The sequence below is a fragment of the Muscardinus avellanarius genome (genome assembly GCF_963383645.1).
Source record: "Muscardinus avellanarius genome assembly, chromosome: 1".
NCBI lineage: Eukaryota > Metazoa > Chordata > Mammalia > Rodentia > Gliridae > Muscardinus > Muscardinus avellanarius.
The window spans coordinates 144,350,455-144,422,543 of NC_137786.1; the positions used below are offsets into that span (position 1 = coordinate 144,350,455).

Here is a 72,089-nt window from a genome sequence, read left to right on the forward strand (position 1 = left end):
AGCCCCTGGGTTCAGTACCCAGCCAACAATAAGAAAGAAAGAAGGAAGGAAGGAAGGAAAGAAGGAAAGAAAGAAAGAAAGAAAGAAAGAAAGAAAGAAAGAAAGGGCTCATGATAACTAAGTTATATAATAGCCATAATGCAAAAATCTACAGTTAATACATTAAAGATAAACGGTAAGGAAGGAGTCAAAGAATGCTACTGGCTAAAATGATTATTAAAGAAAAGGGCAACAAAGGAATAATAACCAGAAAACAATGGCAGTAGAAAGTCCTTATATAGCCCGCTCCACTCCACCATGCTCTGGATCATGGTTCACGGGCCTCCTGAGCCTTGCCCGTGGACTGTTGCTGGAATTGGGCTGCTGTGGTGGGCTCTGCGGGCCAAGCCCACCCTGCGCAAGAGCAAGTGGTGAGGGACCACTTGAGCTGCGCTAGCGGCCACCCAAGGACAGCCGGAGCTTCCCAGTACGATCTGGAGGCCTTTCTGGGCAAGGAAGGCTCCAAGACCTTTGACCAGCTCACATCTAGCGAGAGACAGGACTGGGCTGGGGAAGGTTGTTGATGTGATGGCTTTGTCACCCTGAGGAGCTGAAAACTTGGATCAAAGGAGTACAGAAAAGGTACTTCTACAATAATTTTGCTAAAGTCTGGAAGGATTATGATAAAGACAAAGATGATAAAATTTCCTCGGAAGAATATAAGCAAGCCACCTATGGCTACTGCCTAGGAAACCCTGCAGAGTTCCAATCATCACAACTTCAGAAAGATGCTGCCACGTGATGAGAGAAGGTTCAATCACAAAAAAGGAAAAATCTGATGCTTTCTCTAATATGTGAAAGCTAGGAGGAAATGGGTAACAAAACGGACTCTAGATGAAGAAGGGGATCCTATAGAGGAGCAAATAAGGTGACCTAACTGAGGGGATGGGAGGGGGAAAGAGGAAAACTCTCTAAAGCACATGATGTACTTAAAAAAACATATTAAATTCAATCATTAAGTAAAGCATGGGAAGAAGGGATGGGGAGGGAATGGGATGGGGATCAGGTAAGGGCTAATTGGGTGATATGCACATGTATGTCTACACAAGTCTTTTATCCTAATAAGATGTATGACTACAATGCACCAATAAAAAATTAAAACAAACAAATGAACAAACATAAAAGGATATTCCCAGCTATTGACTGAACCTGAAAAACTAGTCTTTACAGGTTGAAATTCCACCTTATAAACCAGGAGGTAAATGAAATAAAGGCTCCCCTTGAGGATTAAAAAATAAAGTCCTTACATATAAATAATTCTATTTAATATAAGTGGATTGCATTCTTCAATCAAAAGTCATAGAGTGGCTGAATGGAAAAAAAAGAGAATTGCCTGTATTATTCCTAAGAGGGATAGAAAAAGATATTCCATACAACTGGAAACCAAGTAGGAGTGCACATATGTCCTTTCATCCCTAATTAATTATTTTATGATGTGAGATTACAATGCACTAAGAAACATATACTTAAAAAAAAGAGATGGAACCTAAAAAAAGCAGGAATAGTTGTATTTAGTTATATTTACCTCAGTAATATAGATTTTAAGTCAAAAATTGTAAAATGACAAATAGGTCTTTATGTAAAGATAAAGGATTCAGTTCATCAAGAGGAGATATCAAAAATACATATTCATTCAACATCGAATCACTAATATAAAGTAAATGATAACAAATCTCAAAGGAGAGAAATACTGCATTATAATAATAACATGTGACTTCAATATCCCACTTTCAGTAATAGACTAATCATTCAGACAGAAAATCAATAAACACTGAACTTAAATTACATATAAGACAAAACAAACCTAACAGTCATTATTCTACTTTTACTGGTGCATTATGGTCTCATGTCATAATGTATTCATAGTGGTGGTGATTTACGTGCACAGAGCTCTGGTGACTTCCCCCAGCCCCCTCCCCACGACTCCTTCCCCACACAGCATTGGTTTTCTCACATATGTACACAGCATCAATGGAAGCTTTTCTTTCATTACTTCTCACTCTCACTGCTCACTAGTCTTCCCTCGGTGACCTCCCTGCCATACTTGAGGTTAGTCCTCCATTATCTAAAGTTTCTCTTGTATCCAGATTACTCTAGGATCTATATATGAGAGAAACCATAGGTGCCGGGGTGGGGTTCAGCCCTAGCAAGAGTCGGGGGTCCGCGAGAGGTGAAGTACGGCAGAGAAACAGCACACAGACGCAATGGAGAGTGAAGCTGCTCTCTTTACTTTCGGTTTTGGCAAGCGTTTTATACTTTCTTGTTTAGCTACTTTTATAATTTTTTTCTAGAATTAATCCATTAATAAGTATACAAAGAACTAATACATCAAGGCAAGGTGACAGACAGCCAGGTTCTTTTTTAAGGGAACATTTTCTCTTACAAGCAACCATGGAAAAGATCAGAAGTTTAATATTAACTACTAATGTAATATCAAAATAATATCCTATGCTAAGCATTATACTTTTCGATTAATATACATCATTGTTTTTTAATCAATAGGCACTACTAAGGAAAGGAACATTTCATACTTTCCCATGTCCCAAGCCTGTTCCTGGGTACCCATTTATTCTGCTGTTCTCCACGTACTGGTACAACTGGAGGGGGTAGGGTTACTGGGGGGTTGGTAGCCACTCTACCATAGCCTACCTCTAATTAAATATGCTGGCTTTTTAGAATTCATGACAGTGGGAACAACTTGTCTTGGCTTTCTTTTAGGTGTATTGTTAATATTGCTTGGGAAAAACCTGGGGAGGATCGATTGCCTTTAAGGCTTGTTTTGCTTGTTATTGTCTGAGTCTTTATATAAAATTTGTTAGATCCATTATTTGAAAATTTAGGTGCAACTCATACATAAATGTTACAGTTTTAGGGAGTAAATCTTGAATTATTTTAAACAATTTGAGACCATTAATAACTTGAGTCTCAGGTATTTTTTTTTTTTTTGTAACAAAGCCAATTCCAAAAAATCCCCCAATCCCCATACCTAATACTATTCCCCAGAAAGAGATGCTGTGTGCCTGTTCCAGGGAATGTCTGCCGTGCAGCATTCCTGCTAAAAGGAGCCTTGCTCAGTTTTAGACTAGGGAAAAAGGCACGGCACATAGGACCCTTGACTTTTTGTGATTGCTTAGTTTCACATAACAAAATGTTCTCTAGGTCCATTTTCCTGCAAATTACATAATTTGTTTCTTCTTTATTGCTGGATAGAATTACATTATGTCCTAACAGGCATTTAAAAAATAACAAAATAGAGAATAAAAAAACAATACAGAAAATCAATAAAACCAAAAGCTGGTTTCTTGAAAAAATTAACAAGATTGATAAACCACTAGACAACCTAACTAAAAAAAAAGAGAGAATCAACCCAAATTATGAAGATAAGGGATGAAAAAGGAGACATTACTACTGACAGCGTAGAAATCCAGAGGATTATCAGAAACTACTTTGAAAAACTATACTCCAACAAAATGGAAAATCTGGAGGAAATCAACAACTTCCTAGATAAATACAACCTTCCTAAACTGAGTCAAGAAGATATAGAATACTTAAACCAACCAATAACAATCAAAGAGATTGAAATAGAAATAAAGAGCTTACCATCAAAGAAAAGCCCAGGACCAGATGGTTTCCCAAGTGAATTCTATAAAACTTTTATAGGAGAACTAATCCCAATACTACTCAAACTATTTTGGGAAATAGAAAAAAGTGTGGGCCGGGTGTGGTGGTGCACGCTTGTAATCCCTGCACTTGGGAGGCAGAGACAGGAGGATCACGCAGGTTCGAAGCCAGCCGCGCGCGCTGGCTTAGGAGACCCTGTTTCCAAATATAAAATGTAAAAAGAGGTCTGGGAGTGTAGCCCGGAGGTAGAAGGGCTTCCAGGAACCCCAGTACCACCAAAAAATAAAAAAAAGAAAAAAAGAAAAAAAGAAAGAAAAAGAAAAAAGCGTGACTCTCCCAAATACATTCTATGAAGCCAACATCACACTAATACCCAAACCAAATAAAGACAGTTCAAGGAAGGAAAACTACAGGCCTATATCTCTGATGAACTTGGATGCAAAACTATTAAACAAAATACTAGCAACACGCATTCAAAACCACATCAAGAAAATCATTCACCATGACCAGGTAGGGTTCATCCCAGGGATGCAAGGCTAGTTCAATATACAAAAATCAATCCATGTAATTCATCATATAAACAGAATCAAAGACAAAAACCACATGATCATCTCAATAGATGCTGAAAAAGCATTTGATAAAATTCAACATCCATTTATGATAAAAACACTGCAGAGAATTGGAATAGAAGGAACATATCTCAACATCATTAAGGCAATCTACAATAAGCACACAACCAACATCATATTAAATGGGGAAAAACTTCAAGAATTCCCCCTAAAAACTGGAACGAGACAAGGATGTCCACTATCAACATTTCTCTTCAATAGAGTACTAGAGACTCTAGCCAGAGCAATCAGGCTAGAAAAGGAAATCAAAGGAGTACAAATAGGAAAAAAAGAACTTAAGCTTTCACTATTTGCAGATGACATGATACTATATTTAGAAAACCCAACAAACTCAACCAAAAGGCTTATAGACCTGTTCAACAAATTCAGCAAGGTATCTGGATACAAAATCAATCTTAAAAAATCAGAAGCTTTCCTGTACACCAACCATAAATCCACTGAAAAAGAAATTCAGAAAACACTTCCACTCAGGATCTCCCACAAAAAATAAAATACCTAGGAATAAACTTGACCAAGGAGGTAAAAGATCTCTACAAAGAAAATTATAAAACACTGAAAAAAGAAATCGAAGAAGATCTTAGAAGATGGAAAGACCTTCCATGTTCATGGATTGGCAGAATAAATATCTTTAAAATGGCCATCCTCCCAAAAGTGATCTACAGATTTAATGCAATGCCCATTAAACTACCAAGATCATTCCTCACAGACATTGAAAAGTCAGTCCTTAAATTTATCTGGAATAACAAAAAGCCCAGAATAGCCAAGGTAGTTCTCAGCAACAAAAACCACGCAGGAGGAATCACAATACCTGACTTTAAACTATACTACAAAGCCATTGTAATAAAAACAGCATGGTACTGGCAAAAGAACAGATATATAGACCAATGGAGCAGAATAGAAGACCCAGAAACAAGTCCACACACTTTCAGCCAATTGATTTTTGACAAAGAGGCCAAAAACATACACTGGAAAAAAGATAGCCTCTTCAACAAATGGTGTTGGAAAAACTGGTTAAACATATGCAGAAAATTGGATGTTAATCCCACTTTTTCACCCTGTACAAAAGTCAACTCACGATGGATCAAAGACTTGGAAATTAAACCAGAGACTTTGAAGCTCCTTGAAGAGGGCATAGGTCCAACACTACAACACATAGGCACAGACAAACATTTCCTCAACAAGACCCCAAAGGCACAACAAATTAAAAGGAGAATCAATACATGGGATTGCATGAAACTGAAGAGCTTCTGTTCAGCAAAGGAAACTATCAAGAACCTCAATTGAGAGCCAACAGAATGGGAGAAGATTTTTGCCACCTACACCACTGATAGAGGACTAATATCTAGAATATACAGAGAACTCAAGAAACTCAACACTAAGAAAACAAAGCATCCAATAACAAAATGGGCAAATGAACTAAATAGACACTTCACAAAAGAAGAAATTCAAATGGCCAATAAATGCATGAAAAAATGTTCAACATCACTGGCAATCAGAGAGATGCAAATCAAAACTACCCTGAGATTTCACCTAACTCCAACTAGAATGGCCATCATTCAAAACACAAACAACAATAGATGCTGGCGAGGATGTGGAGAAGTGGGAACTCTAAGACATTGTTGGTGGGATTGCAAATTAGTGAAACCACTTTGGAAAACAGTACGGAGAATCCTCAGAAGAATGGGAACAAATCTACCATTTGATCCAGCAATACCACTGTTGGGTATCTACCCAAAAGAAAAGAAACCAAACTACCAAACTAATGCATGTGTATCTATGTTCATAGCTGCACAATTCACCATAGCCAAACTATGGAACCAGCCAAGATGTCCATCAACAGATGAATAGATTACAAAACTGTGGGATATGTACACAATGGAATTTTACTCAGCCATCAAAAAAAAACTCAATTACATCATTTTCAGGGAAATGGATGGAACTGGAGGACATTATGCTAACTGAGATTAGTCAGGCACAAAAAATAAGAAATCAGATGCTTTCCCTAATATGTGAGAGTTAGGGAGAAAAGAGGAGCAAACCAGACAACCTAAAGGAGGAGAAATGAGGGGGGAAGAGGAAAATCTCTAAAGCTCACAATGTACTTAAACATATCGAAGTCAATCACTAAGCCAAGCAAGGGAGGGAGGGGCGGGGAGGGAATGGGGTGGGATTTGGGTAGGGGTTAAATCAGCGATGAGTACATGTTTGTACACACAAGTTTTTTACCCCAATAAGTTGTATGAATATAATGCACCAATAAAAAAAATTAAAAAAATATCCCATTCAACAGCATCAGAATCAACATCTTATTTCTCAAACACATATGAATCATTCTCCAGGACAGATTAGATATTACAACATGAAACAAGTCCTAATAAATTTAAGATGAAAATCATATTGTGTATCTTTTCCAAGCACAATTATATGAAATTATAAATCAATCACAGGATGAATTTTAGAAAACTCACAAATAAATGGAAATAAGACAACATACTTCTGAACATCTAGTGGGTCTACAAAAAAGGGGTAGAATTTTAAAAGAGCTTAAACAAACAAAAATGGAAACAATGTACAAAAACTTATGGAATGTATCAAATTTAGTTCTAACAGGGAAGTTTATTGTAATACATATCCTCATCCAAAACAAAAGCAAACACATATTGAAAAAAATTAATATTAGATTTTGAAAAGCAAGAACAAAATCTAAAGGTAGTAGAAGTAAGAAACTATAAAGATCAAAAAGTAAATAAATTGGAGACTAGAAAAACAATAAAGAAGATAAACAGAACTAATTATCTTTAAAAAATAAATAAAATCAACAACTGAATAGACCAACTAAAAAAAAGAAAAGGAATTCCAATTTCAGATACAATCAACAATGAAAAGAGTCGTTATAACTGTGACCCCAGAAATTCAAAGAAACATAAAGCTACTACCATTAATAGTTAAATACCAACAAACTTAATAATCTAAAACAAATGAATAAACTTCTAGACACATGCAACCTACCACGATGGAATCACAAATACACCATTAATAAGTAAAAAGATTGAGACATTAACAGAAAGTTTGAACAGATGAGAGAAGAATGATGGCTTCACTGATGACAAACTATAAAATTTTTTTTAAACTATAAAATTTTTAAAGAATTAATACCAACTTTTTTATATTCTCCCAAAAACTGGTGAAGAGGAAATATATGCAAATTCATCTTGTCAAGCCAGCATTGACCTGATACCAAAGCCAGAAAAGAATACAGTGAGAAAACTAAGTTACAGGATAATATCCCTGATTAACAGGAATACAAATATTTTCAGCAAAATACTAGTATACACTGGGGGTGGTGGCACATACTTGTAATTCCAGTACTTGGGAGGCTGAGACAGGAGGATCCAGGTTTGTGGCCAGCCTCAGCTACCTAGTGAGGTCATCTGCAACTTAGCAATGAGGTTCTATTTCCAAATAAAGAATTAAAAAAAAAAAAGCCAGGCATGTTGGCGCATGCTTGTAATCCCTGCGCTTGGGAGGCAGAGACAGAAGGATTGCGCAGGTTCAAAGCCAGCTGCACTGACTGAGACCCTGTTTCCAAAAATAAAAAAAAATAGGTCTGGGAGTGTATCCCGGAGGTAGAAGGGCTTCCAGGAACCCCAGTACCCCCCCCCCCCACACACACACACAAGAATAAAAAAATCGGGCTGGGGCTGTAACTTGAAGGTAGAATGCCCCTGGGTGGTTCAATCCCCAGTACAAAAAAACAAAACAAAACAAAACAAAAAAAACCTAGTATACTAAATCTAATAGCACATTAAAAATTCACTGTGATCAAGTTGGATTTATCCTGAATCTTAAACACATTTCTAGATATGCAAATCTATAAGTGTAACATGCCATATTAACTGAATGAAAGATTAAAGCCATATGATTAAATCAACTGATGCAGATGAAAAATTTGACAAAGCTCAATGGTAAGAACTCCCTGAAAAATAGGTATAGAAAGAATGAATTGCATCATAATAAATTCTATATATTATGAACTTATGGCTCACAACAAGGTTAATGGTGAAAAGTTGAAAACTTTTCTTCTAAGATCGGGAACAAGTCAAGGATGAACATTCTGAATGTTTCTGTTCAACATAGTACTGGAAATCCTAGCCAGGGAAATTATGCAATAGAAAAAGTTAAAAGGCATCCAAATTAGAAAGTAAGAAATTAAAATGTCCTTTTTTTGTAGATGGCATACTCGTATGTAGAAAGTCTTAGACTAAACCAAAAACTTTTAGGATAAGTAAATGAAGTCACGAAGTCATTAAAGTTGCAATGTATAAAATAAACCTATAAAAACCAGCAGCATTTGTATACATTAAAAATAGTCAAAAAATAATTAAACATATCTCATTTACAATAAGTAAAAATTCATAAGAGACCAAGGATATGAAAGATCTCCATACAAAAAGTTATAAAATATTGATTAAAGAAATTGAAGAAGACACAAAGAAATGGAAAGATATTCTGTGCTTGTAGTTTCAAAACATAGTATTAAATAACCATATAATACCCAATGCAATCTACATATTGAATGTAATTTCTATAAAAATTCCAAAGTCACTTTTCAAATGAATTAAAAAGTAATCCTAAAATTTATATGAGACCACTAAAGACCCCAAATAGTGAAAGCAATCTTGATCAAAAAGAACAAACAGTATGTATCATACTATCTAATTTTAAAACCTACTACAAATAAATAGTAATCAAAACAGTATGGTACCAGCATAAAAACAGACACACAGGGTAGTAGAACAGAATAGAGAGCTCAGAAATAAGTTAAACATTACAGTCAATTGAATTTTTACAAAGATGCCAAGAATACACAATGGGAAAGGTTAAAATATGCATTGGAACTAATGTATATTCATGTGCAAAAGAATGGAATAAGTTTTTTGTCTTATACTATACAGAAAAACCAACTCATTGTGAATTAAGACTTTTATCTGAGACATAAAATGGTAAAATATCTGGAATAAAAAATCTATAACATGGGTTTGAATAATTATTTTTAAGATATGAATCCAAAGCACAGGTAACAAAAGCAAAAACAGATAAATGTGATAATGTAGAAGTATGAACAAGAGAAAGAAAAAATAAATAAAATGAGTTCTATTGTTGTGGATATGCCTGGTGGCAATTCCTAGACCATGACCTAGGAAAGATGAACCTGTTTTTTTGTTTTGTTAATAAAGTTAATTTTTTTTGGTGCATTGTAGTCATACATCTCAATGTGGTACAAGATGGTGGAGGCATACATGAAGACATCACCCAATTAGCCTGTACCAAATTCTCACACATTTCCTTCCCCCTCTCTTCTTCTCATGTTTGGCTTAGTGATTGACATTGATATGTTTGTGCATGTACATCAGGTTCATTAGAGAATTTCCCTTTTCTCTCCTCCAATATCCCTCAGTTAGGTTGCCTTATTTGCTCATCAATAATATCTTTTTATTGGTTTAGAGTTCCTTCTATGACCCATTTTCTCCCTAGCATCCACACATAAGGGAGAGCATCTTATTTCTTATTTTTTGTCACTGAATAATCTCACTTAGCATAATGTTCTCCAGTTCCATCCATTTCCATGTAAATGAAGTAATTGTGCTTTTCTTTATGACTGAGTAGAAAGAATTTCACTGTGTACATATCCCATAGTTTTGTAATCCATTTATCTGTTGATGGACATCTTAGTTGGTTCCATAGTTTGGCAATGGTGAATTGTGCAGCTATGAACATAGATAGGCATGCATTAGTTTAGTAGTTTGGTTTCCATTCTTTTGGGTAGATACCCAGAGTGGTAGTGCTTGAATATATGGTAAGTTTGTTATCATTCTTCTGAGGATCCTTTATACTATTTACCAAAGTGGTTGAACCAATTTGCAATCCTACCAATATATTAGAGTTCCCAATTTACCACATCCTCATTAGAATTTGATGTTGTGTTTTAAATGATTGCCATTCTAGTTGGAGTTAGGAGGAATCTTGGGATAGATTTGATTTGCATCTCTCTGATTGCTAATAATATTGAGCATTTTTTTCATTCATTTATTGGCCATTTGGATTTCTTCTTTCATGAAGTATCTATTTAGTTCACTTGGCCATTTTTTGATTGGGTTATTTGTTTTATTAGTACTGAGTTTCTTGAATTCTCTGTATATTCTAGATATTAGTCCTCTATCAGAGGAGTAGTTGGCAATAATCTTCTCCCATTGTGTTGGCTTTCAGTTGAAAGAGAGAGAGAGAGAGAGAGAGAGAGAGAGAGAGAGAGAGAGTGTGTGTGTGTGTGTGTGTGTGTGTGTGTGTGTGTGTGTGTGTTACTGGGGGTGGAACCCAGAGGCTTTGCTACCTCCAGGCTATACTCCCAGACCTATTTTATACTTTATTTGGAAACAATGTCTCACTAAGTTGCTGAGAGCCTTGCTCAGTAGCTGAGTCTGGCTTCAAACCTGTGAGATCTTCCTTTCTCAGCCTCCCAAGTGCTGGACCACCACACCCGGCTTCAGTTGAGGTTCTTGATAGTTTCTTTTGTTGTACAGAAGCTCTTCAGTTTAATGCAATATCACATATTGATTTGCCTTTTAACTTTTTGTGACTTTGGGGTCTTATTGAGAAAGTTTTTTACCTATGCCTATATGTTACAGTGTTGGATTTATGCCCTCTTCCAGGAGCATCAAGGTCTCTGGTCTAAGTTCCAAATCTGTGATCCATCTTGAAATTCTTGTGCAGGGTGAGAAATTTTTTTTCTGCATATTGTTAACCTGTTTTGCCAACACCATTTGTTGAACAGGGTTTTTTTTTTTCAGTGTATGTTTTTGGCCCCTTTGTCAAAAATCAATTGGCTGTAAGTGTAAGAATTTGTTTCTGAGTTTCTCTTCTGCTCTATTAGTCTATGTATTTGTTTTTGTGCCAGTACCATGCTGTTTTTATTACTATAGCTTTTAGTATAAAGTTAGATATTGTGATTCCTCCTGCATGGTTTTTATTGCTGAGAACTACTTTGGCTATTCTGTTTTTGTTTTTTGTTGTTGTTGTTACAAATGAATTTAAGAACTGATTTTTCTATGTCTGTAAGGAATGATATTGGTAATTTAATGGGTATTGTGTTGAATCTGTAGATCACTTTTGGAAGTATGTTTTAAAATGCAGTTAAGTTGTTTAAAACAATTTGACTCTTTCCGATCTTGCTTTTGACACCTATTAGGCAGGATAATAGAAATGCTAAAACTAGGGTTAGTGGTTTCTCATTCTTCAAGCAGGCCCTCTGTGTAGTCTGCAGCATGCCCCAGGAACTATAGATTTTTCCAATCTGGCTCTGGTAATAGTAACTATGAAATTTACATTCCTGCGTGGGTATGAGATGCAATTATAACTATTTCAGGTGGTTCTTTCCTTACTCACAGTTTATTTATATGCATGCACAAATAAATCTTCCATAAAAAAAACTGGAAGAGGACCCTTTGCACATTTCCAAGGTTTTCTTTGGGCATCTTTTGGATCTCTTGTACACTGTCCACGAACTGTAATCATTTTAGTCTTCCTTAACCTTCAGCTCATTCACTCATTCCACCCCCTTCATGGTGCCACCTGAAAATTCTTTCAAGGTATTAACGGTATTAAGATGAGAGTGGTAGGTCTCACCAAATTTGTTGTCTATTTCTGAGGGATCACTGTACTTCAATGTCAAATTCTAGTACCTTGAAACCATTGGGGTTTTTTTTTTTGTATTGACAATACTTTTTCTTTATTTTGTAGGGCATTCATGTTTCCTTCAATTTGGCTGGAAATGCAAGTCATTACATTTCTGTTCCCACAGTGCCTAATACAGTGCTCATTCAATGTTTAATGAATAAAAGTGTTTATATGAAGGTACTAGAGTTACAATAACAACATTATAATGTATTGTATTAAGCAAGAACTACTGGAATAAAAAATTGTATTCATTTGCAGGATAAAATCTAAAAGCTAAGATATGCTTCTACCAGTTGATGCAACATTCAGATCTTTTAGGGAAGCAAACTTCATAGAATATTTCTGCATGTAAAATAAAGAGAACCCTTTTTCTCTTCTGAGGAACATTTTTATGAAAAAATGAGATGCATTAGTCATGCTTTTCCTCTTTGTTTTGTGTTAATAGTAGTTATACATCTGGAATAGAAAGAAGCAGAGATGAATGGGTTTTCCCAGGATCTTGCAGGTGAAAAATCCCAAAGATAGTAAAAGGGGTATAGGTTTATTTAACTTCTGCATAATATTATTTAAGTGCATAACTCACCTAGTAACAAATGCCAGGTCTCTTTTATTCCCTCACTTTTCTCATTCTCATAACCCTTTCTAACTCTGTAAAAAGAATCACTTTCAATCTGTTAAAATACAAAAGGCATGTGAGATTCTATGCTTAGCTACATAGCCTTAAATATAATTACAATCTAATCTTAAAAAATCTTTAAATAAGTATTTCTGGTCATAAGGGTCTTGGACTAGTAAATGCACCAATTCTGATTTCAACCTTTTACTGTGAAGCTTCAGCAGGTCCTGGTGTGAGCTGGAAAGCAGATCTGGAACCATGTTCTGAATTTTGATAATAGATTTAGTGTTATTTAGCTATACCCTTTGGAAATTTTGGCCTCATAATTCTAAAAAAAAATAATGCTAATATTTGCAAAAAGTCCAGGTTTTACTTTTCTTTATTATTTTGCTATATCTGGCTTCACTGTTTTAAGAAGAAAGATATTTTATTACAACCCCTTGGTCATGCACAGAGAATGGGAAGGGCAATTTTATAGTGTGTTAAGAGAATGCCCTGTTACCTGTCCACAGCAGGAAGGTACAGTTGTTACTTATTTTTTAAATTAAAATTCTGAGCCGGGCGTGGTGGCGCATGCTTGTAATCCCTGCGCTTGGGAGGCTGAGACAGGAGGATCGCGCTGGTTCAAAGCCAGCCTCAGCTACTTAGTGAGGCTCTCAGCAACTTAGTGAGACCCTGTTTCCAAATAAAATATAAAATAGGTCTGGGAGTGTAGCCCGGAGGTAGAAAGCCTCTGGGTTCCACCTCCAGTACCACCAAAAAAAAAAAAAAAAAAATTCTGTAAGCCACTCAGCTTCAAAGGGCTTGGGTTTGACTTTCCTAGAAGGCATATGGTAACACAGCATGACTGTCTTGGTGAGTTTTGTTAATGCAGCCACAACTCTCTCAATTTGTTAGTTACTTTTTTGGGTTTGCTATTATACAAACAGCTGGAAACTGACTGCTGGATTAACTGAAACAATGGACTTTTAAGAGGATTCCTTCCACTGGTCATTGTAAGCAAATCAGAGATGGTCAAATAAACAATTAACTGACAGAATATTCATTCTTTCTTTGGGTTTATTAAAGAAGGCTTTCACACCCACCTCTTAACCTCAGAATCTTCTAAAGGTTGGTCATAAAAATTAACAAAGAAAATGGCCTCTTGACATAGTGGTAACAGGGACTACTAAATTTTAAAAATTGTTGACTTGGTGTTCCCTAAGCTTACCCCTCTTGGGTTTCCAGCTATCATTGAAAAGCCTTGACCAATTATTTATTAATTTTATTTATTAATTAAAAGAATAATTGTGTAATGACTCCTATTTGGAAGACACTTAGGTGATGCAAGCCACATTTCCTTGAGAATCTCCTTGGCTGAAGTTTCTCTAACAAGTCTAAGTTAGCCAAGTGAAAAATGGCTCCTTATATGCCCATTCTAATGGTGTGAATTGGAGTTGCTTGTTGAAATTTAGTGCCATTCATATGAGAGATGAAATTTTTCATACAAGAGGAGGACATGGTCAGAACATTTGACAGCAGTTGATCAGCCCCATCAGTTGAATACAGGCCAGGTGTTAAGCTCCATACTGAGAAAATGTGGGTACAAAGAGATCTATGGATTGGTTAAATACCCAGTGTGTGCCCAGAACAAAACTGGAGTTTATGATATTCTCAGTAGTTATAATACAGTAGTATAAAATAGATGTATCAATTTGTTCAGTGAGGGTAGTAAAGCACAGATATTTTGAGCTCTTGCTTCATGTTTACAAATTGCAAGTGGGATTCATGGGATATAAGCCTACATTTCCTGGTATCCTGTGTTGCCTCCTGAGACCGCAAAGGAGATAGGATATCACATTAGGTCCTGGATAGATTGGTATAGTTAAAATCCCTAAAAGAAAAGAGTAGTACTCTAACATTTGGTTTTTTATTGTGTTTCCCTCACTAGACTGAAGGTTCTATCAGGACAACTCCCTTCCCAGCATGCTGAATGGAAAGAAGTAAAAACTCCATAAATATTGTTCATGTAAGGGATGTAAGAAAGACAAGGCAGTCTGAAAGTGGAGAGCTACCTGCAAACAACTAGCTGTAGCAAAAGGTAGAAAATGATAATATTGGTAATAGAAATGCACCTATATTTTTATGGAAGATCAGAGGAGGGAGACCTCTCTTCTAACTTATGGAATCATGAAAATTTTCCTGGCATATAGTTTAGCACTAAAAATAAGGAAGTGTTGGGTGAACACAGATGGGAGCAAGGGCATCCACACAAAGGGATGGACTACTAAACATACAAAACTAAAATTTCAAAATCACATACAATAGCTACAAGAAACTTAGCTTGCCTAAGCTGTACTGTGATATAAAACAACTCTGAAGTATTAGACTGAAAACTTCCAAATTCTGACAAATCTAGAGTCTAGTTGGGGTGATAAGATGCTGTAAATTAATATAGTATCAGAGAGGAGATAATAGATGTTTTTGAGTGTTTATTGTAAGATGATAAACTATGCCAAAATTGGCCACTTAAAACCATAAAGTAGAACACAATTAGACAGGCATGATGGTGCATGCCTAAAATTCCAGTACTTGAAAGGATAAGGCATGAGGATTTCAGGTTCAAGACTAGCCTCAGCAACTTATCAAGAAACCTAGTAAGACTCTGTTTAACTGAGGGGGGGGGGAGAAACTCTATAAATCACATGATGTACTTAAATAAACATCAAAGTCAATCACTAAGCCAAGAATGGGTAGGAGAGATGGGGCGGGAATGAGGTGGGAATTGATTGGGTAAGGGCTAATTGGATGATGTGTGCATGTATCTCTCCACAAGTCTTTTATCCCATTAAGATGTATGACTATAATGCACCAATTAAAAAAACTAAAAAAAAAAACTAAAAAAGACTCTGTTTTAAAATAAAAAACAAAAAAGGGCTGGGGATGTAGCTCAGAGGTTGAATGTCATTGGTCCAATCCACAGTATCACAGAAAAAGAACAAAATTATGTTATTTTCATGAAAATGAAAACTAAAAGATACATGGTAAATGAGATCTACCAGTCTTTTCAGAACTCATGGTTGTATTTTTCTGTTATATGTTGAAGCTAAAAAAAAAAGTATAAAGCATGAGAGACTTTAATATGAAAAGAGATCTGTAGACTAGTGGATAGGGGTGAGGGAGTTAGGGGGTTACTTCCTTGGTGAGGAAGTACTGATGAAGTAAATAGATCATTATATGGCAATATGTAAAGGCATCACTGCCAATTTCACTAACACCTGTGCAGAGGGAAGAGTAGAAAAAGGGGTGAAATGTGGAGAGAAATTCACCAAGAGCCGTATGCATGTATGTTTGTACCAGATTGAACCTTGCTCTTACGTATAATCACAATACACCAACAAAATTTAGAAAACAGTGATATTCACTTATGTAGCTCACAAATCTGCAATTTGAGCAGGATTTGGCAGGAGAAATCTGTTTCACAGGCTATAACTGGACTATTTCTAAGGTGTGTGGGGGACTTATTCATGTCTCAAGGTTGATATTGGCTCGTGAGTGGGTCTCAACTACTCAACAATAGTTGTCAGTGGAACCTTACCTGCAGTCTCTCCATGTAGCTTAGTCTCTCTAAGTGGCTCTCTCCATATCTTCACAATATGGTGGCTGGTTTTAAGTGAAAATGTCCAGAAGAGAACCAAGTGGAAGCTGCACTGCTATTTTAAAACTGAGCCTCAGAATTCACATGGTGTCACTTTGTTTTTAGCCACAAGTCCACCCAGATTCAAATCAAGGAGAAAAGACCTCACTTCTCAATCAGAGGCATGTCAACATCATACTTTTAGCAGAGAATATGGGATGTTGGTGTAGCTGTATTTAGAAAATACAAAGTTGTGTTCTGTTGAAAATCTGCTAAATCCTATGAAATAAAGAGAAGAACAAAAAGATCAGCCCTTTCCCCGGTGACATGTACATTCTACTGGTGGCAGAGAATAAGCCAGGCCTGTGTGTTGGCATGGAGGGGGAAAAAAGCCATGCACCAAGTAACAGTAGGAATTTCTATATTGTAAATGCTTGTTCAGGCTGCAATGATAATGATGATGAGGGGAAGAATTCACTCTTACTCACTGACTTGCACAAACAAATGATGTTCAATCCAAGATTCAGAAGAGAGGCCTGAAGAACAACAACAAACATCTGTTGTTGAAATAAACAAAACATAGATGTGGCTCAGTCGATTTCTAAGAAATATTTTGGCAAGCACTGCTTATAAACCAGATCAAACTATATTGAGCTATTGGGAATTTGGGCAATATCTCTAAACTCATATGTGCTGCTTTCAAGTTAGGCAGAAGGTGCAGGGAAATGCTTCCACTGGCTGCTGAGACACTGTGCTCAAATATCTTAGCACAGTAGTAGTCTGTTATTTCCCCTGTAGCTTAAAATTCTGCAGTTGTTAATGTATGACTGTTTTCTATTTGTGGCAGTCCACATCATTCTATAATTTTCTATAATCCTATAATCTCTCTCTGTCTCTCTCTCTCTCTCTCTCTCTCTCTCTCTCTCTCTCTCTCTACCTCTACCTCTACCTCTACCTCTACCTCTACCTCTACCTCTCTCTCCTAATGTTAGCTGATCTGACAGCCAAGAAAACCAAGAGAATCCTCACAAGTCTGGTAGAAATCAAACCAACCAAAGAAAGAAATAACTGGATGAGCATGCATGTCAATTTTGGACAGAACTGGGGCAGAGGTGCCTATGAAGGCAAGAAGGAGACCAAGGGGAATGGTCTGCCAGGAAAGGTCCACAGGGAGGAGGCAGTGTTAAAGATGACTGTTCAGTTTCTTGGCAGTTCAAGTCTCTGTGCACCGGAGCAGATTTAAAAACAGCATATGGAAAAAAAAAATGCCAACCTTCATTTGGATACTCTAGCTCAACTGCAGAGCTCAGAAAAGTTCCCCCTTTAGTCAGGCTATTGAGGGTTAGTCTTTGTTATGCCAGCAGTTTCATAGAGTCAACAAGACCTCACTCCTGACTGGGTTGTTTGCTTTAGCTTGTGTGGCTGCACTCAGCTAGCAGCACCTATTCTCTGCTCCTCAGGAGTTAACTCGACACCTTTCCCTCATCACAGGAATCACTACCTCCTCCCAACTGAGTATAGACTAGCCTCTACACAATGACCTCTTTCTTCCCATCATACCTGGCCCATTCTTTGCCTTGTGCTTGAAACTCAAGCTTCTGTCTTTACTATCTCCCCGTGACATTACCCCTTCAGGCCTCTTCTGTGTTCACTGGCTTTCCCCTTCCCACCACCTTGGGTATGAATACTTGCAACCCCTCATGACATCATCTAATGAAAATATGACAGGAGAGAATGGGACTGGAAAGAAGAGGGTTTACTGACCCAAAAGAGATGAACTATGTATGAAAGAGAAAGTAATGTTTTATATCATGCCTCAGCGTCACATATGCTTTTGATCAAATAATGATCACAGATTCTTCAAGGAGGTATGAAATCTTCATGCTTTCCCCTTGTTAAGGGCATAAACTAGGAGTTATCCACCAAAAAGGGCCACTAGCCTCCTATATATAGGTTCTGTATTTCTAGTCTTTTTGTTCTCCATACTGTTTCTAGAATGACCTAGATACAATAGAAATCTCGTGCCCTCATCTTTTGCAGATAGTTGAATGGATCTCTAATAACTTTAGAATAAATTCTAGACTACTAAGTGGGGCTTTAGGGTCTTTTGTAACCTATCCCCTGGTCCTGCTTCAGTCTTACATGAAAGATGAAGTGAGTGAAAATTCTTTTGTGTGTGTGGTGCTGAGGATTGAACCCAGGGGCATTCTACCTCTGAGGTACACCTACAGCCACATTTTTTATTCTTTATTTTGAAACAGGGTATCACTAAGTTGCAGAGGGCCTTACTAAGTAGCTGAGGCTGGCTGTGAACCAGGATCCTCCTGTCTCAGCCTCCCAAGTACTGGAAGTAGTTCTTTGAAGACGAGACTATGCCATTTCTTGTTCACCACTGTATTTCAGCACCAAGGACAGAACTCAAGACATAGAAGATTCGCAATGCTTTGCTGTTAAATGTATGGACATCTTAACATTGCAAGGCCAAACTCTGGAAGGTAGTCATTGAATGAACTAAATTTTCCCTGAGGACGTAAAGCAACATCCCAGAGCTGGGGGAGGTGGCTTATGTTTGTAATCCCAGGACTCAAGAGGCTGAGACAGGAGGATAATAGGTTTGCAGCTAAATTTAGCAACTTAGTGAGACCTTGTCTCAAAAATAAAAACTAAAAATGACTGGAAGTATAACTCAGAGGTACAATGTCCCTGAGTTCAATCACCAATATCAGATTTTTTTAGACTAGCATGAAATACCTTGGCCTTGAATAAAACTCCAACTAAGTCAAACATGAGAGGGAGGGAGAAGGAGAGGGAATTGGGTGGGAATTGGAGAAGGGCTAAATGAATGATGTGTGCATGTATGCCTCTATCATCTTGTACTTCATTAAAATTTATGACTATAATGCACCAATAAAAAAAAACATTCTTAAAGTAATGAAGTAAAAAAAAAACCTTTCAATATATAATTTAATTTATTCTTTCTTTTAGGGATTTTTTTAAAAAAATTACTATATAATGCACAAATAAAAAATTTACTTTTTTATACATTTTAGTCTTACTTCATAATCTTGTTCATAGTGATAGTGACATATGTGCATAGACCACTTGGTGAGTCAACATGTAATTCTATAAAATTTTTTTTTCAAAAACAAAGGAAAAGTAAAATACTTTTTTAAAAAAAACTTCCAACTAAAATTATTGCCCTATTCATTTTGAACACTTGGAAAGATCCCTTTCACATTGTTAATATTTATCAAATAAAAGTATTTCTCTTTCCAGCACTGGAGTTTAAATAGGGAATAACAGAAAATAATGAAGTTTAGAGGTTTAAAGTCAGATAAATCTATAAGTCCATTTCCTGTAGGTGCTGGCTATGCAATTTCAAGCCAGTTCCATAACGTCTCTGGGCTTTAGTATTTTCCTTCTGAAGGTTAATATGATAATGATATCTATTCCAAAGAATTTTTGTGATAATTACATGTCATGTACTTTTTATGTATTTGCTCTCATAAGTGTTATAGTTTCCATTTCCCTTCTTCTTTCCGGCCCTCCATCAAGACATTCTTGGAAACAAAACCCACAGCCAGCTGCTGCCATGTGCTCTTCTTATGTCACTGGGGTGGGGGTGTCTCTGCATAGAGAGGATGCTCCCTTGGGTGTGGAGTGGGGTGTGGAGTGGAGCTCCAATAGTTTTCTCTGCTGTAATCCCATCCTCAGTGTCCTCTGGCCATTACCTATGTCATCTTTCCCCAGACTATGTTTGCAGGCATCATTACCTCCCACTAACTTTCACCACACTTTGACTTAGGTGAGGTTTTATCAAATACAACCTGATCTCTGAGAAAATGAGGTCTTTGAGGGTCCAAACATTTCAGGTGAAATTAGCATGATAGAAGAATCCCCTAACTTCTGACTATAGCAATGCCCCAATTTACCTCTTATCTCTCATATAATCCAGCCCTTCACTCAGTTCTACAACATGTCTAAATATTTTTGTCCCAGACTACTTCTTTAATTTTTAAGTTTTTTAGGAGTCTCTTTTTCATTTCTGTGCTTCCCCAACATCTAAGGCAGTATACTAGGCAGTAAGTATTTATCAAATTGTTGGTATTATTCATAAGAAAGTGCATACTTCATATTTTATCTCTTTTATTCATCAAATTAGTTTTCAAATGTGTTCTACTTAATGAGATGAGACCATTTTAGGTGTGGGGAAACTATTAGTTTCTCTTATCTCTCATTTTTAAAAAATCTGACTTTATTGAATAATTACTATGTGACATATTATTCTACTTGTTTTCACATATAAAAATCTCCAACATATGTTACATATACATACACACACACACACACACACACACACACACACACACACATATATATTCCCCTCTCATGAGAGAAGTATAGTCTAAGATTTAGATGAGAAAATATGGGCTCCATACTAAACAAATTTTCAAAGATCCAATTCACATTCCTCTAATCACATAATCACATGCAGGACATGCTGTGCCATTTAGGTGACCCAGTATAAATAAAAGGCAAAGGCCATTGTTCAAAAATGAATAAGCATGTTAAGACAGGGATTGCAGAGCTACACTGCTGAGGAGGTTGCCCTTCTGAGCGTAGGTCTCTGTGCAACTGCATAAATTCAATCTCAAAAAGCTCACCTATTCATATCACTAATAGGTGATATTAGTAAGGAAAAAGGGAATTTGGGAAATGCAGGCTTTAGTTGAGTAATATCAGCCTAGAGAAAATTTGAGGGCCCTCGTATTAGAGAAGAGGAGAAATAAATTTGCAGTAAGAATTTGCCATCTCTGCCACAGCCAAAAATGTCTGATCCAATAAAGGCAGATTCACTGGCTCAGATTCCAAGGCTGACTAAGGAATCAAACCCAGCTATATCTTATTTTAAAACCCTTGAGATTTCAGCCACTCGTCCAAATTTGTGATATGAAAGTGAAAAGAGTGCAGCTAAGTTCCTGTGTGTGTCTTTTCCCTGGACTCTGTGATTCAGTTTGGCAATGGTGAATTGTGCAGCTATGAACATAGATATGCATGGATTAGTTTGATAGTTTGGTTTGCTTTTTTTGGATAGATACCCAGAAGTGGTATTGCTGGGTCAAATGGTAAATTTGTTCCCATTCTTCTGAGGATCCTCCATACTGTTTTCCAAAGTGGTTGTACTAGTTTGCAATCCCACCAACAATGTTTTAGGGTTCCCACTTCTCCACATCCCCACCAGCAGTTGTTGTTTGTGTTTTGAATGATTGCCATCCTAGTTGGAGTTAGGTGAAATCTCAGGGTAGTTTTGATTTGCATGTCTCTGATTGCCAATGATGTTGAACATTTTTTCATGCATTTATTGGCCATTTGAATGTCTTCTTTCATGAAGTATCTATTAAGTTCACTTGCCCATTTTTAATTGGATTATTTTTTTTTTGGTGTTGAGTTTCTTGAGCTCTCTGTATATTCTAGATATCGGTCCTCTATCTGAGGAATAGGTGACAAAAATCTTTTCCCATTCTATTGGCTCTCTGTTGAGGATCTTGGCAGTTTCCTTTGCTGAACAGAAGGTCTTCAGTTTCATGCAGTCCCACATATTGATTTGCCTTTTAGTTTCTTGTGCCTTTGGGGTCTTGTTGAGAAAGTTTTTATCTGTGCCAATGTGTTGCAGTGTTGGACCTATGCCCTCTTTAAGGAGCCTTAAAGTCTCTGGTATAATTTCCAAGTCTTTATCCATCTTGAATTGCACTCTTGTGCAGGGTGAGAAGGTGGGATTTAATTCCATTTTTTGCATATGGATAACCAGTTTTGTCAACACCATTTGTTGAAGCCAACATCACACTAATACCAAAACCAAATGAAGATAATTCAAGGAAGGAAAACTATAGGCCTATACCTTTGATGAACTTGGACACAAAACTGCTAAACAAAATACTAGCAACACGTACTCAAAACCACATCAAGAAAATCATACACCATGACCAGATAGGGTTCATTCCAAGGAAGCAAGGCTGGCTCAACATACAAAATCAATCCATGTAATTCATCATATAAACAGAATCAAAGACAAAAATCACATGATCATTTCAACAGATGCTAAAAAAGCCTTTGATAAAATCCAACATTCATGATAAAAGCACTGCAGAGAACTGGAATAGAAGGAACATACCTCAACATAATAAAGGCAATCTTCAATAAACCCACAGCCAACATCATATTAAATGGGGAAAAATATGAGAATTCCCCCTAAAAACAGGAACAAGACAAGGATGTCCATTATCACCATTTTTCCTCAATATAGTACTTGAGACCCTAGCCAGAGCAATAAGGCAAGAAAAGGAAATCAGAGGAGTACAAATAGAAAAAGAAGAACTCAAACTCTCATTGTTTGCATATGACATGATACTATACCTAGAAGACACAAACAAACTCAACCAAAAGACTTATAGAACTGATCAACAAATTCAGCAAAGTATCTGAATACAAAATCAATCTTAAAAAATCAGAAGCTTTTCTGTATACCAACCATAAATCCACTGAAAGAGAAATTCAGAAAACACTCCCACTTAGGATTTCCCACAAAAATATAAAATACTTAGGAATAAACTTAACCAAGAAAGTAAAGACCTCTACAAAGAAAATTATAAAACATTGAAAATTTAAATCAAAGAAGATCTTATAAGATAAAAAGATCTTCCATGTTCATGAATAGGCAGAAAAAACATCATCAAGATGGTTATACTTCCAAAAGTTATCTATAGATTCAATGCAATACCCATTAAATTACCAAGATCATTCTTAACAGACATAGAAAAATATGTCCTTAAATTCATTTGGAACAACAAAAAACCAGAATAGCCAAAGTAGTTTTCAGCAACAAAAACCATCCAGGAGGAATCACAATACGTGACTTTAAACTATACTACAAAGCCACTATAATAAAAACAGCATGGTACTGGCATAAAAACAGCAGATTAGAAAACTCAGAAATGAATCCACACACTTACAGCCAACTGTTATTTGATAAAGGGGCCAAAAACATACAATGGAAGAAAGACAGTCTGCACAACTCTGTGATTCAGGAACTGTCATGTCTATTCCTACATTGTTGTCTTCCAAAGCTGGTCATGCTTAGCACAAACCTACCCTAGATTTTTTAGCCTCATTAGGAGGAATGACAAAAGAAGTAATAGTATAAGTTAGGACAGAATTAAAATTGAAGTACTAGTGGCTCAAACAAGTGAGACGTTTCTAGCTCCTACAGATAATAATCAGCACCTAGGCAGGCCAGGACTGACACAGAAGCCCCACAGTGTTAAGATCCAAGTCTTTATCACAGAGAGCTTCTCTACATGTGCAAGTTCAACTCTTGGTCTGAGATGGATTCTCAGGTTGTCACCATCAAGACTTCATCCCAGCAAGTGGAAAGAGGAAAAGATGGTGGAAGACACAACTGGCAGTTGCAAACATACTTCTCACTCTCTATTGATCAGCTCTTAGTCACTTGGTTGTACAAGCCTAAAGCTGGAAAGAGAAGCTGGAAAAGGCATATGCCCAAATGAGACCTGAGGCTTCTTTGACAAGAAGAAGAAGAAAAAAGAGGAGGAGGAGAAGGAGGAGGAGGAGGAGGAAGAGGAGGAGGCGGAGGAGGAGGAAGATGTGGAGGGATCATTGTCCATCTTGGCCATGCTTAATAAAGTGTATGTGGAGTTTGATTCAACATGTGTATTTCTTAGAGGATTCGTTTGATATAAGTATAGTAAATTACTATTTTACTATCCACATTTTCACACAGATTGAGATTTTTCACCATTAGAAACATTTTATTACAGAACACTATTTCTCCATGGAAAATCTCTTCTCTCTCTCTTCATATAGATATGTGTATAGATATTGATGTAGATATAGACATATAGATCTCTCTATATATGTGTGTACATATAAATTTTATTGCATAAGTATTATTTTTATTTTTATCATTATTAGTCATCAATAATGATCTTTTTGGTACTGGGGTGAAACCCAGACCATTCTACCTCTAAGCCACATCCCAGCCACCCTACTTTATTTTTTATTTTTAAACAGAGTTCTGCTAAATTAGTGCATGCTGGCCTTAAACACATGATCTTGTTGTTTCAGCTTTTCAAGTCCTGGGATTACAAGTATGTTCCATCATGTCCAGCCAATAATGATTTTTAAATAAAAAAGTTATTTTTCTGGGTTATATATGTAAGGCAATCATGTATACATTTTAGTTGAACAAAGTATAAGATATACAGTGTAATTTAAGATATAGGCTATCCATCTTGTTATTTTAACAAATATATATATATATTAATATATATATAAATATATACTAATATTTATATACACTTATATATATATAAATATATATATTTATTTAGTAACAATAGAAACATATATGTGTTTCAGTCAACATTCTCGCCACTGTGTCAAAAATTCTTGACAACCACAACTCAGAGGTTTTGCTTATGTGTCTAGAGACTTCAGTACATACATACATATATTACACACACACATATAGTCCATTTTATGTTGGGTGCTAAGCAGAAGCCAGGGCCACAGATTCTTAAGGCAAGATTGTAGAAAACATAGAGCAAGGAAAGAGCTTGTTACCATCTCATGACATCAAGGGAAAAAAAGAGGAAAAATAAAGCTGCAGCAACCTGCCCCAGTGACACTGTCCCTGGTCATGCCCCAGGGACATTTCTCCAGCAAACAAATCTAACATCCAACATGAGGTCTGGGAAACATTCAAAATCTAAACCATGCACTATGTGCTTGGACATACACACTGAAAATAATATACATATTACCACATATAGTAATACATAATTTTATTTGATTTTGGAAATAGCAAACAAAGTAATATAGAATCCTAATGAGTTTCCACATATAGAAATGAGATACCATATTACTTAAACTTAAAGCATCAATGTATTAAATTTTTTCTTGGAATGTAGAGTTAATTATGTCTGAAATATATTTTAAATGTTTTATTTATGTTTTGTCCCATTTCACAATCCTTCAACTAAAGAGGCAAAAATTTTCAAAAAGTATAATGCATGGATGTACTTTCATTCTGGAGAATTCAGCCTAGATGATTTTGTTTATAGACACCTAACAACATCTCTGCTAGGAATAGGAGAGAAAAGGTGGAAATATAAACAATATTCCATTCATTCAAACTTGTTAATATAATATTTTCTAAATTAGTTAGATATAAAAAGGTCACAGTATACTAGGGTTTACAATGTGCCATGAATTCTTTAATTCAGAAATGGCATGCATCTAACATTAGAATTGAGCCCTGAGGACCCAACCCACATTCATCTCAGGCAACAGTAATCAACCACTGTACTATTTCTAGGCAGCCACTTTCAAATGATGAGAATTAATATGAGAACTTGAGATCTATTTATCCTCTGTATTTTTATGTAAGTCTAAACTCATTTGATATCTTTAATAGAAATTGGAGTTACAAAGATAATGAACAGTGAGTACAGGATAGCAGGGAAGCCCAGAGAACAGAGGAGACAGTAGGAGAGACTCAGAGAAGACTCTGCCCTGAGACAGAGGGCAGAGGACATCCACATGATCAATTGACAGTGGAAAGCTCATCACAACAGTCATCATATTTCTGAGGTACTAGGGGTGGAATCCAGGGGCATTCTACCTCTGAGCTACACCCCAGACTTAGTTTTTATTCTTTATTTTGAAACAGGGTCTCACTGAGTTGCAAAGGGCCTCACTAAGTAGCTGAGGCTGGTCACAAACTGCAATCCTCCTGTCTCTGCCTCTCAAATGCTGGGATAATGAGCATGAACCGCCACATCTGGCAACAATCATTATTTTAAAATAATCATAATTTTAAAAAATCAGCTTCATATGTAATAGAAACAAAGCCCATTGTTATGGGTTTAAATGTGTCTTAGGCCATGAAAGCCATTCTGAGTTCTCCCCTTCCTAACCTCACAGAGCAGCACGTAGCTCACAGATTCAGGGATGAAGCTCTGTGGCCAGGCGGCAGAGGCCAAGAAGAAAACCACTTATGTGGAGTGCCTTCAATGGCTGAAGCAATCAGAAATCCTAGTCTGGCCCCAGAGCTTCTTGGGAAACTACTGAAGCACTGAGGTTAGAGATAGAAAGCAAAGTGAAGACGGGGTAGGAAATCTGCAAATTAATTCCTAATGACAATAGGGTTTATAATAATGGTAAATTCTTCAAATAATATAACCTACCATTTCTCAAAGATGCTCTACCAAACAACAAAATAATTTTTTCCATAGGAATAGTTTATTATGCTCTTGTTCTCTAAAATCATTACCTATCTTCTTCATGGTCTTAGTGGAAGACTTTGGGTCTGAATTCCAAGACAGAAAAACAGAAAGGTAAGCCATGATTTAGACATATTCGATGGCAAAATGCTCATAGCCACATAGCCCAAACTTAGCTACCCTGATTTCTCCAAAATACTGTCTAATTATAAATGAAATCCAAAATATCTTGTCAGCATAATTTGATGAAATTAAACCAATCAGCTGTAGACAAATCAGTTTAAACAGTTCTGTTTACCTTAAGAAGAATGTTAATGTGTCATAAAAGGTCAACTCTTTTCTCCTTTACCCTTCTTTTTCTTCTTTTATTAGGGATTAAACTAAGAGGCATTTTCACTCTAGGCAATACCTTTGGCCCTATTTTTAATTTTTAATTTTGAAACAGGGTCTCTCTAAGTTCTAAGAGTCTCACTAAATTGTTAAGGTTGGTCTTAAACTTATAATCCTCTTCTATTGGTCTCCTAACCTTCCAAGTACTGGGATTACTGACCCAGTTCTTTTTTACACTTTTTTTTTTTTGGTGGTACTAAGGATGGAACCCTTTTACCTCTGGGCTATACTCTCAGACCTGTTTTATATTTTATTTTGAAACAGGGTCTCAAGCCAGCAAGACTGGCTTTGAACCTGCATGATCCCCCTGTCTCTGCCTCCCAAGCACGAGGATTACAAGCGTGCACCACCACACCTGGCCTCTTTTATACTTTTTAAACTGTGCTACATCTGTGTGAGGCAGGCCACTTACCCTTTCTGGCCTAGATTCTCCATTTCTCAAGTTTTCTTTTGTATGTACACTAAAATTTTTTTATACTTGATATGATTTCACTTTTTTGGCACATGTAAATGAATATTTTATTACAAATAATTAGAGTATATTCAGACTACATGTAAATCTATACATTAGAAGATATGCCTAACATTTTTCTCTACAGAATATCACCCTAGAATTCTTTTTAAAAAATCACGGGGAGGAATTGGATGATGACTATGAAATAGGTTCTCCCATTACAATACTGCTTGTGTCATTTAGAGTTTTAATAACAGTTGTACCTGGAGACTGAAGCACTTTATGAGAAAGCCTCATTCTTCCATCATCTGGATCACATCTGAAGTATTTTGCTTGAATTTCTTGATCAACTTCTAATCCTAGGGCAGTGGGATGTTTGATCTTTCTTTTTTTTCTCATGGTTTTTAAATTTTATTTATTTATTTATTTATTTATTTATTTATTTGTGGTACTGAAGATAGAACTCAGGTCATTCTATCTCCAAGCTATACCTCCAACCCTGTTTTTTATTCTTTATTTTGAAACTAGGTCTCACTGAGTTGCAAAGAGCCTCACTGAGTAGCTGAGGCTGTCTGAGAACCTGGATCCTCCTGTCTCCGTCTACCAAATGCTGGGATTACAAGTGTGCGCCACCACGGCAGGCTTTGTTTATTTTAAAATCAAGCTGAGGTGCTCCACTCATACTTGAGCCCTGCCGGTGCTCTGTCTAAGTTACTGGTACACCAAATGAAGACCTCAAACCAGCCAAACCAGTTATGAAATGTCATGATGGCCATTGAACAATACGAGTCAGAATTCCAAACCCTCAACTTCATTATCTCTACTTAGTTTGAAAGACTTCTCACTTTACAACAGAGAGAAAACTGAAACCTGGAGACATGAAATGTCTCTCCAAACTTTGATCGAGTTGTTTGTTATGAAGTAGTACTGCGGTCATATTTGGATATAGTTTTACCATTACTCCAGTGATTTGATTTCAGTTATTGTAGCAGTATAGACTGCTCCAAATTCTAATTGCTGCTCTTGATCATCTTTACAGATTTATGTAATGAAGTCTCTTGCCTCATGCATTGCAGTGGGTGTCAGTGCAAATATAGAATATGTTTCTTTATCCACTTGACTAAGTTACACCTGTTTCAGCTTGAAGTTTTTTTAAATGATATCCACCTGGTCCAACAAATTTTGCTCGTTTGGATAATGGGACCTGAACAGTTTCTATAATAGGTCCATTTTCTTTGCTAGATGCTCAAGGTTTTGAAATAGTTTTGAAATAGTTTTGTTCATAATCTGTAATAGCTCTTTCTTTGCCACTGTTGCTTGTTAAATAGACTGCATTACAATTTTTATTGGTATTCCAGGTAACTTAATATCAGCCTGTAATGCAGTTATTCCATTACTAGTACCATCTATTTTGAAATCCATGTCACCATAGTAATCTTCAATTCCCAGAATATCTGTCAGTAAACAATAATCTTCTATTTCACCCATCTCAGGACTTTTTTTGGCGACCAATCCTATTGCTATACCTGCCACAGCAGATGAAACTGGAACCCCTGCATCCATTAATGCCAAACTTCCACCACATGCAGATGCCACAGGAGATGCTCCATTTGACTCTAGAACTTCAGATGTGACTCTTATAGTAAAAGGAAAATCTTTGGGAATAACAGGATACAACGCTTTCTCAGCAAGAGCACCATGCCCAAGTTCTCTTCTATTTACACTAGTGACCTTGTCAATTTCATTAGTTGCATAAGGATAAAACTCATAGTGCAGCATGAAAATTTTATCTTTTATCCCATTTATAGCTGTTATAAGTTGATCTGACTTAATACTGGATTCTAATGAATCAAACGTAACAGTACAAAGCACCTGTGTTTGTCCCCTTTGAAATAATGCTGATCCATGAAGAGTTTTAAACATATCTACCTCACAACTTATATTCCTAAGTGAAGTCAAATCTTGTCCATCACACCTTTTGTATTCAATAAAATAATACTTCTATAAACCTCCTTTGCAACAACATTGAAGGATTCTATTATCTCATATAAACTTTTCGTTTAGTTGTTCCTCTGTATCTAATCTTATCTTGTTAACAACTTCATGAAAAATTTATCATGTTCATAATCTGTAAAACCTGTATAAAGTTTCTCCATGGCAAGTTTATGAATGTGTTTCACAATCTTTGGAGAAGGGGTAAATATCTTCTGAGGTGTCCTCTTGGTAACACCAATTTCTTTCACCAACTGCTGGATGCTCTGAATTCTCTGTTGGGAATGTTTCATTCAAACTTTGATAGCATGGCAAAAGTTCTGCTGTAAAATGTTCTCTGCAGAAGCTTCCAACATGACACACTGACTTTCAGGTGCTCCAGCAACCACTAAATTTAAAGTACTAGAAGACATTTATTTTCTTGTTGGTTAACAATACATTCTCTATCAATCATTCCTATTCGTATAGCCCCAACAGGTCCATTCCAAGGAATATGTAATAATGACAGGGCTACAGAAGCAACATTAACTGCTAGGGCATCGGGTTCATTAATACCATCTACTGCTAGTAGATTGCAAAGGACTTGTGTATCATAAAAGTAGTCAGCTGGAAATACAGGCCTAACTGAACAATCTGTTATTCAACTTGTAAGAATTTCTCTATCAGACGAACCAATCTCTCTTCTAAGATAGTTTGTGGGAATTCTATCCACTGCGGCAGCCTTCTGTCTGTAGTCAACCACCAATGGCATGAACTGGGAAGGTGAAGGTTTTGTTTTACTGACCGCTGTGATCATCACTGCAGTGTCACCTGACTGTTGCCTAAGTCCACAGCCACAGCTAGGGACCCTGTGCTACCCCATAGTGCTCGCACCTGCATGTAGGTGAGTGCCCCATTCCATCCTGGCATACAGAGGGCACCACTGCCCAGTGGCGGGAGCCAGAGGCACAAGCAGCACTGCCTGCAGGCCGCCATGACCCCAGCACATGATCCTGAGTTCACTTTTGACGTACCTGACTGTGGTCAAACTTGCTTTAAAAAGTCATATACTCAAGCCTAAGCAACAAAGATCTCTGTTAAGATGCAAAACATCCTGTCCTGAGAACCATTAATTCATTAAACTCTGTAAATATATTCAGATAAATTAACTTATTAGCCTTATTGGGAAGACCGAGACCAGAAGAAAAGGGATTCAAGCACATGAATAAAGATGGCAGAAATTAGAGGAAAAAAATGACCCAGAGGAAGAGTCCTTTGGGGGAAAAATGGACGGATCAGCATGCAGCATCCAAGTACTGTTCCTACTTGGGGACATCAGGATCCCTCTGTTTTCTAAGATAGGTGAGACCTTGGGAGAGTCAAGGAGGCCAACTGAAGCTAAGCAAATGAAGTTTAGCTAATGCAGACTTATATATGTCTGGCCATAGAAGACTCAGTTCTACATCTTTAAAGGTTGCCCACCCTCAGCCATGTCAGTGTGATACTCCAGGTTCAAAGACAGATCAAGGAATGTGAGAAAATGATGGAATCATGGGCATCAGATTTGGATTCTAGCCTGACTGTCCACTCAGCTAAAACCTGGCCCAGTCTCAGGATCCTCATCTGATTGAGAATTTCCTCACCATTCTGTCTACACACCATTATCATGAGTAGTATTATATAGGGAAGATTTTTGTAAACTATAAAATGATATGGGGAAGGCATTAGTGAACACTAAGAGTGTTCTCCACTAGTACTAATGTAAAGACACTTATATGAAGAAGTGGGGGCCAGTAGATCTCTCTATCCTTACTCAAATGCAAATTCCAATACTTAATTTGAGAAAAATTTTCCCCTGATGGAATGAAAGAAGGAAGAAGAAAGAAGAAAGAAAGAAAGAAAGAAAGAAAGAAAGAAAGAAAGAAAGAAAGGCACGGATGTTTCTTTTGAAAGATTTGCCTGCATTTTTAACCAATTTCAAACTCTAGCTTCAAAAGCAGCGAGTTGTTTCATTTAATCAGTGATAAAGCATATCCTGAAAAAGGCAGCTCCCTGAAGGGGACGTTGCTCAAACACCGTTTCCATGGCACCTGCTGTAACAATATTTTTTACTGAACAAAGCATTGCTAATTTTAGCCTTGGATTATCTGGAAAGCAAGGAAGAAATAGATGAAAGGCAATTTTTACCTGAGCCACATGAGCCCCTGAGAACCTTTACTGAGAGAGAAAGAGGGGGGCGGGGAGAGATATGAGAAAAGTCTCTCCCAGAATTAAAAAAAAAAACTTTATTGAGAAAAGGCAACTTGTAACAGTGATGCCCTGGGGACATGCATCAACTGCTCTCCCATCAGCAATCAGATATGGGAGGGAGGTACTGATTCTCTGACTTAGGAAGAAATTAAAATTCAGAGGGGAAATGATTTGGATCAGTTCAGTCCAGTCTAGATATGAAGGCTGAGTATTACCCCAGCAACCTTTATCTCCACTCTGGCCTCTGGTACTCGGCTCTTCCATCACTGGGAGAACACTATATGCTTTGAGAGTTATTCTATTTTGAATGTTAATGTCTGAGAGCTGCCTCAGTTCAACAAAAGTACTTGAACTAATTATCTGCATGAAGATAGTATGTCATCTCTTTAACAAAGTTACTTTGATTTTTAACATAATATGAAGAAAAAAAGTAGCAGTAGACAGATTCTATTTCATTCATAATGATAGAGATGTTGCTGAGCGGCCTTAAATTACCTAAAAGGAGTCTTAAGAGAGATTCTTTAGAATTTTAGCTATTCTATCTACAAGGAACAAATATTTCAAGTATCATGGGTGGGTAACACTACATTTAAAGTAAATCCCTGTGTAGACCTCAAAATGTAAAACAATGGAACCTATGAACAGGTCCCACCACACAGACAGCCAGGCTCATTTTCCCCGTGTGCCAGTGATTACAACTTGCTTGGTGGCACTGGAGTTATGCCAACTGCCTTCAAGAGAATTAAGAATGCTCTGTTTTCAATTGGACATGGTGGCACAAGCCTGTAATCTTATACTTGGGAGGCTGAGACAGGAGGATTGCAGATTCAAGGCAAGCCTCAGCAATTTAGCAAGACCCTGTTTCAAAATAAAAATAGGAATGGGGATATAGTTAAGAAGTAGAATGCCCCTGGATTCACTCCCCAATATCACATAAAAAAACTTTGTTTTCTCTTCCTTTTTGAATCCTTCTAGACACTTTTTTCATTATAAGGTATAGAAAACCAATAAAAGTAGCATTACACTATAGGGAGTTCATATTTCTCACTAATCTAAGACAGAAGCTAAAGAGAAATATTGGAAATCAGAGAAGCATGGAAAGAAACTTTTTTTTTTTTTGCAGTACTGGGCATCTCTTCTGATCCAGGATTCCTCTGGAACTCCACAGGGTCACTCAAGAGTAGAAATACTCCATAAAGGGAGCTTTGGGAACACCAAGCAAATGCAGTGTCTAGGTAGTCTTGCTCTGTCTTGCTCGGGAGATGCCTGAGGAATATGTAGGCGTCTCCTGGTCCCTAGGGGACCATGTGATAGCACAGACTGGGCTGACCTATTGCAGGTCAGAATGTGTAGAAGTCATGGAAGAAATCCTTCCTGGAGGGAATGCTCTCAAGAACAGTCTTAAAATGTTAGCAGAGGTTCATGTGGAGAAGAGGCAAAGGGAGATATTTCAGCATCACAAACACTAGCCAAACCCAGGAAGTGAGAGATAGTGTGATGGGAATCTTAATTTTCCTTAGTGTGACTAGCCCTCTGATCACACTTGCAGGCGTGAGTGGAGCCAGCTCCTGAAAGGCCTTGTGTGCCCTGCAGAAGAGCTTGGTCTGTAGGAAATGAAGCCACTGGGGCATGGAAGCAAAGGGTAGAATGACTAAGCCTTTTCATGTCAGAGGAAGAACTCTGGCTACGGTGTGAATGATGAGCTGAAGGAACAAATCTGGAAGCCAGTCACCAGGAAGCAAGATTTCTGTCTCACTGCACCCTTCATTGTCTTTTATGGGCTTAGTTACTGTGCATGGACACTTATATGTAGTTTTTAAAGGGCATGGGAATGATTATATGTCACTAAATGAAAATGCAAGATAAAAAAATTACAAGTGTGATTTGACTTCCACAATGAAGGTATGCAAAAACAGTTTCTGGAAGGAAATGTATCAAAAAGTAATAAGTGTCCTTAAGAAATTCTTACATTTTAAGAAGTTATCTAAAAAATTAATGAGCTGGCCAGGAGTGGTGGCCCATGCTTATAATCCCAGTAGTTGGGAGGCTGAGACAGAAAGATTACAGGTTCAAGATCAGCCACAGCAAATTAGTGAGACTCTGTTTCAAAATAAAAAGTGTAGCTCAGAAGTAGAATGCCTCTGGCTTCAATTTCCAGTACCAAAATGAAATAAAATAAATAGGCCAGATAGATGGTCTCTAAAAACATTATTTTTATTTCTAAATAAAAAAAATCAAAGTTAATTATATATTTATAAATAATAGAGGGTAAAATGTACCAAATCTAAAGTAATATTAATATTTTATTGTAAAAATGTGGAAATTTGCAAGAAATGCAGATAAATGAATAAAGAAGTTTATTTTGAAAGAATTGTAAAGCATAATCCCAAATTTGTATAAACATGTTTGTGAGTGTGTGCATTATGTGTATAGTGGGAGGTATTTAGATATTATTGTAATTACGATTATGATCTAAAGAGCCACATACAGTAGCTATGGAACATTGGCAAATTTTGTAACGCTGGTATGCCTTAGATTTTACATTCATAAAATAAGGATAAGAGCAGTACCTCTTTCTAGTAGGTTTGTTGTGAATATTAAATAAATGAATCCATACCAATATATATAAAGTACTCAAAGCAGTGCCTCACATATATATTATGTTAGCAATTATTATTAGTTATGTAACAAAATGTCCAAAAAATGAGTACTAAAGCACTTTCAGCATTCAGTGTTTGAGCTATTGGTTCTAAGTATTTAGTATGAGCTTTATTTCATGTTATAAATGATACTCAGCCCAAATAATTGAATGAAAAAGACTATAAACTGTGAAAAAGGACTGTGAAAAATACTTTATAGGTCTTGATTGGACTTATTTAGTATAGGACTACCTATAGAATATCTGTGAGTCTGAGGTTGCTCATCCTTTGGAATTGAATAATTTTATCTTTTAGAATGATCTTTTAGTGTTGCTGGCTGACACAAGATAAAAAGTGCAAGAGTTCACTGTGAGCTATAAAATCCCACACATGCAAGGATTTCTTAATAAAGTAACTCCCTCATTGACTGTTTTTCATTTTTCCACTTGAAAATTGCAAATCTGCTCAATGCAGGAGATTGTGCTTATTGATTAGGCAATTACTGGGGATTTGCAGGTTTGGGAAAGAGAGAGGCTCTCTAGGATACACTGTAATTTTGCAAACCAACGGCCCTGAATAACTCAGGGAAAGTCTGTGTTGTTGGGGTTATCTGTGCCATTTGGTTCTCTGCTTCTCTTTTCTGTGATCTGCTTCTGCTCATTTTATTACTTATTGGCAACTAGGTATAAGAAAAATATAAAGAGGAGACGAAACACAAGGCATAAAAATGCAACTTTTTAGTGAAAAAGATATTAGTGAAAGAAGATACTGGAACTAACTGTGCTTTTAGAAAGAGATCCAGCCAATCTGTGATTTCCCTGATATAAACCAGAGCAAAGAGTTTGTGCCTTTAACATACTCTCAGATATGTGGTCCTGATGCTTAGGGCTCAAGAAAGTCATTAGTATTCAGAACAGGGCCTACAATGTCAAATGTGGTTACACTCTGTGCTTTAGGTTGGAAAGGACTACTCACAGAAGAGTGAGTGCTCCCTTCTATGGCACACCTGCAATCTCACTAGCTTATCCCCTTCTATAGCACACCTACAATCTCATTAACTTAGTCTGAGTAGCATAGACGCCCCCTCCAATGACCGAAAGCCCTTCTTCATATCTGACCCTATCTTATATCTCTGAGAGTAGATTCGCTTTTCAAACTTCAAGCAGGAAGTGTTGAAAAAGCCCATTCTCCATAGTTATTCCTTGGTGCTATTGGTGGAGCTTAAGTTGGTCCCAATCACATGGAAATTCAGGAGGTTTGGCGCATGAGCAGGCTTGGTAGTCTGGGTCCAGGTCTAGCTAATAATCTTCAGATAAAGAAACTCTGCAGTCAGAAATATCAACACCATATTCCATTTGTTGTTATTGTTGCTGCTATAACTGAATATCACAGACTGAACAATTTATAAAGAATAAAGAATCATTCACCTCATGATTAGGAGGCTGCAAGATCCAAGGGGCTACATCTGGTGGGGATTCTCTGGAGAGTCCTGAGGCAGCAGGGAAATCACATGGTGAGAGGGTCACATGCAGGAGGCAACTTAAGGAAGGCAGAAGATATCAGGAAGTCTGGCAGCTTGTACACCATTGGAGTATTCCCTCTCTCTCACACACACACACCTCCTCTTCTATAAATTAGCTTGTCTTAGGTTAGCTGTCCCTAGAAGCTGGACCCATGGTAACAAGCATCACTAGACTTGTTTTTAAAGCCTTATATCTGGGAAGAGAGCTCTGGCTCTCTGCAGGAGAAACCTCTTTAGGAGAAACATCTGTGGGTCAGGTGGCTGCCAGCCTTTTGAGAATGATGACTTTAACATGAAGTCTGGTTTCTCATGAATTTTCCAGTGCATTTTTAATGCAAGTGTGTGACACATGCAAACAGATACATGTCACTGATTTAGTAACACAATTTAGTTAAGGCACCAAGAGGAGAGACTTTCACCCTCATCTGCCTGGGAAAAAATTTAAAGATGTGAAAAAAACATTCTGTTAAAAAATTCTAATTCCCTATTATTAGAGGTATGGCAGGTAACCCAGAATTATACTAAAGTATAATTTAGACTTGTTTATTTATACTTGTTTTATACATGCATATTAAAACTTAGCCATTTTGGAAACAATTCTTTCATACTATCAGAGCATTAAATCTTAATGAATTCTGAGGTTTGATGTGCACAGAAGTAAATTAAATGATCTTCAGAATAGGTACCTGAATTGGATAAATGCATATAACAGTTACATTTTGTGTTTATAGAATACAATGTGAATTACACTTGGGGTTGTGTAAATGTTATCCTTGTGAGTATTGGGAGAAAGGGTGCAAATGTGATAGAAATGTGAATTGTCCACCTTATATTCACTCCCCCTTCTTCCTTATCATATTCACAGCTGGAAAAGATGCATTTCACTGGTAACCTCATGTCAGTGGGATACAAGATGAAGTTGGAAGAGCATCAAGGAAAATTCCTTTCCTCTCCCTCCCGTCCACTTTCCTGATGCCTGTAATATAGATATGATGGCTAAAATTCAGCAGCCTACTTTCCTGACATGTGAAGAAGCAAAGGACATAAGATCATGGACAGGAATGGCCATAAGTGCCCTGAACCCTGCCTCTATGCTTTTTTCCCCTCTATTTTTATTTTTGAAATTTTAGTGAGGAACACCTTTTTATGTAAAGTATTAACAGTTTAGACATTCTTGTTCTAAACCAATTAGGCAGCATGCTTTGTATGATGGGTATTGGGCAAAACTAGTTAAATTTGGATGGGCTGACTTCCAAATTTAGACCTTCACAGCACTGAATTCTTGGGAATTTTGGTGACAAAGATTCCAGATGTGAACAATAACCTACATTTCTCTAGGGGTAGGCATAGAGAGAAGGCAGCAGTACACCCCAGGCATCCCGGGTCATTGCTTCTTTTATATCCATGCCCAGGTAGGAAAACATGTTAATCTTTACATAAGAAAAAATGGTGCCTTCCAACCACACAGCTGACCCAGAAATTGCAAGGCCTATGTTACAAGACAGTAAGAATTAAGAAGCATGTGTTTGGAGCCAGGTACACGTGGTTCAAACTTCTCATTAGCTGTATGGCTTTGGGGCATTTTTCACAGCTGAAAAGAAAAATGATTAAGACTTTGGAGGAGCTGAGGGGTTTGAAGGGACTAAAAGTCCTAGATGTTATGGGTATCTGAGGTGAGACTTCACCTTGCTGTGTAGACACTAAGTCAATAACGAGGTCCCCCATGCCTACTTCTCAGTGACTGAGCACATACAGAGTCTAGAGGGCAAGCCAGGGAGGTAAAAGCCTCAGATTCTGGGGTATTTTTTTTTGCAAAATGTAAACACATAAATTTAATATGATGACAAAACCTAGACCCGTGGGCATCAGGATGGAGTCATACCATGAATTAGTTGAAGCATTATTCTCCCATGCAGAGCAATCAGTGAGAGACATAAGAAAGGACAAAACTCCCCACAGTTCTGAGGACTCTGAGAGGTCAGAATTTTATGGGCTGAGACAGGAGAAGGAAGAAGAGCTAGACAGTAATTTGTTCTACATCCAACTTTCGGGGTTGGAATGTGGATTAGATAATATGAACGAGTATCTTTTTTTGAATATTCAGGGTTTTTATAAGAAAAGAAGAAATCCTGAAAAGCAATTTGACTTAAACATGGGAAACAGAACAATAGATTATGGTCTTCTGTGTTTTGCCCTTGTTTGACTCACTGCTATCCGGGCACTGGACACCTGCCCTTCTCACATTCTCATTTCACCCTGAAAATTGAACAGGGGTAAGGGAGGTGTAGAGAAATGTGGGGGTGGTGAGAAGAATGAAAAGGCTGTACTTTGGCGGCTTTCCAGTTCATTTCTTAATCTCCTATATGGTTGGAAAGGGAAAAAAAGCAGCGAAGGCCATTGCTTGTACTTCAATCTTAAATTTTATATTGGAAAAGCTTTCAGAGAGAAACACTTAAATAAAATTGCTTGCCAAGAAGAGTTGCATTGATGCTTGAAAATAGAATGAATGGCTAATAATCTATTTCAGGTTATAGCAAAAGTCCCAGGATATAAATGTGTCCACTTTTATCTCATAGTGCCTTTCCATTTACCTCCATAGCTCAGGACATGCAAACTACCATGGAACAAAAGAAACACAGCCAGAAAGGTTATCAAGCTAATTTTTCCCCCCTAGGATAGGATGTCCAAGAATTCCAGTTTTAAAATGAGAATGAGATCAAAATATTTGGAGAAAAAAGTGCAATCATATTTCTGAATAAATCAAAGTGGAACTTTAAAATTATTTGAGATTAATAAATACCCCTATGCAAGCTGACTCCAAAAGCAAATCACCATAAGACAATAAAGGAAGTGTTGGTTGTGAACATCATAAATTAATAGGATTTAAAGTGTAAATATCAGATATTTTTTGTATATTGCTTGGTCTGTTTGTGTTTTATCAAGAGCAAAAAGTACAACTCTTAAGTTATTTAATATTCTGAAAATATTTGCTTAGTTTCCACCAGAAACTGGTATTATCATAAGTACTGGGAACACCATATCCTGTCCAGCTCTTTTGTTATGCTCAGCTAGGGAGGAGGCAGCAATTTGCTGCATTCTGCAAAGGCACAAGTATAGGGGCTACAGATTACACACATGAAGCTTACACATTGATTCTGACAGAAGAACTTCCAAATGGTGGAGAGTTCTTTGGAATGTTGAAGAGTGGTTACAGGAGGTGATCATTTTGTATGATGTTTCCAAGCTGGACAAAGATCTCCAGGTTGTTGTCTTTCTCTCTTGTTTTCTGGGTTTCTACTTCTTACTGCATTATTGTCACTGCAGATCTTCCTTAAGTTTCTGTGTTGTGTTATCTTTCCCAAAGTCTGTCTGTCTGTCTGTCTGTCTCTCTCTCTCATTTATTTATGTATTTATGTATATATGTATACATGCATGTATTTATTTATTATTTTTGAGATACTGGGGATTTAACTCAGGGGTACACTGTCTCTGAGTTATACCTCCATACCTTTTTGGTTTTTTTTTTTTTCTTTCTGGGTTCCTGGAAACCCTTGTACCTCCGGGCTACACTCCCAGACCTATTTTTATACATTTTATTTGGAAGCAGGGTCTCTTAAGCCAGCATGGCCGGCTTCGAACCTGCACGATCCTCCTGTCTCCACCTTCCAAGCGCGGGGATTACAAGCGTGTGCCATAACACCCGGCTAAGCTGCATTTTAATTAGACTTCAATGTCTTCTCTCTGGGAATGGCATCTGGAAGACAATCTGGCTACATTTCCTACAATCAAGTGCCTTTTAAGAATTGATATTTCAAAATGCCCCTTACAACCATTAGAGAGAATAATGGGCTGTTGGTACTCAAAATTGACTGTGCTCATCGAGTGAAGGAGAATCATTTTTAGCGGAAATATCAATATCACATATCAATATGAGAATGTGTTCATATGACACTAATAAAAATTTTCTGGTCCATTTTGACAAAACCTTTATGATAAACTGACATAATTGGCCATAAGAAACCTGAATTTAATTGCAAGCAGGATGCACATATCAGAGTCCCAAGGCTAAGAGGCTACACACCCATATAGCATGCCACCTCCCTCTCTAAAAATGATGCAAGGCTTGCCTATTGCTCTTAGGATAGAGGCCACACTTTCTAGCTTTAGGTCCTGGATCCTGACAGGCTTCTCTTCTCACCACTTAGCTTCTCAAGCTTTTTTTTTTTCCAAAGCCTCAATATACCTTGAACTCTCTTTCTCATTTCCTGAACCATGTTAGAACTCTGCTAGTTTTTCCTGATATAATCTCTCCTTCACCTTTCTCTCACCTTTTCCTATCATCAGTTTTAACCTTCTGGGGCCAACTTAAATATAACTTTCTACATGATGTTTATTCTGATAGCCAAAGTTCATGTCAGTTTTTTCCTAAATGCTTTTATAATATCTATTACTTCCCCTACCAATTTTTATGTTGTTAAAATTGCTCATTAACTTGTCTGAACCCTCCACTAAATCATAATCCCCTTGAAGACTATGTCCTCTGTTTGTTTGGCTTTTTCTGTGTGTGTGTGTGTGTGTGTGTGTGTGTGTGTGTGTGTGTGTGTGTGTTTGTTTGTTTGTTTTTGCAGTACTGGGGATTGAACGCAGGGGTATTGTACCTCTGAGCTATACCGCTAGCCCTATTTTTATTCTGTAGCTTTTGAAAAAGAGTCTCGAAAATAATGTTCTTTGTTGAAGAGGGCCTCATTAAGTAGCTGAGGCTTGCCAAGAAACTGAGATCTTCCTGTCTCAGCCTCCCAAGTACTGGGATTATAAGCATGTGCCACCATGCCCGGTAATGTCATCTGTCTTGAATACCATGGTATCCAAGATGCTTGCCATGGCATGAACAGTTTCATATTAATTAACTTTAGATCATGTAAGATGATACCAGTATTTTGGAATTAGAAAAAGATTTAACAAGTGAAATATCAGGAACACAAGGATAGAGGGTCTATATATAATAAAATATAGTATATATAAGGTAGATACATTAATGTCAACTATAAGTTGCATATAGATATGCCCAAGACAAGTGAAGTCTACATTCAGGGATTGGCTCTGAATTTCAAGTGCCTACTATGAGATGAAAATTCAGGTCCCAGGTTTCTGTCCTACGGGAGACTGTCTAATACAAGGGACAAATTCCATCCTTAAAGAACCCATTTGGACAAAAATACTAAGGGAGAGACCCAGTTCCTGAAGTCAGTGCCCAAACAAATATTTGGGCATCAAGGATACAGACAGAAGACAGTTGTTAGATTTGAAGTGGTACATCAGAGTAGTGCCAGGGCAAAGCAGATTAATGTTGACCTTAGGAATCTTTGTATTTCCCCCATATTTAGAAGAACAATTAGTTCTAGAGACCAGAGTAAAGCTGGACCTGAAAATGGAGACTAAAGGGCTATGATGGAAAAGATTGGAGGGCAAGACCAAAGAAAGTCATTACTCCCATCAGATAATTCAACCATTAAGAAGGCCAGACTGATTTTTCTGCCCTGTATGCTTTTAGAGATTAATTTGCACAGACTATCTCTATGGGCAATCTATGTGGAAGTTGGATAAAGCAAGAATAAATGTACAACTCTAAAATGTGCCTGAATTTGTTTCCTCAGAGGATTGCCTACTTACCCTAAGACAGTTATTTGCAGAGAACTTTGTCTCCCCTAAGCCTGTGCTTTTGCTCAATAACATTCTTTAAGGTATTTTCCATGTCTTCCATCTCCATCTCACACTATTAGGGGAACCGCTCTATGATCTAAGAATCTCAGAGTTTGTTCATTATTTTTCACTAGATACCTTTTGGAGTCTATCATTTCTGCCAAGGCTTCAAGCCACAGCTTTCATGACAAAGCTCCCTGAATAAACCACAATGGAATTTTATTTTATTTTATTTTATTGCCGGTCTGGGGATGGAACCCAGGGACATTTGACCTCCGAGCTACACCCCCTGCCCTATTTTTTAATTCTTTATTTTGAAACAGGGTCTCGCTAAGTTGCAGAGGGCCTCACTAAGTTGCTGAGGCTGTTCACGAACCATGATCCTCTGGTCTCAGCCTCCCAAATGCTGGGATTACAAGCGTGCATCACCACACCCTGCCCACAAGGAATTATTTTTGTGCAACCAGTACAACTAGAAAATATCTCAGCCTTAAGACAAAAGTAGGTCAGATAAGTAAAAGTACAGTGAAAACTGAATAACTCTAGACAAAGAAGGAGAAAACACAGATGAGCAAATAAGGTGACCTAACTGAGAGGGATGAGAGGAGGGAAGAGAGGAACTCCCTAATGTACATGATGTATATTCACAAATATATCAAAGTTGATTAGTAAGTCATACATGAAAAGGAGGGAATGGGGTGGGAATTGGGGAAGTGCTAAATTAAAGATATGTGTATCTTGTACCCCATTAAGATATATGACTACAATGTACCAATAAATTATTTTAAATGCAACAGAATTAGAAAATTCATCATGACAATCTTATAGAGACTTCTGTCCAGAAATTGGTACTTCCTCCCATTGGAAAGAAATCCTAGGATCCGTGTTGAGTTAGTTACCTAATTTGTCCTTAATATTTAAATATTTTTCTCTCAACAAAAAGGAGAGTAGAGACCTCAATACTAGTGAACACCAGCATATTTTGAATGACTGAGACAAGTAAAAGAATGACTTCATTAAAAATTTCTAGCCGGGCGTGGTGGTGCACACTTGTAATCCCCGCGCTTGGGAGGCAGAGACCGGAGGATTGTGCAGGTTCGAAGCCAGCTGTGCTGGCTTAAGAGAGCCTGTTTCCATATTTTAAAAAGTATAAAAATAGGTCTGGGAGTGTAGCCCGTGGGAGTGTACCCGGAGGTAGAAGGGCTTCCAGGAACCTCAGTACCACCAAAAAAAAAAAGGTTCTAAAGAAATTTCTGATAGATGTTTGACAATTTGAATTTAAGTTATAGCTTTTGTATATTGAATGTTGATGTTCTGACTTTTTCCAGACAGCTGGAGAAAGAGGCAGATGATTTAAAAAAAAAAAAAGGAAGCAGGAAAGGCTATATAGCAAAAGGGGTCAGTGATTCTTTTGTTGTTATTCTGCTTACAAATAGCAATCCTCATTCTGTTTTGGTCTATACAGATAGCTCCCTATTTTAATATACCATGATTTATCTCACAATAGGGTTTGTTTTACTGTACCCACTTATCTCATGTTGTCCAGAGATCAGATATCTAATAAATATTTGTAGAACAACTGAATGGCAAATCAGAATGTAAATGCCAAGTTTCCTAAAGGCAATGGGTCAGAAAGCCATTTTTCCTTTTCCCAAATGAGGAGGAAATAATAAATCAGCCCAGATTTATTTATCTCAACCAGGCTGAGAGCAAAGCCACCTGGAAGCAGGTGCTTCAAGAAGTGTCTGGGGCAGAGCAGATTAGAGAGTCACTGATAGAACATGGTGAAGGAATTTCCTCCACCAGACACCTCTTGATGCACTTCCACCTCCAAAATACTCTTCTGAGCACATTATAGCTGTTCCATTTGATGAGTTAGACATTTTTGACTGTTGCAGAAGGGGAGGTGAGTAATAAAGCAAAATCTCTTGTAATGTTGAGCATATACCTAGTACCCAGCATATCTCTTAAGGTTTGAATGTGTCTTCTCCAAAATTCACGTCTTGGCAATGTGATAATTTTAAGAGGTGGGACTTAAAAGAGGTGATCAAGCCACAAGGGTTTCTCCCTTGTGATTAATGCCCTTATTTAAGGGTTTGACAGAAGGACTTTACCTTTCTTTTTTTTCTTTTATTTATTTATCTGAGGCATGGCTTTCCTCCCTCCTGGAGGATGCAATATTCAAGGAACCATCTTAGAGGCATAGATGGGACCCTCACCTGACTGTGAAAACCTTGATTTTGGTGTATTTATTGTTTATAGGTAAATTTTTACTGTTTATAAATTACTCAGAGAATGGTATTCTATCACGGCAGCATAAACAACAGCTAAGACAACCTCATTAGTCCTCTGACAATCACAAGAAACTGGATTCAATGCTACTAATACTGGAAAGATTAAGGAAACTGAGAGGTAGAATGATTAGGTGATCTGTCCAAAGATACATACTTTTTTTTTTTTAGGTGGTACTGGGGTTCCTGGAAGCCCTTCTACCTCCAGGCTACACTCCCAGACCTATTTTATATTTTTAAAACAGGGTCTCTTACGCCAGCGCGGCTGGCTTCGAACCTGCGCGATCCTCCTGTCTCTGCCTCTCGGGATTACAAGCGTGCGCCACCACGCCCGGCCCAAAGACACACACTTAATAGGTGCAGATTCCAATTCTACACTCTCCACTTGTAGCCAGAGACACACTTGGTTGTCCTCACCACTTTGCCTGATTTCAGTAGTCATTACCTCATCACTTTTTCACCAGAGGAAACACAAATATTTTCTGAATAGAAATATTTAGGAAACAAATTCCAACAGCTCCCCTGAGTCCTCTGGTTGTTCAAAAGACATGTAAAGTCAAGTGCATGGGGCAGAGGCAGGGCGGATGAGAACTGGGTGGTGACCTCAAAGCATTTTTAAGAGGCGGATCTGAATTAATGAGAGTGTGAGGAGGCCAGACACCAGGACATCAGGGAGCCACGATGGAAGGCCTCTGCCCTTTCACCTTCCCCATCTTCCCACAGCCACAACCCTCCCTGCAGGCAGTCATTTCTCACTCCAGTGTCCTCCCACTTGTGACAAGGTCTCTATTCGCCTGACTATAATGAGCAATTTGCTCTAATCCATGAATAGAAATTGGAATTTAATTCATTTTAGTGGCATTTGAGAAGGGAGATGTTTAAACAAGCTATCCGTGTCCTCTACATAACTCTTGAAGGTTAATCGCTATCCAATATGCATACTTAAGCTCCAAACTATGTTCTTGTGAAAATGAAATAATTAAACCACAAGTGGCAATTGCTTGTATTTTAGTAGGCTTCTTGCTATAGCAATATAATTAAGTATTATCTTTTCTGAGTTAACATCCAGCTCACAAATTTCTATTTTTAGATGCGTGCACTGTCTATTAATTTCTGTTAATCTATACAGTATTGAGAACAGAAAGAGGTTGTTACTGGACTGAAGTCTGAAGTTGGTATTTTGTAATACAGCTTTTTCTCCTCATAAACCTCTTTGCTTCAGAAATTTGCCTTCACTTGAATATATTCTAAACATATAAACATTACCTTACTGAATATCTCTGAATTTATTTTAAAATATAGATTTAGGATATCCATAATAAATGAATATTTCACAGCCACTTAAAATTCTATTTTATTTTATTTTATTTTATTTTGGTGGTACTGGGGTTCCTGGAAGCCCTTCTACCTCCGGGCTACACTCCCAGACCTATTTTATATTTTTGAAACAGGGTCTCTTACGCCAGCGCGGCTGGCCTCGAACCTGCGCGATCCTCCTGTCTCCGCCTCCCAAGCGCGGGGATTACAAGCGTGCGCCACCACGCCCGGCGTAAAAATTCTATTTTAAAATAATTATTTCCATGAGGAAATTTTCGTAATATGGGTGGAAAAATACATTCACCCTAGAGTATCACTTAGAAAGAAAAAGTTTTTTATTTGCACAGAAATATGTCTAAGAAAAATGATTAGAAAGATATATCAAATATCTGTGGGATAGCAGATTTTAGAGAGTTTTAATTGATTTGTAAAATGTTCTGTATCTTCTATTGCTATAATAGATGTAATTACTGTCATACTTTATTTTGTTTATTAATATCTTGAAGAAGAAAAAAGACTATCTTATTTAAAATTAAAACAGTACAGGTAGAGCCAAAATACTCTTAAAAATATCTGAGTAATTTAGTCCCCTTCCCAGATATTAGCATGATTACTAATCTTGGTGTAGCCAAGTTTCTACATAGTAGCACTATGGACATTTTGGGGATAGACAACTATCTCGGTTTTTGTGTGTGCAGGGGGTGGAGGTATGTTTGTGCATTGTAGAATGTTTTACAGTATCCTTGGTGCCTACCCATTCAATGTCAATAGCACCTACCTCTTAGTTGTGACTACAAAAAAAAAGTTCTAGACACTGCTAATGTCCTCATTTGCTCAATGGATGAAATCTCCTCCAGCTGAGAACCACTGGTGTTCAGCTTCTAAGGCTTTTTTTCTGCTTCAGTACATAAAGATACTAATACAGAGGTAGATATTAAAGATAAATGGTATTATGTTATATACACACCTATACACTTGCTCTCTTTATTCAACATAATGTCATTATATCCTTTGTAATTGATATATACAGATTGCATGTATTACATTAATAAGTAGAAATAAAAGAAATGTAATAGAAAATTGAAACCAAGAAATGTATGCAAACATAACCCAGATGAAGACCTCTAAGAAACCATCACTCTAAACAAGTAGAAGACAAAGAAGTGACTCTGGGGCATGTTCCTTCCTCTGATGAAAGGAAGAACACTCTGAATGCCAACATGACCGAGAACCAAATTTAAAAGAATGAAATAATCAGATGCCCTATTTATGCAGAATAGGGGACAGTAAAAAATAAAAATAAAATGCAAGACTCAGACTCCAGGGACAGAAGGTCAGTCCCAGAAGGAAACTAGTCAAAGAAGCTTCCTGTATTAGTTTCTTCTTGCCAGTTGCTGTGATCTTCACCAGCCTACTCCTTTGCCCCTTTTCTCCATCTAAACCCACCACTGAAAACCTCCTATTCTAATGAGCATAGAGAATCTAAGACCTAATATTTAACCTTTGAATTCAGAACCAGTTTAAAGACAGAAATCAAATTAATTCCTCTGCACCAAAGTATAATAGTCAACTTTATCCATAAGAAACAGCATTGACAGCTCCCCAGAAATTCTAAATCCAGGGGGGCTCCTCTCTTGTCCCAACCCAAACACCTTTTTTAAGAGGTACTCTTTTTGGGTGATCATATTATTGCTCTATTTCATGATTTACTGTCCACATGTGCATCATTAAACAATAGGTTATCTTTGCTTATTTTTAACTTTAAATAAACAATGATATTTAGCATTTAATATTCTTTTTATCTTGCTTCTTTCACTCGTCATTATGTGTGTGACAGTTGTCTACATGTTAACCACAGCTGTGATTTGGCCATGTTCATTACTGCAGATGTACAACTTTTCTATTATAAAATAGATACATTTTATTTAAACATTCTACTTTTTCTGATTTTTTCAAATTTCAGATATGACAAAGAATTCTGCAATACATATTCCTGTCCCTTATGTTGGGACATAAGCATTTGATTTTTGTAGAGTATGGATGTGTATGTGACTCAGAGTCACAAGAGCCCTGAAGAAAGTTCACATCTTTATGATCACATTAATGTTCAAAGCCACAAAAATGCCCACGTGGCTCCTGTTTTGTAACACTTTGTAGTGGGATATGAAGAGTTATAGATAATGTAATGGCATAAAGGCCTCTGAATGGAATGAGAACTTCTCCCCAGCCCTCGTGAGGTGAGGCCAATGCCTTACAAATGTCTCCACCTTAACTCCTGATGGTAAGAAGATTAGGAGAAAAGGAAATGATAGAACTGCCAAAGGTGGAGTCTATACAGTGCAGGTTACAAGCCAGATGACCAGTTCCCACAACCAAAAGGTTAAGAAATGTTCCAACCAGATAAATAAAACCAGTATTATTTCCTATTGAGAAAAACAAACAGAAAACAGGAACCCACTTCTAAGTCCAAAAACTGGGTCAAAATGGAGCTCATCTAACTTTCTACCTGCCTACACCCGCGTTCTCATCCAAGTTCCCTATTTCAGTGAATGATGTGTTACCATCCACCCTGCAGTCCAGAGCAGAAGCAGAATATTCATACAGATTTTCCCCTCCTTCACTACCTACATCCAAGTTTGTCTCCAATTTTCCACTTCTCTCTGTTCCCATCTCTATACCCTCATACAGTAGTCCAGTGCAATGACCATACTTGCCTGGATACTGCAAAGGCTTCCTCATTTCTCACTCTGAATCCACTATGCTCCAAGGTCCAAAGTCAGGGATCTAGTCTGTTTCATTTCTTCATCCACCTAGCACAGTACCTGATAAAGAGAATGCAGTTAGTAATTGATTACATGAATGAAGTCACTCATTTCTCTGTGGACTATTTACTAGGCTGCTGTTTTTAAACACTTGCTGAATTGCATTGCTACAAACCTTAAAATGATTCAAAGGCTTCTGCTGTTGCTTGTTGCTTTTAGAATGAAATTCCAAGTGATTGAGAAGAGCTCACAAGTCTCTGAGTAATTTTCTCATGGATTAGCTCTTAAGCTCTATCTTTCATAATTTCTCCCCTTGAAATTCATGCTGTAGTTTCTGAACTTCTATTAGAGTCTAGAAAACCCAGCTGTCTTTTTGATGGGACTTTGTACATTCTGTTCTCATTCTATGGAGAATCTCCCTAGTGCCTCATTCCTTCATAGTAGTCATAAGGTTGTTTTTCAATATTGTGGCTCTTTCTTCATCAAGGTACATAGGGTTGTATTTTCTTATCCCCATAGATTAGATATAGCCATGTAAATCTTTCTGGCTAATGAAATTTTATTTATACCACTTCGGGATTGATGATTAAAGAGCCAGTGGGCAGGTTACATATCTCTCTCTCTCTCTCTCAATTTCTCCTTCAGATACAAATGTCTTTTCTCTCAGTGTTTATGGTCATCAGAAATGCTTTCTGATAAATATAAGAAATGACTTTCCTTCTCAGTCTCATAAATTCTGCTACTGAATACATTTTTATAATGTATATGCCTTATCTACAAGTAGGAAATAATCATAAGCTCTTAAAAATGCTTTGAAAAATAAGTTTGTTGTTCAAAAATGACACGGTGGAAAAGTGTCTGATTTTCTTGGCTGCATTCTAAAAGACACAGGACTAATTCCTGGAACATTCCCAGAGAGTGACATGACTGCTATCACTGTAGGCAGCCTTTTGGAGACCTATTTAATGTGTAAGATAAAATGGTCTCTGAAAACATCTATCAGGCAGGATGGGAAGGGAGTTCAACCTAGGAAGTGTTTTATTTGCAAGGAAGTAGGAGAGAGAGCAATTAGTATCTCTGCATTCTTCTCTGATTCCTACTCCTTTTTAAAGTATAACTTAATTAGTCCATTGTAATTATGCATCATAATGAGGTTTAGAGTGATAAAACATAGTATTATTTTTGTGCGTGTTTTCTGCAGATTCCACCCCACTTCCTCCTGCTACCCATACACATTATTGAGACTGATACCTATAACTTTGTACATGTGCATAATGTTATTTGTGCATAGCATTATTGTTTCTTTCATCAAGTCTTCTTTTCTTCTCCTCATTTCCCTCCCCAGACCCCCTCCCACTTTTCTTCTAATCTCTCTCATTTGTCTAAATTCCCTTTCATTTCCTAATTTCTATCTAGCTTCCACATATAAGATTGGAACCATGAATCTTTTCAGAGAAAAAGAATCTCTTTAGCTTCCACAGGATTTTGGAGAAAAGAGGACATTTGCTTTCTTCCTTGGGGCCTTGGAACCTTGAAAGAGTCTGAGATGAGTTTGAGAATTAGAGAAATCACCTCTCCTCCAGGCTCCTTCCCCAGCCTCTGTGCATGAACCTTTCCGCCTGCCTTCTAATCCTTTCCCACTGCTCTGCTCTCTTTACCTACATTTCTCTGCTGGAAGTCACTGTTATTTCCACCTACAGGGCTTTTTGATAGAGATGAAAATGACAAATTGCTCTTTAGAATTAGTTGGTATGAAAACAATATACATTGATCTGAAACATCTTAGGAACTAGTTTCAAATTGCAGAGTCAAAATGCTATTCAGCTATAATGATTGGGGGTATTTAAGAGAATTGGGAATGCTTTTCAACATATCATTAAAATGGGAAATGGCACTTAAATTGTTTCTCTCATTTAACTCAACCTGCTGGTTCAATAAATAGTCCGCACTTATGAAGCTGGATTTGATAGCATTGGCACCATTTTAAGGTCGCTTTCTCGTGGGGCCATTATATTGTAATCTATCCCTTTAGGAAGGAAACTCAAAGGTTCCTGTATATATTTAGGTACATACAACATGAAAACCAAAGTATGTATTTATTTGTCTCAAGTCTATGAGCAAAGTTAATTTTAGTGTCTGAATTTTGAACTCTATTTTCCCCCACAATCTTGTTTTTCATATGGCCCCTCAGATAGTTTCCTAATGACCTACATGAAACAACATGGATTAGATAATATAAAGAAAAAAGAGAATAGAATTGCAATTTATTATTCTGCATAGCCTGGTTCTCTCTGGGATGAATTTTAAATCCTATTAAGAAGTTTACCCTAACAGAAGAAATCATTTCATCCAAAAGCATTAACTTTTCAGAATATTCTTTTCCAAAGTCAAAATTAAATCTTAAAAAGAAGTAGCTTTCACAGAGTTCGGGAGAATGGTTGCACCAAGGTCAAAATGTGCCTATTTTTTGATGCATGCACAAAAATTGCAATTAGCAAATTAAGACAAAGTACTGTTGCCATTGTGTGACCTCTACAATAAAATGGTATTTCACATAGCTAAAATTTATTAAAAGGATACCATAATGCAAGCCCCATGCTAAAGGATTTTACACACATTATTTCATTTATTAATTTTAATACTTTCATTGGTGCATTATAGTCATATATTCTCACATCATAATGTAGTTCACAGTGATAGTAACACATGCACACAGCACTTGGTGCATTTTCCCCTGGCTTCCTCCCTATCCTCCCCTTCCCAATACAAGATATTGAAATTAATACTCAATCACATCTGGGATGCAAGGTTCTGTTGGCATTCTTTTCACACACACGTCAAGAAGTGGAAGCTCACAAAGTTTAAGTAGCACACTCAAGATCATTTAGCTTTTCTATGGCGGGGCTCAATGCCTGAACCAGGTCTGCCCAACTGAGGCCTGGGGCTTCTCAGAATAAAGATTTAGCTTATAAATTATAGAACCAAAGCTGGTTGTTGTGAAGCATGTAATCCATTATGTGGGCAGCTGAGACAAGAGGATTGCAGGTTCAAGGCCAGCCTCAGCAATTTAGATCCTGTCTCAAAATGAAAAAATAAAATAGGACTGGGAGTGTAGCTCATAGATAGAATGCCCCTGAGTTCAATCCTTAGTACCACAAAAAATAGGAAGAAAGAAAGAAAGAAAGAAAGAAAGAAAGAAAGAAAGAAAGAAAGAAAGAAAGAGCAAACACAATTGGGGGAGTAGGGTTAAACAAAAACTTAATAGCAGATGAATTTTTTGTGGTACTTGGGATTGAACCCAGGGGCATTCTACATCCTAATACATCTCAGCCCTAATTTTATTTTTATTCTGAAACAGAGTCTCACTAAATTGTGGAAGCTTCACTAAACTGCGGCTAACTGCAAACCTGTGATCCTCTTGTCTCAGCCTCCCAATTACTGGGATTACAAGCATGTGCTACCATGCCTGGCAACAGATAAATTACTCATAGGATTTTCCATTGATATTGCAGTGTTCAACCTTCCCTGCAATGAAGACAGTCACTGTTAATTAATCTGATTCAAGTAGACCAGTGATATTTTTTAATAGGCTATCTGACTGTCTATCAGCAGTCCTAGAGCTGATAGGTCCTTCCTGTGTGCAGGTATTTGGGTGTTTTCATTGTCCTGAGGAGAAGAAAAAGAGTTGGAGGGTGAGAGAGAATACTGAGAAGGGAATATATAATAACCACGATGGGCTGAGAAACTTTCATTTGATTCTAATGATAACCTCCATCTCCATCCCTCCATCTTAGCCTCCTTATCCATGATGCCCTCTCTCTTACCCCTTAAAACACTACTGTCTCTTACCCCTCCTTTCTTTTCTTTCTCCCTTTATATTGTTTGAACCTCTACTTTTGCTTATGCCCATGTTGCCATTGAGGAAACTGAGTTTAGAAAGATCAATAACCTACTCAAAGTGACATAGTGTGTTTGTGATGGAGGTTTTCATTAATATATATATGAATATGTATATATTGAAGGTATAAGATATTACTCCACTCCATAGCCCTGGCCCTTTCTGCTATGTCCTTCTACCTAAAAGAAGACCAGAAGGAATTCTACTATCTGGAAATACAGGGAAGAAGCCATTAATAACCTGAGGGGGTACTCAGTGTCTTTGCGTAGTAACTGCACTAGCCTGCTCTAGAAAGTGGTTCACTACTGCCTTCCATTTCAAGAAAAATGTTGTGTTGAATGTCACCAGAAATTTCTTTCTCTATATACTATTCTGGGTTTAGAAGGTCAAATTAAGATGCTAAAATAATAAAGTCCTTTAGGCATTTCCATTATACTTTTTGGACAAAGTAATTTGATAAAACATTAGCAAGCAGCTTATAGATATGTCTACAAAAAGATTGAGTGAGATAATTAAATGTGATTAATCAATGACATATGTATAAAGTAAAATTTTAAGTGTACAAATGATTCATCAAATAAACACTGAGAGGCAACAGTGGGAAATTTTGAGTTGGAATGCTAGCTTTCCTGTTCATATCAAAGGCCTTAATAGTCATCCTGAAAATGAAAGAGGAAGCACATCTTAGTTATGGCCCAGCAAAGGAACACTTATGAAGCAATTCTTACTTAAATGATTCAAAGCAGTGAGAGTTTTCTGATTTTAAGAAATCCAGCCAATTTGTCAGTATGACATTAAAAGAAGCAAAGTTTCTCATTTGATTTCATTGATTTAGCACTAGCAGGAATAACAAGTACCTAGGCTAGTCCCCAAACATGGAGAAGGTAGATGCATGCAGAATATTTGCTTAATAGAAAATCTGTCATTTGTTAAATGTCTGCTTACATTTCCTTGGGCTCTTTAGGAATGTGGAAAGGCCAAGCATAATACTGCTTATTCTTTAAGCACAACTACAATGGTATAAACAACCAAGGTAGAAGCAAATAGGCTGCTTTTCAATATGAATGTGTTTCTATTCAGCTCCTGTTTAAAATATGCTCTCCATGGGTTGAGTTTCTTATGGACATCTTTGCCTTTTTGCCTTCATCAGAAAAAAGGGACCAGAAAGGTCTCAGTAAATCTAAGCACTGCCACATTGACCCTGCCAGAGAAGTAGCTGGTTGCTTGACTTAATCCATTCTAAGTGGTCATAATCTCATTTTTCTTTTTTCAGGGGCTGAATAAGTACTTCATTTACTAGAGATACTTAGTAACTCTTGTAGGAATCCAGAGTAAAAGGAAAAGCTCAGATGGAGGAAAACTGGTGGCTGTGAAATACAGTATTTCATTTGGCTATTCATTTGTAGAAAGATAGGATTAAATCCTTCCCTCTCACCATGCACAGGAATCAACTCAAGATGGATAAAATACTTGGAAATTAGACCAGAGACTGTGAAGCTATTAGAGGAGGGCATAGACTCAACACTACAACATATAGGCACAGGTAGTAACTTTCTAAAGAAGACTTCAGCATAGGGGATTAAAACAAGAATTAACAAGTGGGATGACATCGAACTAAAATGTTTCTGTTCATCAAAGAAAACCACCAAGAACCTAAAGAGAAAGCCTACAGGATGGGAGAAGATCTTTACTAGCCACCATTCTGATAGAGGGCTAATATCTGGAATATACAAAGAGCTTAAAAGACTCTACAGTAGCAAAACAACCCAATTAAGAAATGGGCAACTGAATTGAATAGACATTTCACAAAAGAAGAGATATAAATGGTCAATAGATACTAATGGCATACTTCATTGGCCATCAGGGAGATGCAAATCAAAACTACACTGAGATTCCATCTAACCCTAATCAGACTGGCAAACATAAAGAAGTCAAATAATAACAAATGCTGGTGAGGATGTGGGAAAATAGGAACTCTTTTACACTGTTGGGAATGCAAACTAGTTCACCCGCTATGGAGATCAATGTGGAGATTCCTTAGAAAACTGGGAATGGATCTACCATATGATCCAGGTATACCACTCCTGGGTATCTTTCCAAAGGGGTTGAAATGAGAGAACTTTAGTAACATATGCATACCCATGTTCATAGCAGCACAATTCATAATAGCCAAAATATGGAACAAATCTAGGTCCCATCCTCAGATGAATGGATTGCAAAATTATGGGAAATACACACAATGGAATTCTATTCAGCAATAAAGAAGAACATCATGTCATTTGCAAGAAGACAGTAAGACCTGGAGAACATTATGTTAAGTGAGATTAGCCAAGCACAGAAAGAGAATGAAAATGTTTTCTCTAATGTGCCCAAACTAGGGGGTATTAGGGATACCAGAAGGACTCCAGATAATGGAGGGGAAACCTCAACAAAGCTAGAAAGGAAGGGTAGAAGAGGAAGAAGCTAGGTTGATTAATTGAGGAGCTACATTCAAATATATGTATAAATGTGAATGTAGTATGGTTAACCTGGACACTCATTGTTGGGAAGAGGGGAAGAGGAAGCAGGGAGCACCAAGTATTATGTGAATGTATTCCATTGTCAATATAATCCATATTATGATGTGAAACTATAGTGTACCAATTTATAAAAAAAAAGAAAGAGCTTAGATGTGACATGGAAGAGATACAGGTAGAAAGGGTGTTCCACATGTTAACAGTTTTCAAACATAAAAGCAATTTTGAATCCCCAAAGAAGCTTCTCGAACATACCTTGCATTAATTAAACCAGAATCTTTGTATGTGGAATAATACCAGACTTTCCTTCAATCAGTTTAATGGGAAACCAGAGTCACCATCCTTCATGTGTAAGCTGCTAATTGATTTACTATTCATAAGAGAAAAGTAGGAAAAGTGCCTGAAGAAACACTTTACTGAAGAAGATGTACTCATGACACATAAATGTATTAAATAATATATTAAATCACAATAGTAACCAATGAAATGCGAGGTAAAACAACCATGCCATATCTTTTTTACCTATCACAGTAGCATTTTAAACTGAAAACATTTAGTAGGGTGTAAAGGACATAGTGATTATATTGTTAACATCCATTACATATCTTTATTGTTGTAGCCAATAGTTTGGCAAGATGGGCTTGGTCCTTGGCTCTTGGGATGCTAGGACTACTGATTCCTACCAAAGTTGGATGACCATAGTTTATCTGGCCAAGGGTTTTGGACTGAATCCTCTTTCTCCTTTGTAAAGGAAGAACATCACTAGCAGTCATCTTAGAACCACAAAGAAATTCAGGAGGAGATAATACAGCGAGCAGAACAGAAGCCAAGTCTCTCCAATTGCACAAGCCAATAAATTCCCTTTTTGTTTAAACCAGGTCGAGTCAGGTCTTAAATCATTATTATGACTGAAAGAAGACTGACTTATTCATCTAATGAAGCTAAAATACTCTGTACGAACAAGCTCGGCTGTTGCAGATGCAAATTGTAAGCACTCTTTCCAGGGGACATATAGTAATCTACATCAGAAATATTAAGAATAATCATGCAGTTCATTCTATATTCCCTCTCCTAGGAGTTTATCCTAAGGAGATAATCACAGATAGCCAAAGATTTGTATAAAGGAATACTCATAACTAAGTTATGTTTAATAGCTGGAAATTAGAAATAGCCCAAGTGATCAACTTAATAATCTTACATAAGATGGCCACAATTTTATGAAGCAGCCATTAAACTTGTGCCTTTAACAACATTTACTAATAAACACCAATAGAAAAAAGTGTGTATAACTGAAAGGAAATGTAATCCAATATAAAATAATTACTCTGGCTAGTAGGATTATGAGCAATTTTTATTTCCCTCTATGGGTCTTTTCTGTGTTTTGCAAATTTCCTATAATGAGTATGTGTTAGTGTTATAAGAAAGAAAAATAATCTTAGTACATGTGAAAACTACATCCTTTTTAACCTTTTCTATTTTTCCCATAGCATAGCCCTTTCCAAAGAAGCACCATGTGATGCCCTAAGAGATAACAGTCAAATCACACAGGATTTCCCTTTGCAAGAAGTCTAACCTCTTCCCTCCATGACATGGGAGCACTGTTCTCACCTGTCCTCATTGTTCTCCCAGGCTATCAGAGGTAGAAGATCTGCTCATCCTCCTTTCTGTAGCCTTCTAATGAGGGCGGTGATGGGAGGGAATTGAAGGGGTAGTTTAAGGAGACCCCAGTTTACTTCTTTACCATCTTGAATCAGAGAATATTTTAAAGACTTTAAAACAACCAATCATAATTATTTGCCTAGTTTCCAGGGCTGCTTGACCTCTTATTTTCACCAACTCATTATGACTTAAAAGTATCATGGCAAAGAATTACTTAAAAATCTCTTTTTTTCTTTACTTAAAGGCACAGTGCCCTTAATGCTGTACCTTGAAGGAATGAAGTTCCCTTTCTCTAACTCTCTTGCTCTTAAAAAGATAGAATTTTGTCTTCTGAAGTGACAAGTTAGACCGGGCTTCTGTGGGTGCAGAGCAGAAGATACCTTCAGTGTGTCTCACTGCAAAGATGGACAGATTTAGTGGAGGCCTTCACAACTCAGTGAGACCCTGTTTCAAAACTAAAAAGGCTAAAAAATAGGGCTGGGGGTGTAGCTTGGAGGTACAATGCCCCTGCTTTCCATCCACAGTATCCCCCCCACACACACACAAATGCCCCTGCTTTCCATCCACAGTATCCCCACACACACACACACACAAATGAACAGATGTCACCCATATAGCTGTGCTATGCTGGAGTCCAACAGGAAAAGAAAGAGAAGATGAGGCCCAGAAAATGAAGAGGAACATCTCTTAAGCTTGGAACTGCAATACCTTTGCTCATCAGAGAGCCCGACTTCTATAAAGACTTGAAGAATAATTGGGGCAAGGCCAGGAAATCCTCCCAGAACTAAACACTTACCTGGTTACCCAGATTCTTCAGCTCACAGTCAGAGAAGAACTGCTGTTAAATAAAAATTGGATAAAATTAAGAAAGGAGAGGGAAGTGAAAAGCTTCAAGGTAAAGACTGCCCACAGGAATCAAACGTTGTGGGTAATGTGGAAAGGAGATTAACAGGCTGAAAGATTCCTGAGCAATTAAGATAATCTGTATCCACTGTGGCTGACATCTCAGACCAGCGTTTCTCAAACCTTGGTGTGAATAGAAACCACCTGGGAGAGCTTTGGAAAATGCCAGTTCCTACTCAGTAGGTCTGAGGTGGGTCAGCAGATTCTGTTTTTAACAAGCTCCCAGGTGATGCTGATCTTCCAAGCGCCACACTTTGAGTAGCAAGGCATTCGACCAGGAAGAAGAGTGAGGCTTGCATTTCAGCAATGGGGCTGCATAGGCTCCATGGAACCCAGTAGGGACCAGGTTCACAGGAAATTGGAAGCTCTAGGTAGTTTAATGAGACCTGTGACTAGAAAGGGGATAGAGGAGGAAGGTATCACAGCACAGCATGAAATGTAGCCCAGCATGGCATATTGTTGCTAGTCAAATGTGTGTGTGTGTGGGGGGGGTAACTGGGGATTGAACCCCAGGGCATTCTAATTCCCAGCTTAATTTTACATCCTCAATCCCAATTTTGGATTTATATTTTGAAAACAGGATTTCACTAGGTTGATGAGAGTCTCATTACTTGCTGAGGCTGTCTTCTAACCTGCAATCCTCCTGTTTAAGCTTTCCAAGTATTGGGACTAAAAGAGTGTGCCATGACACCCAGCTGGTGCTTAAATTTTAAAGATCTGGAAAAGAGGAGTTCAAAGACTGATTACCCTGATTTGATCAGTGCATGCTACATGAATGTATTGAAACATCTCATTGTATTTCATTAATATTATTACATGTTAATAAAAACTAGAAATTTTTATTACATATTAATAAAAATTAAATTATTACATTAAAAAATTAGAACTTTCTATTCTGGGTGTGGTGTTACATGCCTGTAATGCCATTACTTGGGAAGCTGAGACAGGATGATACAGGTTCAAAAGCAGCCTCAGTAACATAGACTCTCAGCAACCTAGCAGGGCTTAGTTTCAAAACAAAAAAAAATAAAAAGGGCTGGTGTAGCTCAGAGGCGCTACCCCAACACACAAACTAAAAGAGCATCACTTTTGGCGTTGCAATACCTCTCTGTTTCATTGTAATCTGTACATTAGCAGGCTACTGGATATCTCTGAGTCTTGGTTTCACTATCTGTAGAGAAAAATGATGACACTAAAAGTTTCTGTGAGTTAATATATAAAATGCTTGATGGAAGCAATACAGACCACTGGCCAGAATGGAGCAGCTGTCATTATTATAACTATATTCAGGACTATGGTCATGTTTGGGGTGTGCCAATATATGTTAACATAGCTTCATAAATATGAAGAGAGAGAGAGAGAGAGAGAGAGAGAGAGAGAGAAGCTTCCAGAATTAAAAAGAGTACCACTGGAAATGTGGCCCCATTTTTTTTGTCCATGATGCCAGCAATTCCTTTCAGAACAAAATTACCTTTTCGTCTTGGAATCCCTTTGTTGTTTTGGAAGTTGTAACCAAATGAACCTTTTACTGAATGAGCATGTGTAAGGGAGTGGGAAATGTTCACCTGGAAAAGGGAGCCAGTAGTTTTTCTATAGGTGAGCACAAAGTAAGATGACCATCCTTGTAATGAGAGTTGAGAGAAAGGCATGGGGCTGTGTGTGAATAGAGGGAGAAGACTGAGATCCTATTACCTTTTTATATTTTGTGTATTTTATGCTTTATTGCATTATTTCTCATAGCCAACTCAATAAGGTAAATAAGGCTGAGACAATTAGAAGTGCAGAAGTAAAGATTCTTTTAAAGTCTTCACTTTAAAAAGTAACAAAACCAGCCAGGTATGGTGGTGCACACCTGTAATCCCAGCACTTAGGAGGCTGAGATAGGAGAATCGCAGGTTTGAGGATAACCCCAGCAAGTAGTCAAACTCTCATCAGTATAGGTGGGACCTTGTTTCCAAAATAAAGTAAAGTAGAGCTTGGCTGTAGCTAGGGCTTAGAGTGCCCCTAGTTAAATCCCAGCAGTGACCTCCCTCAAAGAAAACTGTGTAGTGGTATACACCTGTAATCCCAGTAATGGGAGGCTGAGACAGGAGGATGGAAGTTTCGAGGAAAGCCTCGGCAGTGTTTCAAAACTTTCAGCAACCTAGTTACACCCTCTTTCAAAATAAAAAATAAAATAGGGCTGGGGATGTAGCTCAGAGAAAAAAAGACCCCTCAGTAACACACTACACACACACACACACACACACACACACACACACACACACACACCAACAGAAAGGGAGAAAAAAAGAAAAGAAAAGAAAAGAAAAAAGTAATAAAACTGGTTGAAATTAAATCTTTGGTTTACCCTTTTCATTATACCAAGCTATCTCATAAAGAACCTTCTGAGCCCAAAAGGCCTTCTGTTTAATTCAGTATTCTCATCATCAGAATCACTTAAGGTCTTTTGAAAACAAGTACTTTCTGTACACTCTGAAGGGTTCCATGTTTACTAGATCATGCAGTTTGGAAAATAGCGGAGTAAATTAGAAGAGTCATAGTCAGAGTTACAAATAGCCATAGAGGTAGTTGAAATCTGAGTGTGAAGAAAGGTCCATCACTGACAGGGAAGGAAGATTGGGACCATAGGAGGAAGACATGGACCGCCTGAGGTCAGTCCCAATTGGGAAAATAGCATCCAGATGGAGACAAAGGAGGAGGCCAAGAATAACTTCAGAATTAGCCTTCTAATTCCCCCAAGATATTTTCTAACCAAGCTGTATTGATACCCTGGGACCTAGCCTTTAGAATATTTCTGATCCCTAGGGTTCTATAACAAAGCATTCAATCAATCCTGAAGACTTAAGTGCTAACAGACTGGAGACTTTTAAATCCAAAAGAATAAAGTGGGCCTCAGACAGAAATTTAGTCATGACATAAAAGATCCCAGAACCTCTGGTCTGAGATGGCTATATTGGGTCCCCACAAAAGTGTCCAAAAAAGGTTAGAGAGAGAGAGAGAGAGAGAGAGAGAGAGAGAGAAAGTAGAGAAGCTAAAAAATAAGAGTCCATGTGAATCTGAGGACTGATGTGGAGACAAGAGACAAGATGACAAGGGGATAGAACAAGGGGATAGGTGCCTCATTGGTCCAGTGGTCCATTCTCTGATTTCAGCCCCTTCCGAGGCCTGCTGTTCACATTCTGCTTTGAGAGATATCCTATTAATTAGCAATGAGTCTCTCATTTAAGTGTGTGTGTATGTGTTTGTGTGCATGCGCGCGCGCGTGTGTGTGTGTGTGTGTGTGTGTGTGTGTGTGTATGTGTGTGTGAGTGTGTTACTGAGGATTGAATCTAGGGGCATTCTACCTCCAAGCTATACCTCTAACACTTTTTATTCTTTCATTTTTGAAACAGTCTCTCTAGATTGATGAGAGTCTCACTGCATTGTTGCTGAGGCTGTCCTCAAACCTGGGATCCCAAGACCTAGAATTATAGGCATGGGCCACCATGCCCAGCTCTCATTTATATGTAAGCTACTCTAAGTGGGTTGCTGCTGTGTGTGACAAAACAATTCCTGAAGAAGGAAACTATAGCCTCGTTTGGCCCATTATGCCATTTCTACTTTCCTCTTTTGTATATCCCACAGAAAAAGGCATGTCCTCAGTCAAAATTACACTGTGGATTCCAGACGACCACTGCTCACTGGGAGACAGTACCTGCGAACACATTTTATTTGATTGCTCTAAAGGGCAGTTGCACTTAGCTGGTCTATGTTAATCAAATCCTTTGTCCACAAAGTCAAAAAGGTACAGGCTCAACTCTGTGCCATAAAATTTTCTCTTAGCTAATAAAATTTTATTTGAACTGTTAACTGTGTATTTAGTACAAATCTATTTCAATTACAAGGAGAATTTTTAAGGAGACACTGTACGAACTCCAACTATCAAATTACTCTGCATTAAGTCGACTCATTAAGTCAGAACAATTTACCTTTCTTTCATTTCACCAATATAATAATGATATAGAAAAAAACAAGGACAGTAATAACTTAAAGTAAAAGAAAAATGTTTTAGAATTATAATTAAGTTTTCTCAGATCCCCAGTACAATAATTTGCTTTTGACCTTGTATATTTGAAATGAAATTTTTGTGCAAAATAAGCAAATATTATAGAATGCCATGTAATATCTCAATATGTTGAGGAAATTTATACTGATCACTTCTTTTATATTAATTTCAGGCTAGCATCTGTTGCTTCCTGGTACACTGGATATTCCAAGACTTTTTAAGGTATAGTAAAAGTATATTCTAAGTTAACCACATGGATAGTGTTCATAAGCGTATTTTCATTAAGAATGATCTGCATGTTTCATTATCAGTTTCATTATAAGTTCCTACTTGAACAACATACAACATTCCAAACATATTATCACATTTTTGAAAGCCTACATATAACCCAGTACTAACTGTTAAGTCTGGTACTGGGTAGTATTTGGAAACTTGTTTTTAGTCTCGAACAAGATTTATAATTTACTCCAAGGTTTTTATTGCCTAACAGCTAGGAATTCTTTCAAGTGCCCTAAGATATATATCACAGCCTTATGATTCTAGATTACACAACAGCAGACCTAGACTTTCAAAACTAAGAAAAGTTACTGACTTCTGGATAACCCTGGTAAGTTTAAAATATCTTATATTGCACTCATAAATTCAAGAATACACACAACATACAGGTGTGGTGACACAAGTCAGTAATCCCAGTACTTGGGGGGCTGAGACAAGTGGGTTGCGTAGTTTCAAAGCCAACCTTAGAAACTTAGCGAGGCTTTCAGAAACTTAGCGAGGCTATTTCAGAAATTTTTAAAAAATTAAATGGTAGGGCCGGGCGTGGTGGCGCACGCTTGTAATCCCCGCGCTTGGGAGGCAGAGACAGGAGGATCGCGCAGGTTCGAAGCCAGCCGTGCTGGCTTAGGAGACCCTGTTTCCAAAAATAAAATAGGTCTGGGAGTGTAGTCCGGAGATAGACGGGCTTCCAGGAACCCCAGTACCACCAAAAAAAATAATAATAATAATAAATAAATAAATAAATAAATAAATGGCAGGGAAACAGCTCAGAGGTAAAATTCCCTATGGATTCAATCCCCAGTACCAAAACAAAACACACACACACAGAGACACACACAAACACACACGAGAATGATAACCTAAGGTTTGTAGAGATCTCAAGAACTCTTAAAATCCTCATATACATTATTTCATTTGTTTCTCCCAAGGACTGTATATGCTAGAATTTTTCATTATTCCCATCTTGAAGAGAAGAAAACTTCAATTCAGAGAGTGCCAGTGAAGTGACTTGCCACTAACCCTTGGTCTAAGAAGTGGCAGAGTTAGGACCCAAATCTAGGTTTCTTGATTCTGAACCTTGTATGTTTTCCACTTCTATATTTAAAATCCAGTTATTTGATTCCATTGCTCTTCACATTATTAAAACCTAATTCTTCGAGAGGTAGAGCAAGATAATTGGTTACCACATTCTTGGCTGCTTTTTGTCAACTTCTATTGGTGTTCTGGTATCAGGGAAATTTGTTCAGTTGCCTGTGTCAGAGCAGCCCAGCTGAGTAATTATGAGGCTTCTCCACTCACTCTTTTTTTTCCCACACACTCCACACATGTACAGAAGACAGCATTTCACCCCTTCTGTGAGCTACTGAGTAAACACACATGCAATATCTCGAGGAGTTTTCTTGTGTTCTATAGGAATTCTTCCTTCACCCTTTCCTTTTAGTCCCTCGAAACCAGTTTCTCAGTTGAAAGACTACCCTGACCTTTAAATAGTGTCAGGCTCTAGTTGTCTATTGGATGTGTGTGGAAAGCACGTGATTCCTACATGTTCTTTCAGTACTGCGGGTCTGTACTGTACAGCTCTCACTTTTTGAGCATCTCTATAAACCTTGCTTAATCCCAGTTTTCCTGATGTTTAAAAAAGAAATGAACATTGCTGCTTCACCTTGGTGTGCTGAGATTCAGAAAGAAACCACACTTGAAAGAACATGGTCCAGTAATCATCAATCCCCTTTCTCTTTCTCTCTGCAAGGGAGATAATGCCCAGGAAGCACAGATTTCATTCCTCTCAGATTTCTCTGTGGTGCTTGGCACTGAGCACAAGCACAGACTGAACAACACACACACACACACACACACACACACACACACACAGAGAGAGAGAGAGAGAGAGAGAGAGAGAGAGAGAGAGAGAGAGAGAGGGTCATTAATTCCTTATTCCAACTATAAATGGAAGGGAAGACAGTAGTCTTCATTTTAGTATTCACTAGTTAAATTAACAGCATTTCAAAAAAATTAACAGCATTTCAAAAATGCTTGTTCTTCATGGAAAATTTCTCTCTATATATCTCGATATGTGTGCCTTTGCTCTTAGGCACTGGTGAGGTCTCCTCCTGTGCTGGAATGACATGTAGTAAAACAGGCCCTTACTCGGAATCTTAACAACTGGATTCCAGCACTAGTTCTGTTTAATCAGTTTTGTGACTTCAGTTATGTCATTATAATCCTTGAAGTTCAAGTTGCTAATTGATAAAATATGCACATTAAATTAAAGCCTCTTCAAAGTCACCTTCAGCCTTATACTTTGTGATTTTTCCAAGCAAAATCCTTAAATTAAATGTTAAGTCTTAAATGACAAAATATTATAATTTAGAGACCAGATTATGATGTTATCACTAATCTGCCAATCCTTTCTAAGAATAAAATCAACTAGAAGCATTACTGTTGCTGGGCATGGTGGCGCACACTTGTAATCCCAGCATTCGGGAGGCTGAGACCGGAGGATTGTGGTCCGCGGACAGCCTCAACTACTTAGTGAGGCACTCTGCAACTCAGTGAGACCCGGTTTCAAAAAAAAAAAAAAAAAATAGGGCAGGGGCTGTAGCTCATAGGTCGAATGCCCCTGGGTTCCATCCCCAGACCGGCAAAAAAAAAAAAAAAAAAAAAAAAAAAAAAATACTGTAGAATCTTGGTTTTGGTTATCAAATTTAGAATCAAAGATTTTTACAATGTAGTACATTTCACGCCATACTATTCTGATAATCTTGGTTAATTTAAGAAAAACTATTCTGGAAGAATTCAAACTCCTGTGATATCCAATCTCTTACAAAGATATAGGAACCTACTTTTTAGTCTCTACTGTGGGCATGGAGTTTTTAATTCTTCTAATAAAGATAATGGAGTTATACAACTTGTAGGAATATATTATTTTTATCATCTTGGAAAATAAGCAAATGGTCAAGAAAACGAATACTGTACACTCTAAGTTCAGCTCCATCTCTGATGGCTTTCAAGAAAACTGGTTAAAAGAATTGTCTATACTCATTGTCTCCAATCCCTCTGCTTGCAGTCTCCCTTGAACCCAGTCTCTTCATATTTCTTCCCTTTCATGCTAAAAACTGTTTCTGTCAAATCACCAATGATTATAATTTTTCTAAGTACAATGACTGGTTTTCAGTACAAATTCCTCCAGCTAGACCATAGCACTGGATGCAGCTGGTCACTTATCTCTGTAAGCTCCTGTGCTTGGCTTCTAGCACACATATTCCTGGGTTTCCTCTTACCTCACTGGCTACTCTTCCTCACATGCCCTGGTGGTTCTTTCTCATAGTTACAATTTTCTTTCATTTCACCAATACAATAATGATGTAGGAAACTCCCTTCTCTACTTAAACATGTGTCACTGTGATCTCTTCTGATCTTTTGACTTTAGAGACCATCTACGTGCCAGTGACTCGGAAGTGATATCTGCTGCGTGGATTTATTCTATGACTTCTAGTTTCACATATACAATTGCTCTTCAACATTTCTACTTGATTTTCCAATAAATGTTACAAGTATAGCACATCTAAAATTTAATCTTACCTCAGAACTTGCTTTTCTCATAGTCTTTCCCATCTCAGTTACCAGCAAGTAATAAACTAGGTTAAAAAGCTCATTCTTTACTTTTTCTCTCTCTTACCACTTGTCTCATCCACTAGCAAATCCTGTTGGCTTTTCCTTTACATTATATTCAGACATCATCTCATAACTACTTACCACTGCTACCATTCTAGACCAATCTACATCACTTCTTACTTGGATAATGACGTTGACTATGACAACAATGGTGTGTAGAACTGGGGTCTTAACCAAGAGGTTAAAGTCTACATCTGAACTACATCCCAGCCTTATATTTTATTTATTTTATTTTTTTATTTTGAAACAGAGCCTTGCTAAGTTGCTCACTAAATTGCTATGACTGGCCTCTAACCTGTAACCTTCCTGTTACAGATTTCCAAATACTGAGATTATAATGGCATGCACCACCACACCTGGCTCTCACCTGCATTATTGAAAAACATCTCCTAACTGTCCTTTCCGATTCTATGCTTGCTCCTCCCAGAAAATATATTCAATATGGCAATTATAGCTATCCTATTAAAATATAAGGCACGTCATACTTTGAAGTTCCAGTAATTCCTCATTTGACACTGATTAAATCCAACAAAGATGTGAAAGCCCTGCACAACCTGCACAACTTCATATTTTTCCTGGTTTACTCCATTCTAGGCAAGTTGGTCCTTTGTTATTCCTTAACTGGTCTGTCTCAGGGCATTTGCACATGCTGTCTACTCTAGCCTGGAGATCTCTTCTAGATAGCTGCATTGCTAACTCTCATCTCTTTCACATTTTTACTTGAATGTCCTTTCTGAGGGAGGCATTGACTAATCAGCCTATTGAAAATTGTAGCCGGGCATGGTGGCACACACTTGTAATCCCTGCGCTTAGGAGGCTGAAACAGGAGGATCGCACAGGTTCAGAGCCAGTCTCAGCTACTGAGTGAGGCTCTCAGCAACTTAGTGAGACCCTGTTTCCAAATAAAATATAAAATAGGTCTGGGGAGTATAGCCCAGAGGTAAAAAAAAGCCCCTGGGTTCCACCCCCAGTACTGCCAAAGAAAAGAAAATCATAATTTGCTTCTCTCCATTCTATTTACGTTGCCTGTGTTTTAGTTTTTTTCATAGCACTTTTACTTTCTAATGTATTATCTACTTTGCTTATTTTTATTTTAAAAAATTTTATTTATTTTTATTGGTTTCTTATAACCTTACATTATAATGTAGTTCAGAGTGATGGTGACATGCATGCACACAGCACTTGGTGAGCTGCCCCTGGCTCTCTCTTCACTCTCTCCCCTTATCCATACATGATATTGAGATTGGCACTGGTAATTTTTCATATGTGCATAATGTAAATGGAAGTTTTTTCTTTATTAATACTTTTACTGATATTTTCTCCCACCGGAACATAAGCTTCAGAAAGACTGTATTTGTCTATTTTGTTTACTGCTAGAGCTTCAGGTCTTGTAACAGCACCTGACACAAAGTAGGTGCTTAATAAATATGCAAAGAATATAATATTGGTTACAGAGCTTTTGCCTACTATTGCACAGGAGCAAATATCCCTGCTCTGTGGTTTTGAATATCTCAAATGCAGAACAAGTCTGCTTTTCTCTATGAGCTCTTTAGAATCCCATGCAGTGGCCAGAGAAGGCTCCTCTTCTGAAGGATCAGACCGCGATGATCTCAACACAATTTCAGGTCATTGCTCAGCAACTTCTCCAAACAACAGGTAATTTGTTTCTTTAAATTAGATTATGTCATTACCTCCTACTCTGATCTTTGAAAGTCAAAATCTCATGATCTTCTTTTGCTCTGGGCAATTGAAACTACTGGTCTTGTCAGGCCTTGGGGCATATTTGCTTTCAACAGCAGAAAAAAAGCAGAACTAAGTAGGTTTGTTTCACTTACTCATCTTTGTGTGTGCGTGTGTGTGTGGGGGGGGTACTGGGGTTCCTGGAAACCCTTACATCTCCGGGCTACAGTCCCAGACCTATTTTTTATTTTTTTTAATTTGGAAACAGGGTCTCTTAAGCCAGCGGGGCTGGCTTCAAACCTGCGCGATCCTCCTGTCTCTGCCTCCCAAGCACGGGGATTACAAGCGTGCGCCACCACGCCAGGCCCTACTTACTCATCTTTAAGACTTCCTACTTCTTCTCTGAAACTTTTCTTGAATGCACTTCTCTCTATATAAATAATGTGATAATGTAGAAATCTTTCCTTCATTTCTGCCATCCAAATAATGCTCTTATCATAGAAACTGAAATATGCTTTATGCTTGTTTTAAAGTATGCTTCTATTAGAATAAGTCCTTGAGTAGAGGCCTTTTTTGTATATAACCCTGATGCCTATGTAAAGTCTAGTGTATAGTTTCAGAAAATATTAGTCAAATGAATGAATATGGTGAATAGAAAAATTATCAGTGGCAGAGTACGTGTTGCTCGCCAGAGCCACAGCCATGAAGATAATACCATGAGGTTAACTGGAGAGGTTATAGTGGAATTAAGTGATCTGGTTATGAGAAGATGATTCACACTTAGAGTAGATGACTTACTTTGCTCTAAAGAGCATGTCTCGCTTCACCAGCAACACAGGCAGGCAGAAGCTGCCTGTCAGCATAACAACAAGATAAGGAAACATGAAACCTAAGAGTTACAGACCTCACAAAGGGGTTAAAGAATTAAAACATCACGCATCCTCTCACATAATCACAGGTGATACCAGAACAAAGAACAGACTATACAGTAAGATTGGCATACTGATAAATTTTCTAACAAAGATAGAAATGCTGAAGACTCGGCTTGTAAAGAAACAGTATCCTTTCACAAGGATGCTGACAAATTGGGCTTAATGGACACCTGTATTTTATGCTGGTGCAAGCAAAGATAGCAACTGGTTTAGAGAAGAGATAAGAGGTAGGAAACCCCATATAAGCTCCACATTTTTCAAAGAAAGGAAGAGTCTCCTGGTTCTGGGCTTTCCATTTCTCTCTCTCTCTCTCTCTCTCTCTCTCTCTCTCTCTCTCTCTCCCTCCCTCCCTCCCTCCCTCCTCTCTTTTTCTGAGAGATATGTACTGATATTTTCTCATATATATATATATATATATATATATATATATATATATATAATCTTCCTCTCTATATTACTCTTGCTTTTGCAATAAATCTTTTTTGTTTTGCACTAAATTCTAACTGAGTGTCCTGGTTATTATTTCTATAACCACCAAGGAAAGAACCTAGTGCTGAATGATAGAATGACCACCCAAAGCTGTAAAATTACGGTTTAGACATAGAACCTCCCCTGGAAAAGCTCATATATTGACAGTGCAACAATAATTGAATTATGAGGGTTCTGATCTCATTAGTGGATAAATCCGTTGATGGATTGATAATTTGAGTGGATTTTATGTGTGTTAAGGTAGGCAGATGGGATGTGGCCAGAGGAAGTAGGTCACTGTGGAGTGGTCTTGGGGACCATATGTGTCCCTTGCCCCCTTTTCCTGTTCTTTCTCTTCTTCCTGCTACCATGCCCTGAGCTCCACAGATATGTCCATACCCTATGGACTGAAATCTCTGAAACTATGAGCCTCAGTAAATTTTTATTCCTCTAAGTTTTATGTTTCAGGAATTTAGATCACAACAGTGGGGATATTGACTGAAACAAGCATTACCATCAGCAACTGTATCAAGTAACTATCAAAAATCTGTTTGAGCCAGGCATTGAACTAAGGAATGATCCCTCTGTATGAGGACATAAACCATCAAATAGAAGAGATTGCCATGGCCATAAAAGGTAAATTACAATATAAGTGAGGATAAGATAAATGCTCAGGGAGCTGAGATAAAGTAGAGTAGAGGCTTCGACTAAACTGGCCAAAAAGGCCTTCCTAAAAGTCCTGAGCATCAAATTATAACTTAAAGAAACAAAATAACTGACAATTTATACAAAAGCAGGAGTGTATCTCAGGCAGTTTTGACTTAAGCAAATTACAAGAGAAACAGGCCATATATTTCAATTCTTTATTGCGGCTTGAGAAAATAAATAAATCCAATAATATTATATTTATGTATGGAGTTATCACTAACAACCTTACTAGCATGAATAGGGTAATTGAGAGGGTAGTGGATGGGATTAAGAAGGAACCATACCAAGAGATGTACGCATATGTGAATGTATCGCTTTCAATCTCACTAAGACGTATATTACACCAATAAATCTTTTTTAAAAAAAAGAAAATAACCGAAAGGAATATTTTCATTAGATTCCAATTCCTCATTTTCAAAGATCATAAATTATTGATTTAGACAAAATAAATGAGATGTGATGGAAAGATGTAGAACCAGAGTTCTAGTTCAAGCTAAAGATTTTCATCTGGAGAACATTCCTGTTTCTCTGAGTGCAGATTAGTTGTCTCTGAACCAAGGACCAGATATACCATCATAGATGATATAAACACGTATAATAAGTAAAGCAGATTCTGAGGATGCGTATGCATTAAAAACTGTAAGAGCAATTCACCTGTAGAGATTTTTTGAAGATTAGATATATTTACCCAGTCAAGATCGTTGTCAGCAATGATGAGCTGCCTGCCCTCCTATAAACTCCATTTACTCGTGAGAGGTTGTGTGACTAACATGATAGAACCAAACGGGAACTTTTAAAATTCCTCTGGGATAATTCAACCATCTCTAAGATTTAAAGAATCCTCATTACAGTCTAGGTATGTTTCTAAGTACATTGTAGGTGATGCTTTGTTTTATCCTCACAAATCTACTATTACTATCTCTGTTTCACAGGTTAGAAAACAGGGCTGAAATGGCCTGAAAGTCATCCTCTTAACCCTGATGGATAATTGCTCTGAAAGAAACCTACATAAGTATTTTAAAGTCATGGCTCCTATTTAAAGGTAAAGCAGTGTTGCTGGGTGGGATGAGGCATGCCTATAATCCCAGTATTAAAGAGTCTGAGACAGGAAGATTGCAGGATCAAGGTCAGCAACCCTCTGACATTGAAAGACCCTGTTTCAAAATAAAATAAAATAGGAATAGGGGTATAACTTGGAAGTAAAATGCCCCCTGGATTCAATCCCAGAAAAAAAAAAAAAAGAATAATAGCGTCTTTGACACCAATAAATCTAGCAAAAAAAAAAAATGAACTAACCCTCTGTTGGTTAAAATCATGAAACAAAGAGGATAGCAGATCTTAAAACAACAGGTAGAGCGTTTGCAGCTAAAATAAAGGCAATGTCAAGACCCAAAAGGGTTCATGTCATTCCCCACCTCCTTTGCCGTCTAAAACATGCACTAGACAGTATGGTATGTGAGAAAGGACAGAAAAGTTGTCAGTGAAGAGTCATGCAAAATATTTTACTTAAATAAGTTCTCTAGTGTTTTCAGTCGGGAATGCATCATATATGAATAAAGAATGATTAATATCTCAAAGGAATTTTCTACAGTTAGATTTTCGGAGTCAAGTACACAAGTATTGGTCATGCAGCTGAAATGGTTCAAAGCCAGACACAAGGGTCACACATTTTATGATTCCATTTAAATGAAATACATCATGTGTAATTCACTGTTCTTAGCATATGTATGAGGTGGTAACCATCACCACAGGGTAAATTAGTGTTCCTAGTACATGTACAAGTTTATGATTCAGTGTTTTCTACTACAGTTACACTTATGCAATCATCACTGCTCACAATTCAAAGGTTTTTTTTTAGCATATTCACAAGTATACAATTCAATGTCTTTTACTATATCAAAGTTAAACAACCATTACTATTTTTAATTGTACCATGTATGCCTCAACCATTCTATACTTCACTAAGATGTGTGATTATAATGCACCAATAAAAAATTCAAAATATGGATACAAAATGAGATAATTTGTGTATTTATATAGCATAAAATTAAGCATTTATTTAGTATAAATAAACATATATGTAGAGTAACAAAAAAAGTCACACCAAACTATAGGGTTCCTACCATAAATACTCTACAAATATTACAAAGTTCAATAAAAGACATAATATTTTATTAACTGTTACAAATAAAATAAAAAAACACTTATCTTTTAGCAGTCACTTTCCATTTTTCCTTCCCCATGTCTCCTGAAAAAAAAAAAATCTATTTTCTATCTATATGAAACTACCAGTTATGGGTATATCACATAAATAGAATCATACAACATGTGACCCTTGTGCCTGTATTTCAAAATTAACATAATGTGTTCAAATTTCATCCATGTTGCAGCATGTATCTGTGCTTCATTTTAGAGCTGAGTAATATTGCATTTTATGGCTTCATATGTACTTTGTTTATCCATTTATTTGGTTGACCTACACTTTGGTTGTTTCTACCTTCTGGTAATAATGAAAAGTGCTATTCTGAATATTCATGTATAAGAGTTTGTGTGAACATTTGTTTTACTTCTCTTGCAGAGATTCTTAGGGGTAGAGTTGCTGGAGTGTGCATGTATGTGTGTGTGGGGGGGGGGCTGGGTTTGAGGAACTCTTTTCAAAGTGGAATAGCTTTTAATTTTAAGGTCTTTGCTTGGTTTTTATCCCTGCCCTGTGCATCATTTTTCTTAAAGTTTTGCCATTTTAGTCAGGCATGGTGGCGGCACTCCTGTAATCCCAGTACTAGGGATGCTGAGACAGGAGGATCACAGATTCACGGCCAGCCTCAGCTGTACCAGTATTAGAAAATGACTTTGGTATTAATGTATCAAAAATTAGTTTCAAAATGTAAAAAGTAGTCAGAGCCTGATTTTTGCCAGGTACTCAGGCAGCTTGTTATAATGCAGAGTTCCTTAACTAAAAGTAATTGGCAAGAACACAGAAGAAATGAGATCCAGGGTCTTCATATTTTAAGAACCGGTGAACATAATTAATAACTTCTAGCAGATAGGCTAGAATTTCCCAAGAATGTGGGAAGAGGGTACAGGCCTCTGTCGAGGAGGAGCAGATACCATGTGGCCCCTTTGTTAATCATTCTGTTCCTAACAAAGACGTAGGCCTATACTTGCATCAAGGCAGGAGGAAGGCCTGCAGGAGGAAGTTACTCCACTGCATTTATTTCTTTAACACAGTGCTTTGTCAATTTCTATCCTTTCTTTCTGCCTTTGTAATAATAAATCTGCTTAAGCTTACAGCAGAAAAGTTCTGGTTATTCTTTTCTTAAATAGCTAAAAACAAGAACCCGTGGCCACATCTCACATCATTACAGTTTCAGCGTCCACCAGGGGCACCGTTACAGTTTTGGAGTGGCACCATAACAGATGTTGGTGCCCAACAAGGTGAGGCACCATAACATCAGCAACTTACAAGGCTCTCTGCAA

At 37.4% G+C, this 72,089-nt stretch overlaps 1 pseudogene across 1 annotated transcript; it reads right to left on the reverse strand.

Annotated features, from left to right (window-relative positions):
* Positions 1–27,571: 27,571 nt before the first annotated feature.
* LOC308277445 (polyribonucleotide nucleotidyltransferase 1, mitochondrial-like) lies at positions 27,572–30,364 on the reverse strand (annotated as a pseudogene). Its single transcript has 2 exons — positions 28,276–30,364; positions 27,572–27,782 (listed from the first exon to the last, which is right to left on the reverse strand). The product of its transcript is annotated as a polyribonucleotide nucleotidyltransferase 1, mitochondrial-like (transcript).
* Positions 30,365–72,089: the final 41,725 nt, after the last annotated feature.